Below are 70,133 nucleotides of genomic sequence, written 5' to 3'. Positions count from 1 at the left end.
TCCCAGCTCACTTGACTCGCCCTCCATCCCCGACAATCGTTCCGGGGGCCACCCCGCCCCGCCGCCAGTCCCGCGCAGCACACCTGGCGGGTACCGGGCCAGCCCTTGCTCAGATTCAGGCTCGAGCCCGCCGGGCCCAGACCGAGAGTCTCGTCCCACTCCCAAGTGCGCCGGCCCGGAGGGAAGGAGGTGGGCGTGCGCTCGAGCTTTGTGGTCCTCACTGCCCCGACCTCCGGCCCTCTCCATTCTCTGCTTCCGCTTCCGGGCCTGCATCTTCTCCAAACTTCTCTAAACGCCGCGAACCCCCTTCCCAACACTTCGAATGCAGGTCCCAAGGGCTGATAATATAGTCAGGGATTGACCTGTAGAGGGGTCCCCTCACAGGCACTGAGAGGTAAACAAGCTAAGCGCGGGCACGTGCCAGGGCGGGGCTTTGGGGCGGGGCATCAGAGGGGCGGGGCCTCGGCGCTTGAGTTGCCGCGGGCCGAGGAGGTACCCGAGGCGCGCGCGGGGTGCCGGGAGTGCAAACTAAGCGGAAATGGGGCGGGGGGAGACGCAGAGCTGGGGGCGGGGCGGGCACTGGCGGTGGTTTGAGGGAGCGCAGGGCCGACTAGACTTGGGAGCTGAATGGGCTGGCCGTGGGGTTGGGCCTGGACTGGGGACCCAAAAAACGAGAAGGGCCCGAGTGGGGAGGGGAAGAGGAGGCAGGAACCCCGCCCACTTTCTAGGTTGGGTTCTTGGAACTAGTCAGGAAATCCTGGGACTCAATCTTGGGGCTTGATCTTCTGTAGGCGATGGTTTTTATAGAGAGCGCTGATAGGGTACCCATTTCCCCCACATTCCAGGAACTGCTCAGGCTTGTCCCCCAAGAGTTTGGGGGCTCAGCAGCTTCCTCCCTCCACACGCTGCGGGGCGGGTCCCACCCTGAGAGCCCGGCAAGCCCCTTGGTCCCTCCAGAGCCCCCCCCATCTTCAGTTTCAACAAGATTCGGGGAGCGGGGAAGTCTTGGGGGCCACAGACCACATACATCTAGAAAGATCTTTAGGCCCCAGGACCTTCTCTTGCCCCTGCCCTCTTCTCTGCTCCAGCAAACCTTACTCTCCTTAGCAGAGGTATTAGAAGGGTCCCCATGGGGAGAAAGGGAGCAATTTCTACTGGCTCCCTTCTATTGCAGTCTGCGAAACAGGACGTGGGCGCAGGGGGGAGCCTTCGAGGGCTGAAGATGGGGTGCCCTGTTTACCCTTCCTGCCCAGACTAGTGGCTGGCAGGAGCTCAACCGGCTCAGCGATAGGACTTAGGTGCGCAGAATCTTGGGGTCCTTCGTTTGTCTGGTGCTCTGTTCCGCCGTGGGCCTGGGAAACACACGGGAAACCCTACCTGCCTGTTTTTTACCCCCCTTTCAGTGTTTTTCTTTTATGTAAAAGTAATTCATGAGTCTTTTAATTAAAACCTTACAAAAATATGGATTTGAAAAATGAAAAACACTCATCTTCACTGGTGAGATAGCTGAGGTTTTTCTTATTTGTAGCATACTATATATATGTATATATAAAGGGGGTCACACCACATATTGTTTTGCAACTTGCTGTATACTATGGACATTTTTTCGTGTCATTATTTATAGAGATACCCCATTTTTAAGGAGTTCATAATATTCCAGAATATGGGTACCCCATAATTCATTTGATCTTCTACTGATAAACATTTAATCCTACGCCTGTGTTTATAATGATCTTTATGTTGTTTTATTTTTACAAGTATGTACTTACTGTAAAATTTTTAAATACTGATAAAGGCAAAAAATATGGATAAAGACAAAATAAAGTTCACCATATTCCTCCTATCTACAGGTAACTAACTCCTTTATTTTGTAAGCTACACTTTATGGAACGCTTGCTATATGCCAGATACCATGCTAAGTCATTCACGGAACAGCAATCTGAGGTTTGGAGAAATGTCTCCAGTGAGGCTTCCCCAAGGTCACACAGCTAGAAAGTGGCAGAGCCAGGACCTGGACCCAACTTTATCTGATTCCAAAGCTTTGCTGGCATCTTCCTGTTAACATGCGGGTGTCTTTCCTTCCAATCTTTTTTTTTTTATTTCCAGGCCACGGGACAAAAATACTCACATGTAAATATGCACTGCTTTTCCTCCTTCCCAGGCTTAGGAGCCTTTGTAAGGAGGGCAGAGGGAGAGAAATAGACCTATAAGCAAAAGAGTGGAGAGACCTGGAGGAATTTCCGCCCAGTCCCAATCAGGAAAAGCTGCTTCTGAGAGAAGGGAGGGGAGTGAGGGAGCTGGCAGAGTTTGGGTGGTCAGGAATTTGGAAAAAGAGAAAGAAGGAAGAGGTTTGGGGAGCTGTTGTAATGGTGTGGAACTTTGAGGAAGAGAGATTTAGTAGGATTCTGAAAGGATGTCTTGCCGTGAGCTGTGCTGTGTAATCCCTTTGCAGTGTCCTCCAGAGACCTTTGGTAAAGACTTTTGTTTCCTGTCAGTGCTTTTTGGAGTTGGATCGATTTCTTTTGCCAAAGAGAGAGCAAATAAAAGACCAGCTTTCTTCAGGTTCACATGCATTTTTTGTATTTCTTCTTTTATGAAAATGAAATAGCCTCTCTGCCTTTGCTCACTCAGTACCCTCCCCCTAGAATGCCCTGCCTTTCCCATGTCCTTCTCCATTTCCCTCATCCTCCAAGGTCCACTTCTCTTCACCTCTTTCCTCTCCTTCTGTTGGCCCTAGCTCTTTGCAAGTCCTTCATTATACCCCAAATCAGGGCAGATGACTGGCCCCCTACTGATAGGCCATATTGAGTAGGAATTTTGCCAGCACCGGAATCTCTTTGATTACAAGAAACTGTGCTGGTTTGTTGGTTTTAGAAATCTCTTTGTGTCAAGTGGAGTACCCTTGCACCAGTTATAATTCCCCGGGGAAGACTCTAAACACTTCTACCCATTTCCTCTTGGTATCTGAGTAGTCAAGGAAGACACAATGCAGTCAAGCACCGGATGGAACAACGCTTTACTCACATAGAGAAGAGACAGCAGGATCAGCTTCAGTAGTGGGTGTTGGTCCCTCATTGCCGGGGGATCTCTCCCAGTGATCAACACAGGGCACTTCACCTATGCTCACCCTTCTTGTGCCATAGTGGAAGGACCCTATCCCCTCCAAGAGGAGGACAGATAATAACCATGGGGTTGGCTAGATGCCATATGACCGACATGCTTTAAGCAGAGACAAAAGAGTACTCATGACACCTGAAACAAGGAAAGATACTCCCACACAAGGTGATAAATCCAGCACAGGCTGTGTGGGCTCTTTATCTCTTGGTTAGGAAGTGTTCCAGGCTCAGGGCCCATTCTTACATAATTGAGTAAGGGTCAAAAAACTGCAGGCATGAGACTGTATTTCTCAACAGTTGGCCATCATGACTCGTTTCCCTCTTTGTTTTGGCTGCTAAGAAGCTCAGAACTATTCTATTTCTGGATCTGTATTTTCTCTTTGTCCCAATTTTCTTAATTATTTACTTTAAGCCTTAAAAAATGTTTTATTATGGAATATTTCAAACACATGAAAGTAGAGAGAATGTAATAAACTGTTATGCACCTGTAACCCATCCTCAATAATTACCAACATTTTGCCAATCTTGTTTCATTTACCTCCCCACTTTTCCCTCCCTCTGAAGTATTATAAAGCAAATCCCAGATATCATATCATTTCACTGGAATTATTTCAGCATATATCTTTAAAAGATAGGGCTTTTTCAAATATAACTACAATGCCACTATCATACCTAACAAAATTAATACAAATTCCCTAAAATCATTTAATACCTAGTTCATGTTCAAATTTCTTTAATAGTTGGTTTGTTCCAATAAGAACTCAAATGAGGCTCACACATTTCATTTGGTTGATATGTGTCATAAGTAACTTTTCATCTATAACAGTTTCACTTTTCTTCTTTTTTCATGCTATTTATTTGTAAAGGAAACCAGAGCATTTGCCCTGTAAAGGTTTCCACATCCCAGAAGATTTGGCTGATTGCTTCCTGATGGAGTAGTTTAACTTGTTCTTCTGTCTGTTGTATTTCCATTAAACTGAAAGTTAGATCTAGAGCTTGATTAGATTCAGGTTTAATGTCTTTAGCAAGAATACCTTACTGGCGATGGTGCTGTCTACTTATTATTATGTCTCATCTAGCGGCACATACTTAGTTTAAATATTTTTACTGATTGGTCCTCGGTTTCAGGGCTCTTGGCCTGCTCTTTTCATTATAGAATTCCCCATCAACCTTTTATCTGTTGGTTTTAGCATCTGCTGATGATCCGTTATCTCATTAGGTGTTGCAAAATGGGGACCGGGCCCTGGCAGTGAAAGCGCCAAGTCCTGGACTGCCAGGGAATTCCCCATGACTTTCTAATTCTGTCATTCTTTTTTTTTTTTGGCCATGCCCAGCAGCATGTGGGATCTTAGTTCCCTGACCAGGGATAGAACCCGAGCCCCCTGCAATGGAAGCACGGAGTCATAACCATTGGACCACCAGGGAAGTCCCTCTGTCATTCTTTTTGCATTCATTAGCTGGAATTCTTCCATAAAGAACAACTTTTCAATAAAAATTATTTTTAAAAATAAAATTAAATTACAAAAATAATTTAAAAATAAAACTTAAATGAGTGCTTCCCTGGTGGCGCAGTGGTTGAGAGTCCGCCTGCCGATGCAGGGGACATGGGTTCGTGCCCCGGTCTGGGAAGATCCCACGTGCCATGGAGCGGCTGGGCCCGTGAGCCATGGCCGCTGGGCCTGCGAATCTGGAGCCTGTGCTCCACGGTGGGAGAGGCCACAACAGTGAGAGGCCCGCGTACCGCAAAAAAAAAAAAAAAAAAAAAAACTTAAATGAAAAAATAAAAGAATAACTTTTCCTCATTCATTATTTGATTTTCCTGAAATAGTTTGTACAAAGAAAGACAGGATAAATGCTTGATTCCTTTAATGTATTTTTATAAGTTGCCTGAACTCCTTTGTGGAACAAGGTGTTAAAAAAAAAAAAAGGGCAAGCAGAGTAGTGGAATGGAAAGAGCACAGGCCTTGGACTCAGACAGAATCCTGATTCCATCACTTCTTACCTGTGTAACCTTGGGCCATCCATCTGAGCCTCAGTTTCCTTAACTGCAAGTTGGGGGCCAATATCCTCAACTTCCCCAAACTTTCAGTAGAATCATTTCCAGGCCTAGATCAAGCAATTCCTTGTACAGGAAGTAAAATACAGTCACTGTGGAAAATTTAGAGGATGCAGATAAACACAAAGAATATAGAAGCTTTGTGAAAAGCATCTAGCATATGCTTGGCCTATAGTCGGTATTTCTGACAACTCCAGCTTGGCTCTCGGGCTGCCCTGTGTTAGAATCCTTCTGGAAGAGAGTAAATTTAGCCAGCAGAGACTCCAGCCTCAGTCCAAGAAAATCCTAGTAAGAGTCAGAGAGGGTGTTTTGGGGAGAGAGCAGGAGGTCTTATGTCAAGAGCTAGTGAACTGAAGTTAGACCTACCACAAGCTTGCAGTGAGATCCTGGGAGAGTCACTTAACCTCCCAAGCAACAGTTTCTCACGTGTAAGATAGAGGTTGTCAAGGCTGACCTGCCAGAGTCGTTGGGAGGGCCACTTGAGATGTTGATGTGGAGATGCCCACCTTGGAGGCAAAAATTGGGCAGTGCTCAGCAAATAGGGGTTAGCTTGATCTGTCTGGGAACTCCCTTTCTGAGCTCCCATCAAGTGTAAAGTTACAAGTGTCTCTTATCACTGAAGGGCTGTGTGAGGGCTGGCTTGGAGCCCAGGCTCCAAGTGCTGTGTGAATTGGGTAACCTCTTCCTCTCTGGGGTTTGGATTCTTCCATCTGTGAGATGACCAGATTAGGGGTCCAAATCTAAATGCCCCCAGGAGCAGACAGGTAGCAAGTGAATGAAGTGGGGGAGTCAGTGAGATAGTAGTGGGTGGTGGAGACTGTGGTGACCTGATGAGCTTGCTTTATCTGAGAGAGGCTGCCACTCCATTCTGCTGATGGCCACAAAACTGGAATGTGAGCACAGGTGGCCTTTTTAAAAAAAAAAAAAAAGTTATTTATTTATTTTTGGCTGCGTTGGGTCTTCCTTGCTGCATGTGGGCTTTCTCTAGTTGCGGTGAGCGGGGGCTACTCTTCATTGCGGTGCGTGGGCTTCTCATTGTGGTGACTTCTCTTGTTGCGGAACATGGGCTCTAGGCGTGCGGGCTTCAGTAGTTGCGGCATGCGAGCTCAGTAGCTGTGGCGCACGGGCTTGGTTGCTCCGCGGCATGTGGGATCTTCCCGGACCAGAGATCAAACCTGTGTCCCCTGCATTGGCAGGCAGATTCTTAACCACTGCGCAACCAGGGAAGTCCCTTGCCTGACTTTTAAAGAGGCTGGAAAGCTGTATTTTAAATTTTCTTCTTCCTTTTTTTTTTTTAATACCTTCTTTTTACAAAACGTCTGTCCAGGGCTGACTTTCAACAGATCCCAGCGAGGGAGCTGCTCTGTTATGTAGGAAACCCTGACCCAGAAGCAGGTCATCTATGAATGGTTTAGCACCAGGTTCCCCACCAACGTGTGCTGTGTGACAGGTGAGGGGGCTGCTGCCTTTCTGGCCGCGCCCCGTGTCCCAGGACCAAGGGGTCTTCCAACCCGACCCCGGTCCTGAGGGGCTGTGGAATGCACTGTGCTGTATTTTTAATTTTAAATTAAAGTGATGGCAAGTTACTTGAGATATTCAGCAGCCTGTATGGACTAAACAAAATGTAAAGTAGGGTTAAGAACATGGATTCTAAAGTAAGGGAAGTTCACACACCAGCTTTACCACTTAATTAACTGTATGTCCTTGAGCAAGTCATTTAGCTTCTCTGTGCCTCACTTTTCTTATCTGTAAAATGGGGGTAATTATTGCACCTACCTCACGTGATTGTTGTGAGGATCACATAAGCAAGGACAGGACTAGGGTGAGGTTAACAGAATAAGGTTAATGAGGAATCATCCTGGGTGCAAAATTTAAGGGGGTGCCAAAAAAACTCAACAATCAAGATATATTTTCAAAAGTTAAAAGTAATGCAAAAAAAAAAATCCATGATGACCAAAATAGCAACATTTTAAGTGAAGACAGGATATGACCTTGCACTTGTGTGACTTGGCCTTAACTCACCTCACCCTAATCCTGGGTCTGTGGGGTCCTGGCTTTATTCTTAAAATAGGATGGTACACAAGGAGAACACCCATCCTACCTCCAGGCCCAGTGGTTCATGGGTAAGAGAGAGAAAGCATTTGACTTTGTTCACTGCCGTATCACCAGCACCTACAATGGTGCCTCACACATGGTAGGATCTTAATAAGTATTTGTTGAATGGGGAAAAAGTTGGGATGATACATGTCCAACCTTAGAACAGTGCCTGGCGCCAAGTAGGTGCTCAATAAAAAATAATGATGATTATGATTGAGAAGATAATGATGTCATTGTGGGTCCTATTCTGTCTTTTTTTTTTTTTTTTTTTTTGCGGTACGCGGGCCTCTCACTGTTATGGCCTCTCCCGTTGCGGAGCACAGGCTCCGGACGCACAGGCTCAGCGGCCATGGCTCACGGGCCCAGCCGCTCCGCGGCATGTGGGATCTTCTTCCCGGACCGGGGCACGAACCCGTGTCCCCTGCATCGGCAGGAGGACTCTCAACCACTGCGCCACTAGGGAAGCCCCCCTATTCTGTCTTTAAGCCAATGGTGAACCTAGTGTGTTTGACACCCAAAATGTGTTTTTTTTTTCCAAGTTATCAAATTTTATTTTTCTTGAATTTCTTCTTAGATTTTCTGGTAATGTAAAAAAAATGTTTTTAAATTTTTATTTTTATTGGAGTATAGTTGATTTACAATGTTGTGTTAGTTTCAGGTGTACAGCAAAGTGATTCAGTTATACATATACATATATTAATTCTTTTTAAGATTCTTTTCTCATATAGGTTATCACAGAATATTGAGTAGAGTTCCCTACTGCTATACAGTAGGTTCTTTTTAGTTACCTATCTTATATATAGTAGTGTGTGTAGAAAAGATCATTTTTTAATCCCAACATGACAAGAATTATCTTCAATAATAATCATGAAATAAAACAAATAATAATAATGGCAGAAAAGCAACAGAGACAGTAAAAACTTGCTTTTATTGAACTTCATATATATACTCAGACCAATAAAATTTTTTAAATAAAATAAAAATTATAGTACAAATGGGAAAAAAGTAAAGGACTAATAGTTTATGGTTATATTAATGTATTTTTTTAACAAAAAGGTACATACACACACACATGAAGAAATGCCTCTAAAAGAGGCAAATTGGCAGGTTCAGAGAATGACTTGCACAGAGAATGACAGAACTACAGTAACAGTTTTACAATCACTGTGCTATCGCCGTTGATTTCAAATCTGCTGTTTAAATGCAGGGACATGCGGACATGAACGCTCCTGATATGAGCTCCAGTGATGCTGACCTGCTATGAGCTCTCAAACTGAAGGTATATGTTGGCGCCAGTTGTGTAACTGGGAGTTCTTCAAATTAGCTTCCATGTAGAATATGTTATTTATTAAAGGTTAGGTGATAAAATGTACTAATTTGAAGTATATATATATCTCATAGTAATCGCGGCAATTATTTAGAACTTAGACCAAGAAAGATCTCTTCAGGAGGGAGGATTTTATCACCAACGACATTGTTTAGAATTGCCAGGGCACAGTGATAAAAAGCAGACCCACCCAGTTTCATTAATGTTTTAAACTTCTCTACAGACAATGCATGCCTTATTTCTTGCACATGGAGGACTGGCCACCACCCTTAACTGATTCACCTCTGCCCCAGGCCATCAGTTTCCCATCTCTGGATGAGACAGTCCCAAAGGCCCTTCCAAAGATGACATTGCACTACTTTCTAATTGTGGGTTTGCAAGCTATTTCAAGCGATGTGACCCTGGGTAAGTCAGGTTATTTCTCCAAGTCTCAGTTTCCTCATCTGTGAAATGGGAACAATAACCCCAAGCCATGCCTTCTTACCCCATAAGGGCTCCATGAGGTAGTGTGGGAGAAGACTTTTTGTAAAGAAGGAGGCACTGCATACAAGTGGCAGGAACACAGGTGGCAGGCCTTGATGACAAAGGTGATGATGTTCCTCTGAAGTCATAAATAAGTTGTTCCTAGATTGAGGATCTGGGTTAGGGGAAGGGGAACCAGCGGGTGCTGGACTTTGCAAATCACTGACAGTGACTTTTTTCTTCCAGGAAAAGTCTTGATCCTCTTGGCCCAGAAGCAGGGGGCTGATCACAACGACCCCAGTTCCTCTGCTGCTGTATTACAACCCAGCTGGATGGAGCACTTCCCTTCCAGGGGAAGGTGGCTGAGGCAGAAGCAGGGTGTGAGAAACTACTGATGCCAGCTGGCTCTTGTCCTCAGAAGCACTCTGAAATTAGTTTACCTGCTTGTTTAGCCAAAGAGAATGTAAGTTCCTAGAGCAGGGGTTAACAAATTTTTTTTCTGAAGAGCCAGCTAGTAAACATTTTAGGCTTTCTCAGCCATATGGTCTCTGTTGTAACTACTCGACTCTGCTGTTGTAGTGTGAAAGCAGCCCTAGACCATACGTAAACGGAGCGTGGCTGTGCTCCAATAAAACTTTATTTATGGATACTGAAATCTGAATTTCATATAATTTTTGCACATTATGAAATATTCTTCAATTATTTAAAGATGTAAAAGCCACTCTTAGCTCATAGGCACATAAAAAGAGGCCAGATTTGGCCCACAGGCCGTTCATAGTTTACCCACCCTTATTCTAGAGGGCAGAGACCCTCTCTGTGTATTCCTTTGCTGTGTCCGCAGTGCCCAGAACAGTGCCTGGCACATAGCTGTCCATAAGGATCTGTTGATGACCAACTGCTTCCTCTTCTGCCCCTCTACCTCCAATTCCATTCCCATCTCTTGCTGCTACTATATCCACCTCTACTTCCAGCTCCCATTCTCTGTAACCAGCGGCAACAAGCTTCTGTTGCCCCCACCCGGTCCCCGTCTCCAGGTCAGTGGAGGAGCCCGCTAGCTAGTTCTCCAGTAGCCCTGGGACTGTCCCATCTGCATGCTCCCATTTTTCCTCTTCTTCTCTGACTACCCTATCTTTGGCCTCATTCTTCTTTTTTTTTTTTTCAGCATCCAAAATCTTTTTAATAACAAGGCAGGATCTGGGGCTGGTTTTTGTAGTGGCAACTGGCCTGTCAGCCTCTGGTGCGCTTGAACTTCCAGCCCTTGGAACGTAGGGTTTGGTGTTCCTGAGGTCTTGCCGAGATGCCTGTATACCTCTTGGTCTTTACCAGAGAGTAGGCCAGCGCCACAGCCCTTGGGAGTGTCCAGGGCCAGTTGGTCAAAGGTGAGGATCTTGCCCCAGGCCTTGGGGATGTGGCTCCGGAGGCAGTGCACACACCTTCAGTTCGGGCACCTACTGGGCATGCACATGATCAGTTTTAGTCCCTATAACCACACCTGTTTTGCCTTCCCCTCCAGGAAGCTTCACCTTCCGGATCATCTGGGAAAGGGATAGAGGCCACCAGTTGGTGCAACTCACGAACAACCTCTTCAGCACAACTTGACTGAAGGAGTTGGTTGGTCAGGCCAGAAACCTGTACAGCTTGACCAACAGCCTTAGGTAGCTGTCCTAGCTCTTGGCCTCATTCTTTTTTTATTTTTATTTTTGGGCCATGCCACGCAGCTTGCAGGATCTTAGTCCCTGACCAGGGATCGAACCCATACCCCCTGCAGTGGAAGCACGGAGTCCTAACCACTGGACCACTAAGGAATTCCCTTGGCCTCATTTTTTTTTTTTTTGAGTAGGGAACTTTTTTTTTCTAGTATTTATTTATTTATCATTTATTTTTTTCTGGCTGAGTCAGGTCTTAGTTGCAGCATGTGGGATCTTTCATTCCGGCGCACAGGATTCTCTCTAGTTTTGGTGAGCTAGCAGGCTCCAGAGCACGCGGGCTCAGTAGTTGCAGTGGGCGGTCTCTCTAGTTGTGGCATGCAGGCTCCAGAGCACGCAGCCTTCGCAGTTGTGGCACGTGGGCTCTCCAGTTGTTGCGCCATGGGCTCAGTGGTTGCAGCACGTGGGCGTAGTTGCCCCGTGGCATGTGGGATCTTAATTCCCCGATCAGGGATCGAACCTGCGTTCCCTGCACTGGAAGGCGGATTTTTTACCACTGGACCACCAGGGAAGTCCCCACACAAGCATATTTTGAAGGCTTGCCACATGTCAGCTGTAGCCAGTGAGATAGCAGTAAACAAAATAAAGTCCTACCTCATGGAGCTTTGTTCTAGTGAGAGAAACAAACAATAAACAAACAGATAAATATACAATATGATCCCTGGTAGAGAGGCATGCCATGAAAAAAAGATAACATAAGATGATACCGTCGATGGGGAGCTAGCTTAGGTAGGGTCAGTCCTCTCCGAAGAGGTGACATTTGAGCAGAGGTGCGAATGAAGTGAGGGAGCAAACTCTGAGAGCTAAAGAAAGAAATGTTCCAGGTGGAGGGCACAGCAGGAGCAAAGCCTGAGGTGGGAGTGTGTGTGGCATGTCAGTGGGCAGGCAGCAAGACTAGTGGCAGGGGGGCAGTGAGTGAGTGGTAGGAGAGGAGGGGCAGGGGGAGTAGGGAGCCAGGTCCTGCGGGACTTTGCAGGCCCAGCAAAGTCCTTGGATTTTGTTTTAAGTGTTAAGGGGGAGCTACAGGAGGGTTTCAAGCACCTCCATCCCTCAGACCTGGATGGGGCAGACAAGAGAATCCACCCCCTTACTTGTTCACCACTACCCACCTCTGCATACTGAGTACCCGTGAAGCCCCTTCTGGGCTGACAGTGTAGTGAAGTGAATAAGAGCACTGGATTTTGAGTCTGAGAGAATTGGGTTCCCAGCCTAGCTGTAATACTTACTAGCTGTTGGACCGTGGGCAATCGCATCACTCCTGAGCCTCAGTTTTCTCATCTGGAAAATGGGGACAATAATTTCTGTCTCATGGTGTTGTTGGGGCGACTGGATGAGCTCTTGCGTCTAAAACACTCACAGTGCCGGGCAGGTCACAGAGCTCTCCCTCAATCAGCTGTCATAGTTGATGATGGTTACTATTTAAACGCTGAGCCAAGTTCTGGCATTTTGTAATCACTTGTTAAAGGGAACTACCATTATGATTGTTCCCCTTATGCTGTTCCGCCTGCTGCCAGGAGACACATGTGCGAAGACCCTCCTCTACTGAATGGCCAAGAAAGAATAATGACAGACTCTCTTCCTGTGGGGCAGGGCCCATCCAGAACCTGTGCTCTTGAACATTATAGCAAGCACATGCCCAGGTTGCGGTAGAAGGACCTAAAACCCAGCGCCCAGCCTGTCAGCTCAGCCCCCTGCTTCGTGCCAGAATAACCTCTTCCACAAGGTACAGAATAAGAACCTCACTGTGTCCAGCAGAGCCCTTTCGCACTTAACAAACACCGCAAGTGACTGCCCCGAACAGCCTGTTCTCACCCCATTATGAATAATAATAATAGCTATCATTTATCCACGACTCAGAGTGTAGCATTTCAGAGCATGAGTCCTAGATTTACTGTATTGTAGCTAGATGATGTTGTACATATCACTTAGCCTCTTTGAGCATCTATGTGCCAGGTAGTGTGTCCGGTGCCAGGAAGACAAGAGCCTAGAAGACCCGATTACTGCCCTCTCACAGCTTCCTGTCTAATTGGAGAGCTAGATGTTAATCAGGTAATCACAAAAACAAATGTAAAAGTACACCTTGAGGAGCACTAAGGAGAAGTATCCATTGCCATGAGTGTATATAACAGGCAGGTAAGGGAAGATGTCCTGGAGGAAGTGATTGTGGAGATAAACTGGCTTGAGGAAGACAGACAGTTTCAAGAACAAGGAGCAAGGCCCTGGGGCAGTAGAACTGAAGGAAAGTCAGTGTGGCTGCAGCCTAGAGAGAAACAGAAAACTGTGAGCTGAGGCTGCAGCAGGATCAGCACATTGTAGGCTATGGATTGGTCTCTATAGCTCTCTGCTGAGTGACTGTAACATCCTTTCAACAATGATGGGCAAGCTGACCTGCCCAAGCTCCCAGGCAGGGCCCAGGTGTCCTCTGGGCACCCCCCTTTTCCAGCATAACCCACTCATAACCCAATACTCTTGGGAGAGAGGACACAGGAAGTGAAACATTCATAGGAAAGCACAGTCACTACTGGGTCCTTAAATTGAGATGATGCACTTGATATGGAATCCTTTCCTGTAAAAAGGGGAAGGAAGAGGCCAGGAGCCCCAGGAAGGGGGCAGATTGAAGGTAGAATCACTCCAGTTTTCCCCTCGCCCATGCCCCTCCCACCCATCCACCTCATCTTCCTCGCCCAGCAGTCCTTTGCCCTCATTCTCTAGGTCTCAATGTCTCTTCCCAAGTTTAACTTAAACCGGCTTGCAGCCAGATATTTGGCACCTGTGTGCAATCTGTTCTGAGCCCTGAGTAGGATGACTAGATTTAGCAAATCAACAGGACACCCAGTTAAATTTGAATTCAGATAAACAACAAGCATTTTTTCGTATAATTTTTAGTCTAAACATTACAACGCTAGACCTGAGCAGCAGGGGTTGGGTCATCGGAAACTCCAGGCAACTGATACTAACACTGATGTCAATAACAGCTGCCAACTTTGGCCCAGGTTGCCTCCAGTTTAGCCCTCATTAAGGAGGTAATAGAGTGAGTGAACAAAAGAATGCACTCTAGGGACTTCCCTGGGGGTGCACTGGTTAAGAATCCACCTGCCAGTGCAGGGGACACAGGTTCGATCCCTGGCCTGGGAAGATCTCACATACCATGGAGCAACCACATGCCGTGGAGCAACTAAGCCCATGCGCCACAACTACTGAACCTGTGCTCTAGAGCCCGTGCACCACAACTACTGAAGCCCGCGCACTGCAACTACTGAGCCCTGCAAGTACTGAAGCCTGCACACCTAGAGCCCGTGCTCCACAAGAGAAGCCACCGCAATGAGAAGCCGGCGCACCACAATGAAGAGTAGCTCCCACTCGCCACAACTAGAGAAAGCCCATGCCCAGCAATGAAGACCAAACGCAGCTAAAAAAAAAAAATAAAAGGAATGAACACTGGGCCTAGACTACCAGGGTTGTCTTTCAGCTCTGCCATTTTCCAGCTGTGTGACCTTGGAGGGACCCAGACAATGAAACGCTTAACTTCTGTGTCCTTGGTTTCCTCATCTATACACTGGAGATAATAACAGCCCCTAACTCATAAGGTTGTTGTGAGGATTAAATGAGTTTACAGGTAAAGTGCTTAGAATAGTGCCTGGTCCATAGTAAGTGCTATGTTAATGTTAGCTCTAATAATTTATCTAATCACACCAGACCGAATGGAAACTCCATGAGAACAGGGACTTTCTTTTGTTCATTGCTATATCCACAGGAATGAGGAGCAGGGCTGGTTTACAATGCATGCTCAAGAAGAGGGCCTGGCTTGTAATATATAGCCATAAATATTTATTGAATTAAATCTAGTCCTCAGGATCTACCTGAAAGATTGGAATTATATTAATGATTCCCCTTTCACAGATAAGGAAACAGGTTTAGAGACATGAAATGAGTTTTCCAATGTTAAGGAGGTGGCAGAGCTAGGATTCAAATCCAGATTTGTTCGGTTCCAAAGTCTTTTCCACTCAAAACTCAATTCACTTTAACAGCTGAGGTGCTACCCTTGGAAAGTGATGGAATAACAGGAGCATCTGGATTTAGGAGAAATCCTCATGGACTTTGATTTTTTTAAGTCCTAATCTGTTCCCCATCTGCTGTGTAACCTTGGGTAAGTCACCTCATCTTTTTGAGGCTGTTTTATGATGTGTAAACTAGGTGGTGGTGAGGATCCAAGGAGATCATATATTGGTGAAGCCTGACTGGAAGAAGTCTTCTGATAAACAATCCTGCTTTAGAACGGCTTTGCAAATGGACATTCTTCCCCACCCATGAAACCCACAAGCCCATCTCTCCACTCCCCCACGTGTGAATAAATCTCATCACACCTGAACCCCTAATACCTCTTTAGACGGAGGTTGAATCTCTCCGGGGGAAATCTGTCTCCCTGGCCTCCCTGCACTCCAAGCGCAGCCCAAGTGTCGGTCAATCCTGGGAACCTGGTCCCTGCTCTCTTTAGAGGGGGCACAAGCCCAAATGAGCCCAGAGCTGGGCCTGCAGTTGGGAGAGATTCGGGGAGACGGCTTGAAAAGAGCAAAACATGCGTATTAAGACATCACTTTGGAGGCACTGTGGGTCCTGATGGTGGTGAAAGACTTGTACCCTACCTGGAGCCGGGGCGCAGGAGATTCCAGTGTCGCCTTCCGGGGCGGGGTTAGGGGGTCCTAGGGCCTTGTAATGGGGGGAGTAGGGCCCAGGCTCCTTTCGAGCCTTTGCCGGGGTCAGGCCCAGGACATTCAGAGTGTGTGTGTGTGTGTGTGTGTGTGTGTGTATGTGTGTGTGTGTGTGTGTGTGTGTGTGTGGCAGGGGGAAACAGCCCCCGCTGGGGGGGGAGAAAGAACATCTGGGGAGCTATTCCAAACGAGGTGAGTGGGGGTGATGGGTAGCCCTGGCATGGTCCCCTCCGGGAACCAGGTTTGGGAGGGAGGAGCCAGGAGGGCCTCTTCTGGGCTGAGCAGAGCGCGGGCCCAGGGCTCGCGGTGAAGGCGGGGCCCGCACTCTCTTCGCGGCGGGGGCTGGGGGTCCGTGCTGGGAATGCCGCGCCGCGGGGGCCGGGGCGGGGCTTCATTGGCCCCGCCCTTCGCGCAGGTAGCCAATGGGCGCGGCGGCGCCGGGTGACGGAGGGAGCCGAAGTGCGAGTGCCGCGGCGGCGGCGGCGCGGACGGCCCAGCGAGAGCGAGAGGGTCTCGGCGGGCGCGAGGGGGTTAGGGGGCGCGGGGACGAGGGGACGCGGGAGCGCGGAGCCTGGGACCACGGGACCTGGGAGGCGAGGCGGCCCGGACCGCCGGTGGAGCGCGGGCCGCCCAGCGGCGGCGCGATGCCGCTCGCCCAGCTCAAGGAGCCCTGGCCGCTCATGGAGCTGGTGCCGCTGGACCCGGAGGTGAGTGAGCTGGGCGGGGGACGGGCGCTGGCGGCCGGCGAGCCCGAGTCCCCACAGGGGCGGGGCGGCCCGCGGCGCCTCTGTAGCCTGGCGGGCGCCCGCGCGGACGCGAGTGCCCTCCGATCTCTTGCCCCCTCTCCGGCTCCACCCCCTTCTGCCCCGGGTGTGTGTGCGCGAGGGACAGTTCCGCCACAGCGCCGAGAAACCCCTTAGCCCGGAGAGGGTATGCCGTGGTGCGCTGAGATCTGACCCCCGCCTCACCCCACACACCTAGGACCTGTACCGGGAGCTGTCGGAGTTTCCTTCGTTAGGGCAGACGGCCAGGGCTGGGGTGTCAGATGTCTCGGATTCTACAAGAGACAAGGATCATGGGACCCCCCCCCCACTTCTCCTTGATGTCTCCCAGCGCCCTACCCCAAGAGCTCCCGCTACTCGGCTGCTGACCCTAGAAGGATTGTCCCTCTTGACCCTAGCAGTTGTGGAATTTGGGGTGACATCGCCCGTCTAGGGCTGAAACTCTTGGTTTTCTTTGCCCCAGCCTAGGGTCAGAGGACACCTGTGTCACCTGCTCCAGGCTGGGGGGAAGAGAATGGGGAAAAGCCCTTAGACACTGTGAAAATTATTCCTGGAGATGAGGCGAACGTTGGTTCCTGCCCCCTCCCATAGGAAGGACTGGGCCCCTGAGGAGTTTGGCCTCTGCCTGCCTAGCCTCTCCCAGAAGCACCTCCTGCCCTCTGAGGATTCTATGGTGCTAGGCCCTAAGTTTGCAGAAGGCCAGCTCTTCCTGTGCCCTTTGACACCCAGGGTCAAGGTCAAGCCCATCTGCCAGCAGATGGAGAAAAAAAACTTTTCCCTTAGCCTCATTCTGGGAAGGAGGTAGGTGATACTGCCTTTCCAGAGGGGATGTGGGGATATGCAGGGAGGGTATGGAAACCTCAGTGAGCCTGGGAGCCAAGGTGATTTTCTTCTGGCTTGGGCTCGGAGCCCCTGCTTAGATCCCCTCCTCTGCCCTCTCTTAACTGGGGCAACCACCAAGTGCCCTGCCTCTCAGGGTCACAGGTTGAGATCAGAGTGAGGATCCCCGGTCCCCAGAACCCAGGGTGTGCTGCCCCTTTAAAGGGATGGTCATGGCTGACACTGGCTATTGGAGGGTGGGCGCATGGCAGGATTAGGTAGCCAACCTGAAGGCGCAATTTGGAGTAAATTGCTTTGGGATCCCTGCCATGGGGTTTTTACGGGCCCTGCTCAGTTCAGAAGTTCTCTCGCTGACTCACCCTCTGAGGTGAGGAACACTGCCCTCTGCAGCCCCTATCCACCACAGCCCACCCCCCAAGGACTGGGTCACAGGGGGTTGGGGAGGTGCTCAGAGGTGGATTCCTTTGCCTTGGCATACCGTTGAGACCTAGGCCTCCCTAGAGGAAGGTGGACTGGGAGGGGCCAGGGAGAGACTTAATCTGAGGACTTACCATGGGTTATACTAGTAGGGAAGAAAGACACCCAGGAGCTCAATTCCCAGTCCAGGGCACTACTTCCTGTTTCTCTTTGGGGAATCCTGGGGCAGGGGCCAGGTTTAAACAGGAAACTCAACTCAGTTTTAGTACTGCTGCAGCTGAACTCTGAGAGGAAGAGACTGGCTTATTTCCTAGGATTAGGGGGGCTGTGATTTCTCTAGGAGCTTCAGCTTGGAAACATTGTGTGACCCCCAATCAGTCTTTAGCCTCTCTGGGCCTCTGTTTCTCCAGTGGCCAGGGCTGGGTTCTGGCCTCTGCTTTCTGGGCCTGAGAGGGTACAGAGTCCCGAGTACCACTGCCCATTTTCCTCCTCCCCACTCCATGGAGGTGCCAGGCGACTGGGTGTTATTGTTTGGGTAACAGGAGCCATGGGGCAGCCAGGGCGCGGGTTGGGCTGTTTTCACTGGAGAACAGGGCCTCGCTGTTCTTAGCCCAGGTGACATGTAAGTGATACAGCAGCCTGACCTGCAGGTATAGGCGCTGCTGCTGGCTCCTGGCCAGGAAGGAGGCAGGCAGAGGGGCTGGTGGGGGCATTTGGCAGAGGCCTGGGATATGGACTGCCCTGCCCTCCCCATGACGCTGCCGAAAATGGGCTGCTGGGAGGCGGGGCCTTGTCTGGGGTGTGGCCCAGGTGGAGTAAACCCATTGGAAGTGTGGTTGACGATTCTGCCTGGGCCTTCCCTGGCCTTGCTGAAAGCAGTAACCTTGACCCCAGGCCCAGCCTCGCTGTGTACAGAGCTTCATTATGTGCCACCCACCCCACTTCACCACTGTTACCTTATTAAAATAAAACGACTCTCAAAACAACTTCTCAAGGTAGGGATTATTACCCCCATTTTCATATGGAACAGCTGAACTCAGAGAGGAGAACTGGCCTGTGAATTAATGTCAGAGTCAGAATTGGAACCCAGATCTCTTGTTGTCTCCAGCCTAGTTGGGGGAGGCTTAAGGACAGGGAAGAGCTGGGATCAAGCAGGCCCAGGTGGAAGGTACTCCAAGAGAGGCTCCGGATGTTGGCAGACTCTCCTGTCCAGCCTTTGCTGAGGGCTGGTGGTACCAGCCGGCCCTGGCACCTGGCCCCCAGCTTCCAGCAGCGCTCAGGGCTGCCAGTGCTGGGCTCTGAACCCAACTCCTGGGGCTGCTTCCTGCCTGTGGGGCACGTGCTGTCTTTGTCCATCTGCTGCCCGGCCTCTCCAGACGCTGCCCTGGCCCCTCTTCCCGAGACAGAGCTGGTTGGGTGGGGAGGAAGGATGCATGGTGAAACCCATCTCTGACCTCTGGGGAGGGGGCACAGTGGTCTGGAGGCCCTCCGCAGCTGTCCCCATGAGTAGTGCTCTCTGAGGAAGAGGGAGGAGAGTGGGTCTCCATCCTCCAAGAGGCCAAAAGCCCTTTCCTATACCAGATTTTTTAGACAAGGTCTTTCATTCAGTATTCTGCAAGGTCAGTATCATTGTCCTCTTTCGTTCATTCATTCGTTCATTCAGCAAATATTTATTGAGCACTTATCATGTGACAAGTACTAATCCAAGCAGCAGGGTACAGCTGTGAACAAGATGGACCTGCCCTCGTAGTACAGATGAGGAAACCGAGGCTCAGAGAAGTAATGTGACAGACACAAGGTCAGAATGAGAGGCTGGCAGAGCTAGCATTAGTGGCTGTGTCTTTGTGGCTGCAGACCTGTGTTCTTTCCACCATCTGTGCAGCAGTCAGACCAGAGGGGCAAATGAGCCCTGTCTTCCCAGGACCCTGGCTCAAAGGGGGGAAGCTCACCTGTGGTCCTCTTTGCACTTCCAGTCCTTTCTCCAGGGCTGCCCACTCCCCTCTAGAGACCTTGTGCAACAGCTCTTACAGGCATGGGGCTCCATGAGGATGGCATCCAAGCTAGAGACCCCTGGACTGGAGGCAACCAAATAGGGCCTGTGGAGCCCCCTGAATCCTCCAAGATACTGCTCTGTAAGCGCACACCTCTGGGTACACCCACCACCTCCTCCCCTCCCTCATCAGGGATTCAGGCTTGCAGCCACATGACTCTGGGTCATGGCCTGATGTCTTAGGGACCACACGTAAGTCCCTCAACTCTCTGAACCTTGTCTGAAAAATGGGAGTAATAGAACTTTCTCTGGGGAATTCCCTGGCGGTCCAGTGGTTAGGACTCTGTACTTCCACTGCTGGGGGCATGGGTTTGATCCCTGGTCGGGGAACTAAGATACCGCATGCCGCATGGCATGGCAAAAAAACAAACAAACAAACAAAACTTGCTCTGGCCTCCTTGCTCTCTTTGCTGGGTTGAGCTTTCATTTGACAGGCTACATGCTGGACCCTGATCTGGGTGCCAAGGAGATGATGCTGGACAAGTCATGGCTCCTCCCTGAGTTAATCTGCAGTTTGCTCGGTGCTGTGAGGCCCAGAAGAGGGAGGAAAGGGCTTGAGACTGTGTGGACAGAGGAGATGACATTAGAACTCAGTCCTGAAAGAAGACCAGGGGTTTGCCAAAGTGACCAGGCAGGAAAGGTTTTCTTGGTAGGAGGAGCCACCGTGCAGATGCATGGGGATGTGAAACAAGCTGGTCTGTTCAGGGTCTCAGGTTGATCAGTTTAGCTCCGTAATAGGGCCTGATAGTAATAATGGGGACTGTTTGTGGACCAGTTACGTGCCAGGCATGTGTACTTTACAGACACTATTTTGCTTGCTTCTTACAGCCACCCAATGAGGTACATTACTTTTATCCCCATTTCACAGATGAGGAAACTAAGACCTTGAGAAATGAAGTAACCTCAGGGTCATGCAGGTGGTAGAAGCCAGAATTTGAACCCACAAGGTCAGGTTCCAGAACCCACATTAATCACCTATGTTGGGCAGTTGGTGATGACGGCTTTGAACGCCATGCCAAGGAGCTGGGACTTTATCCTGCAGGCAGTGGGAAGCCATGGAAGGGTTTGGGGCCTGGTACGTAGGAGGTTCTCAATAAGGAGTGAGTGAGTGACCAAGGGAGTTGATCACTCAAGTGTAACGATTACAGTTGAGTTTTAGGAAGGGTGAGGATTTGGAATGGGGGAGGCTGGTGTATAGGCCGTTGTTACCATCTGGGGGAATTATGTCAAGAGTCTAGAATGCTGGGTGAAGTGGAACTCCATCTACAAATGCACCGTGCCTCCCCCTCCCCCCAGCCCTGGTCGACCTGGTGCTTCTCCCCAGGCTTCTGAGAGATGACAGGTATGTGTATGCGTGCGTGGTGGGGCCTGTAGAACACTGGCCCCTGGGGAGGATTAGGGGCATTAAAGGGGCTCAGGGGGCAGGATGTCCTGGGAGCAACAAGGGGAGGGCTGCTCCAGGGGCAGGGAGATTATGTAATGGGCAGAGCACAGCTATGCCTGCTGCTGCCGAGCAAAGCCGCAGCTGCCCTATGGACCCGGCCCCTGGCTCCAAAGTCCTGGGTCTTCCTGGCCTCTCCACACTCTCGCTGTGCACGAGGGGTGGGGACAGCTTCTTTCAGCTTCCCAAGGCCCAGATGGGGTAGGTTACTCACCTCATATCACACAGGAAAGGGATGGTGTACCCCAGGGTGAGTAGCACCCACCTGAGGGTGAGGTCTGGGGGCTGGAGGACTGCCCAGGGGCGGGCTCCAGTGCCTGCCTTTCTGCAGGTAGTTCCCCTGGCTGGGCAGTGGGCTGCTTTTCCTCAGTCCTCTTTTGAGCACCTCCTGGCGTCAGAGACTGGATTTTGAATCCCTTACCAGCGGTGTAACCTTATGCGCCATCACTAGGCCCCTCTGCGCCTCAGTTTCTTCCTTTGCCAAGTGGGACCAGGGCCTGCCTCCCAGGTCAGGAGGGTTTAATGGTGCCACAGGTGTGAGGCACTGAGCCCAGTGCCGGGCATGTGGCAGGGGCTCGGAAGAGGAAAGCTGTTAGCACCAAGCCCTAATCTCTGCCCTCCCAGGGCTCCCCGTTTTTTAGGAGGGGCAGGCCCGTGTGTAAATAGTCCCTGTGTTGTGATAAGTGGTAAAATGAAGGATCGCAGGACCGTAGTGGAGCAGCAGTGATTCTGCGAGGATAGGGAGGGGTCCCAGAGCAGGCAGGGCCAGGGTGCCCACCATCACTGGGCTGGACACTCTTCCAGACTTCGTTTCCTTCAGCCCTTGCATCAACCCTGGGAGGTGATGTAAATACCCTCCTGCTACAGATCAGGAAACTGAGGCCTCTTGAGTTGGTTAGTTGGCATGCACAGTTTGTCTGTGGCAGAGCTGGGAGTCCTTTCCTTCTCACTGGGAGAAGGTGACATTTGAGCTGAGCCTTCAAAGATGAGGTATTTGCCAGGCAGAGAGCCTGAGGGAGAGATGCCGGGAAATGGTCCGCCTGAGTTGTGAGGGGCTGTTGCAGGAGCCTTGATGCCTGTGCCCTCCCTGTGAGAGTGGAGGTAGAGAGGACACAGCCAGAACTCCTGCCCTCACCTCCATGGCCCCCTAGCTACTGGGAGCAGCCGAGGGCGGGGTTGCCCCATGGGGTCTATCTTTGCTTTGTGCCACTCTGGTAAGTTTTGACAGTGTTCCCTCATCTCCCTTCTCTTTTCCAGAATGGACAAGCCTCAGGGGAAGAAGCTGGACTTCAGCCGTCCAAGGTAAGGACCAGGGCTAGCACCAGAGCTAGGGACTGTCAGGGGTGGGGGACCGTTTGCATGGAGTGGAAGAGGAGGGAGGCCTGCCCTCGTTCCCCCCGGGTGTGAGGCCCTTTGGCCCAGCTCAGCCTTCCTTCTCTGGTCCCACCTAATCCTCGAGGCAGCCCTGTGTGTCAGGATTACTTGCTCCAACCTTCCTGTTTCTCAGGTGAGGGGACTGTGGCCCAGACAGGGTCAGAATCCAGGCTAGAACTCTGGTTACCCATCACATAGACCAGGACACTTCCTCAGTTTATTTACTCGTGGCAGCTTGGCCGACTGTATTGAGACGGTGAAGGGGTGCTGAGAGAGGCTCAGGTCTGCTGGGCCTGACGTGGGCCTGGAATCATCTGGGCACCTGGCGCTGGAGGGAACCTGGTGGCCTCAAATCTAACCAGGGCCCAGTGCCTGGCATGTGGCGCACAGGCCATTTCTCAGGGACCCCACCTCCCAGCCCCAGGCTGGCTCCCTCTCCTCTGCTCTCTCTGCTTCCCCTGGGTTCCTCCCTTCAGCCCCTCAGCTCCTGTTGCTGGTTTTGTGTGTTGACAGAAGTACCAGGGCTGGGTGACAGTTGTGTGACCTTTGGTGGGTCGTTTGTTTCCTCTGGGCCTGGGCTTTCTCATCTCCACGTTGAGCTCCTCCAATTCTCGAGGAGCTGTGAGGTCACAGAGCTGCTGGCTGTGGAGGGGCTTTGGAAGCCGCCAGGCAGGACAAAGTATGGGTTCTGGCAGTAGAGCCAACCTGAGTTCGAGTCCCGGCTCCACCATCACCATTTGACCAGAAGCTTCTCAAAGGTTTCCTCAGCTGTACCTTGGGAGTAATAGTAACCTACTTCTCAGGAGTGACGTGAAGGACAAGGGAGGTAGCAACTGCTTGCCACACAGCGCCTTCAGCAGCAGCAGCGTGGACGCCCTGCTGTATTGCTCAGTGCCACTGACTGTTAGTGGCCACACCCTCCTGGCCTGGGTCTGCCTGGGCACCGGACCACGAGCTCGACCTTTGAGATAGACCCAGAGCTGGTCCTGATGTTTGCCTTGACTCAGCCTCCTAAGATAAGGGAGCTGAGCTACCCGGGGTAGGGCAGGCTGACAGAAGTAGGCTCCCACCCCCTCCTTTTTTTGGTACTATGGCAACCTTGGACCACCAAAAGCAGTCCACGTGGTGTGGACTGGGCCCCTTGGCTTATCTCAGCCCCATGTCTGGAGAATCTCTCCCCACAAAGGAGCTGCCCCTGGTTGCCTAGTAACAGAATGAAGGGGCTGTCGGTCTCCAGTGAAGACCCAGAATGTTCAGATCTTGGGGCTGTGGTTCTGGGAGTTGCAGAAGTGCTTGCACCTTTGAGGGAGCTGGTGGTGAGTGCAGCTTCTCACCTCAGTGCTAGAGAGGCTGGTTGGGAAAGGGCAGGAACTTACCCAGGCGGGCGACCTACATTTGATCCCAAGCCTGGGACTCCTTCTTGCTCTAGAGCAGATCCTGGGCTGGGAAGGGAGATGTGGCTGGACACGATGGGTCAGGGAGAACCTCGAATGCCACGTTAAGGGAGAGAAAGCGCCATATCAGGAGCTTTGCATTTGGTTCTCATAACACCCCTGGAGGTTAACTCTCCCCATTTTACAGATGAGAAAATTGAGGCCCAAGGTCAAATAGCTGGTGGGCGATAGGGTCAGGTCTTGCTTGACCAGAGAGCCCACCCTCCTCCCAGCCCAGGAAACACACTGAGTGCTGAAGAGGAGGAGCCTTGGGTCCCCGTGACCCCAAGTTCCATCATTCCTCGGCACCTGCTCATTCACCTTCTCCATTGCTCCAGAACCTCCTAGCATCCCCAGTGCCCACTTCTGGGCTCAACACACCAGGGAGCGCTCAGCCTGTGGTCAGGACCTCATCCCTTTGTTTAGTGGAACAAGCTGGCAGCAAGCTGGTTTATGTTTTGCAACATCAGACTTTCAGTGCACCCTGCTGTAGCACTGGGGACCCCAAAATGAATTCAACACCCACCCTCAGGGAGTTCCCAGTGTTGGGGGAACGGTGGTATCAGGAAAGCTGTGTAGAGGGCGCTGTGATGGGGAAGAACAGGCTGTGGGCACCTAAGACCTCCATTCTGCGCCAGGCCTCATAGTGGGCAGTGAAATATACCACCTTCCTACATGTCTCTTGGGGGCATGATGAGATGAGCGCATCCCGGGGAACCCAGCCAGTGGCATCTGAACTCAGGGCTGAGCGTGGACCAGGACAGTCACTGCTGTGTGTGGCAGAAGAGGAAGAGTTGGGATGGGCCGTGGGGCACCAGGTCACCTTCCCTGCAGAGCTGGCATTTGGCTGGGCCTCGAAAGGCAGGATTTGGGCAACTGGAGAGAAAAGTGGGCCTTCCAGGTGGAGGAGAGGCCTGACTTGGAGGGGGACTTGGGAGGCAGGGGCTCTGAGTTCAGAATCCTGCCCCTCTTTCTTGTTTGCTGTGTAACCTTGGGCAAGTGATTTGCCCCTCTGAGGCTCAGATGTCTTTTCTGTAAAAGAATAGGGTCCACCCCACAGGGCCACCCAGAGGAGGGAATGTGATGTGTATAAAGTGAAGAATTCAACAGGGTTTGAGGCATAATGTTGGTGTTTAATGCTTGTTTATTTTATCCATTTCAGGCAGAAGGGGAGATTGGGGTTTTAGCAGCTATAGTGAGGACTGCAGTCTAGGGTGAGAGCTCCTGGAGTGCACCTGGTGCCCTCAGGCATGCTGGGGCTCCATTCACCCTCCCTCCCTTCCTGGGGGTGGACTGGGTGCCCCAGGCCCCCTCCCCCGGCTATCTCCGGAGCTGGACCCCTTTGAAGCTCCTGCAGGTCTATTTTGAGAGCTGAGCGTCTCCCCCCTCCCCTCCTCTCTTCCTGTTTATGAAACCCTGATCCCTCCCGGATCCCTCATGCTCCCCCTGGCTGGAGCTCAGGCAGGATGTGACTGTGGACTTCGGGGAGCCTTGGGAGCTTCAGGTGTTGAGGGGAACTTCCCTGGGACTAGCCAGGGCAGGCTAGCCCACCTTCCCAGCACCTGAGACCTGCTGGGCTCTGTCCCTTCAGCCTGCCCAGAGGAGACCCTGCGGCAGTAAGAGTGCCCGTGTAATCCAGGGAATTCTGTTTACCACATCCCTTTGTTTCTGTGGCCCATTTTGCTTCTAGAAACAACCTTTTGAGGGTGGAACAATCTAGTTTTGACCTCTGTTTTATAGAAGAAGAAACTGAGGCTCAGACAGGGAAAGAGATTTGCCTGGGAACACTCAGCTAGTGAGTAGACGGTTCTTAACTCCCCACGCTGTACTCCTGGCCTCAAGCCTCTTTTCCACGCTGGTCTCTTCCTACACGGAGTGTCTAAATTTGTCCTCCTTTCTGCCTGGCCAACTCCTGTTCATCTCCAGGGTCCAGCTGGACTGCCCTGTCTTCCTGGACCTCACCCCAGGTAGACAGTTAGAGCCTCTGGGCACCTACAGCACCTTGACTGCACTGTGTCCCAGGACAGTTGTGTCTTGTTATTGTGTATTTATCTTGGGGACAGGTCTGCCTTAACATGTGCGCCTCCTAGTGTCTGGTTCCTGGCCTGAGGACAGAGCAGCGGGCCAGTAGCTGTGAGTGATTTCCAGAGGGGAGGCAGGCTGGCAGGGCTTGCAAGGAAGGTGATAATGAAATGCTTAGAGTGTAGGCTTTGGAAGTAAACAGGTTGATTTTGCCCTGAGCTCTCCCCCTTTCTGGCCATGTGGCCTTGGGCAAGTTACTTTCTCTCTGAGTCTAGTTTTCTCCTCTCTGAAATGGGATCAGTACTTCCTTGGAGCTAGGACACAGGGCCTGGCAGAATCCACACCAACAAAAGTTGAGGGAAAGAATGACTTCATGCAATAAATGTTCAATTAATAGGCACAATTCTCATTGTCATTCCATGCCAGTCCTGGCCTCGGGCCCAAAGCCACCTCCCCTATCAAGGATGCCTAGGAAATGTAGATCCCTCCTCACCTGCCCAGAGGCATGCTGGGAGAGGCATCTGGGGACATCTGTCCCGTCAGAGGGGCAGTCCTGGGAGGCCCTGCAGATGGTGCCAGCTGGGGGAGGGGCTGTTGGTGTACGTTAGGGCCAGAGATTAGCAGGTGGGCTTGGGTTGCAGCTGCTGGAGGGAGGCCCAGTGTGGGGACCCTATGGGCCAGGGATCAGGTGGGGGGGATCTGGGCTTCTCTCCAGCTGCCTTGTGGGAGGAAGTAAATAAGAGGAAGTATCTCTAGGGGGAATGGGGCAGGGACCAGGGGGTGGGGTCTGGTGCTGTCCTCCCTACTCCTGCCACCAGCGGCCTCACAGGCCCTGCACGTTCCCTTCAGTGAAGGCAGTTCCGAGACAGTTTCCTTCCTGTTGCCCCTTCCCGTACCCTGCTAGCCATGGAGAGTCTTCCTTTGCTTCCGAGGGATGCAAGGGTTGGGGGGCCCCAGCCGGCACTGGACCAGAGAGCTTTGGGGCTCTCAGGACTGCCCCAGCCTCCAGACCCCAGATGCCCCAGAAGAAGCTGGAGTACAATGAGAGGCCTCGGTCTAAGGAAGCATCTTTCACAACACCCAGCAGGCCGTCATCAGGCAGTTATTGGAGGCCCTGTGGGGACTGGAAGGGGAAGTTCGGTGTACGTGGGAGCGTTTCCACATAGGGGATGTCTGTGGAAATGGTTTCCGATCATCGGACTGTGTGCATTTGTGTGTGTCATTTTCTGTGGGTGTACTGGTGTCAGTGATGTGGTGAGGCCATGTGGCAAAGGGCTGGGCCTGGTCAACCCCTGCCCCATGGCTACCTGCTCCTCCTCTCAGGCCTCTGTGAGGTTCATGCTAGGGCCTTCTGCCCCCTTGCCCGTCCCAGGGCCCTGGGCTGGCAGGCTTATTAGGGCAGGGTGGTGCCCGCTCTGTGGGCTGCCATTTTGGGCGGGCCCAGCCATGGGAAGGTCACTACGGGGGAAGGATTTCCCATGCTCTGGACCGGGACAGTCAGAGATGGTGGCCTTGGTGACCTCTGCCCCCCATTCTCTCCAGGGGATGTTTGCAGGTGTGGGGTACCCACTGTGTCGCTGCCTCATCTCCTTGTAACTTCTGTCTGTGTTCTAGTCTCCTTTCCTTAGGATCAGAGGAGATGAGGGGTGTCTCTCTGGGCCCACCCTGGAGCCCTGGGCTTGGTGTCTGCACTGTCCCCTCCTTAGCAGGGGAGCCTAAGCCGTCTTCTGTCCCTCCTCCCTGCAGAGGGGGAAGTGAGAAGGAGGGGGTCAGGGACCCTGCCTGCTCGGCCAGGAAAGCTGAAAAAGCAGAAGTAAGGGGAGTAACTGGGCCCTCTGACCGCCAGCTTGGGCCCCACCATGCAGACCCTGGCAGATTTCCCCAGAGTTGAGAGAGACTCACTCCCCTATCCCAGAAAGGTGAGCAGAGGGTTGGCCTGCCTCCAGCGGGGTCTGTCATGACTCTGGGCAAGGAATGGGTTTGGGGGTGGCTGTGTCCCCTGGGGTTTCCGGGTGACTGCCTGTGTCCCCAGGGAGTGTTCTCAGTCAGAGGCAGACAGACACATGGAGATTCAGACCTCAGGATGGGGTGGGTAGGGGTTGCTGTGTGGTCTTGGCCCTCCCCAGCCCCTCTCTGAGCTGGGCTTTCTGCCTGTCCCACCCACTGGGTTACACTCAGGGGCCTGATTAGCCTGCAGCTTTTGTGGCTGTTCAGGATCCCCTGAAGATGGGGCTGTGTCTCTGAGGGTCAGCATCTAGAATGGGAAGTCCCCAGACTGTCCTGGTACTAAGGGAGGGGGCAGGCTTGGAAAGGCAGGACATGGCTCTGGCTGACTTACCTGCCCACGCTTTCCTGGTACTTGAGGTCTGCTGACCCCAGGCCAGGCAGTAACCAGGGGAAGAACTTGGGTTTGAGCTGGCTCTGCCACCTGTTCACGTTGAGCCTGGGTGAGTCACTGTCCTGTGGGCCTCAGTTTCTTGTTCCTGAAGTGGGGGATGACAGCTTTGGGATATTTGGATCAAAGCTATCAGTTTGCACTCAGGAGACATCCATCTCGGTCTCCAGTGTCTTGATCCTGGGCCCCTCAGGCCATAGCATGGGAAGGAAACTCCAGAGAAATGGAATTCCTCAGAGATGAGTCTGCCACGAATACCAGACTGCTCTCCCAAGTGCTGGGAGTTTGCAGGTGATGTCCCATCGCTTTCCTGCCCCCAGGCAGACTAGCAGGAACCTGGAGGTCTTCCCTTAAGTCCAGAGTCTGACTCTCGGGGTGTCTTTGTGTCTTTCCTGACTGTATGTGTGCCCTGGGTATCTGTCAGTCTCTTTGGGCCTCACTGATGCTGACTGCTGCCCACCTGCCTCTGTTGTTGAGCTCCTGTCTCTGTCTCCACTTCATGAGTGTCTGTCTTCACCTGTTGGGTACATGTCACGTACTGGGTGCCTGTTGGGTCGTGTCCCCTTCTGTCTCTGCCTGTTGAGTACATGTCCCCATCTGTCTCCACCTGTTGGGTGCAGGCCCCCATCTGCCTCTGCCTGTTGGATCCCCATCTGTCTCTGCCTGTTGGGTACATGTCCCCATCTATCTTTGCCTGTTGGATATGTGTCCCCATCTGCCTCTGCGTGTTAGGTATGAGTCTCTGTCCACTTCTGCCTATTAGGTATGAGTCCCTTCCTGCCTCCGCTTGTTGGGTACATGTCCCCATCTGTCTCTGCCTATTGGATGTGTGTTCTTCCTACCTCTGCCTGTTGGGCACATGCCCCTATCCATCCCTGCCTGTTGGGCATGTGGACTCTCTTACCCATCTGTTGGATGCCCACCTTCATCTGTCTTCACCTGTAGGATGCCTGCCTCTGCCTGTTGGGTGTCCCTCTTTATCTGCCTCTAGATGTTAGTTGCCTGTCTCTCCCTGTTGGGTACCTATCTACTCCTCAGTAGCTGGGTTGGCATGGGGCTTTCCCTTTGAAGGCCCACAGGGAGGATGGGGAGGAGGGCCCGAGGGCAGCCCTCAGGCAATAGGGAGGGGGAAGAGAGAGGAAGGGAGCGTGGTAAGGGAGCTGGGAAACCACAGGCCCTGAGTGATTGGCAGTCCTGGGCTGGGCCCAGCCCCCGCCTTCACCCTGCACATCCGCCTTGGGCCTGGCCACCTCCGCAGCAGCCCCGGACGCCGCCTGCTCCTGCCATGGTGCCTCTGCCCAGCCCAGGCGGATGGAGCGGGATCCCAAGCTGCCCCGTCTGCGGCTCTGGGCCCTGCTTCCCTGGCTGCCCAGGAAGCAGCGGCCCAGGATCAGCCAGACTTCTCTGCCTGCCCCTGGCCCTGGCCCTGGCCCCAGGCGGGACTCGGTGAGTGTGCCCAGATGTCTAGGCCTGGCCTGACTGTGGCCCTTGGAGCAGGTGCCTTGGAAGCCAGTTTAGCCTCAGCTGGCTCTGGGCTCTCCTTGCCCACGCCTGTCCCTACTGGGTGATTGGACCCTGCCCAGACTTGCTTCCTGGGGAAGTGAGGAGGCACTTCAGGGCTCCAGGGCCATATGGACAGATTGGAGGGAGGGCAGAGGGGTTCTAGAACAACTGGGACATGGCAAGGGCTTTCTAGTAGACTTGTATGAAGGAAGTTTCAGAGGGTGGAGCATAGAGTCTCTGGCCTTAGCTCCTACCCACCCCAGACTGGCACTTACCCAGTTGGTGGGGGAGTCTGAGGTGACTCTTGGGTTCTTGTGTATCTCAGCCCTGTCCTTCTAGCCAGAGACAGCCCATCTTCCATCTTGACCAGGAACAAAAGCCCAGTTGTGCCTTCCCAGTATGAGAAAAAACCCTACTTCCTATTGTGGCAAAACCAAAACCTTTGCAGCAGGGGGAGGGGAGCCGCACAGGGAGGACCTGGGGCAGGTTCGTGGGCCTCAGCCAGAGCCTGGGCTTGCCTCCACCCGGCCGTGCCGGGGCATCCCTCTGGGCCTGAGCAGGCTGGAGCAGCAGGAGGTATAGGAGCTCACCTGACCTGGCACCTTGGTAATTTTCCCCTCCCCGGCTTTTGCTCTTGATGAACTGGGAGGCCCTGTCAGGGTAGCTGGCTGGTTGGGCCTGTAGGACCCTGTCTGCTGAGATCCGGTGGGAGTAGACTTGGATGGGGGGACATGCCCTATGCTGACCTGAATGGGGCCCACCGTGCTCACCAGCTCTGTTCCTCCATCAGGATGAAGACGTCCTCAAGGAGATCTCCATCACGCACCATGTCAAGGCTGGCTCTGAGAAAGCCGACCCATCCCATTTTGAGCTCCTCAAGGTTCTGGGCCAGGGATCCTTTGGCAAAGTGAGTCCTGAGCCTACAGCTGGAAGGGCAGCACTGGTCATGTCAGAGGGCAGGTGGGAGGGTCACCTTGGAGCTTAAAAGATCAGAGGGCAAGGGTTGATGGGTATAAGGGGAGGAGGAGAGAGGTCACCGTGGTACCCAGTGGGGACACAAGGTCAACTTGGTGCTTAGGGAAGTTGGAGGTCAGCCTAGGACCTGGAGCGTGTGGGAGCTGATGTGTTCGACCCCTGCCCAGCTCCTCCCCTGGTTTCACCCCCCCCGCTGCCTTCTCAGGTCTTCCTGGTGCGGAAGGTCACCCGGCCTGACAGTGGGCACCTGTATGCCATGAAGGTACTAAAGAAGGCGACACTGAAAGGTGAGTGGGGGGTGCCTCCCCATGCGGAGCCCAGGCTGGGCACAGATTGAAGGAGACAGCCCAGCTCTCAAGGGCCTTGGGTCTGATGGAGGAGATAGCTCTGTCACGAGGAGTACCTGGTCTGAAGGTACAGAAACGGGCCTATTCTCAGCCGCTCCTCATCCCCCACCTCAGCTGATAGCAAAGACAGGGTCCATTCAGAAGAACAGACTTCCGGGGATTAACCCCACCCCTTCCTGCTCCCCTTAAGCCAAGTGCTGACTGTAGCTGAAGGTGCCTGGAAGGAGGCAGGGGGAGAGTGCACTGTGTTTGCGGGGGGCCTTGTGCTGTCAGCAGAGTTGCTTCGCAATGTTAGGAGAGTCAGCGGGAGACGTCTCGGGGTGGAGAAGGGCATGAGAGGAGAGGAGGGAACCCGGGAAAGGAGGCAGCTGGGTGGGTAGGAGAGGGTGGGTCAAGGCAAGGCCGCAGAGATGGATGGGCTCAGAGAAGGGAGCTGAGCCCAGGTCTAGAATCCCGGACTTGCAGAGGGCGTGAGGGTGGTTGGAAGTGGGCTTTGGGCCCGGTAGTGTCTCTTTGACCAGCCTGGGAACCAGTGTGGCCACTGACCAAGTGAAGCGGGCCCCGGCTGGGCTGGTGGGTGGCGGAGAATAGGAGGCATTGGCCTTGGGGTCATGGAGCCACAAAGGGCTGTCTGTGGGGTGATGCAGCTGTGGTGCCCCAGGGCCATCCTGGTAGGGATGGGAGTCCTTCCCCAGGAGGGATGGTGGGAGGAGAAGAATGCTGCGAAGGGCTCCCAGGCTGGGGCAGGAGAGGTTGAGCAGACTCTGCAGCGCGGTGCAGTTGGTGCTGTGGCCAGGGAGCCCGGGAGAGCGTGGGTTGTAGCCTCAAAGGGTGTGGGCTCACATGGGAGTAGCCTTTTTTTTTTTTTAATTTATTTATTTTATTTATTTCTTTTTCGCTGTGTTGGGTCTTCGTTGCTCGTGCGGGCTTTCTCTAGTTGCGGCGAGCCGGGGCTGCTCTTCGTTGTGGTGCACGGGCTTCTCATTGCAGTGGCTTCTCTTGTTGTGGAGCACAGGCTCTAGGCGCGTGGGCTTCAGTAGTTGCAGCGTGTGGACTCAGTAGTTGTGGCTTGAGGACTCTAAAGCACAGGCTCAGTAGTTGTGGCGCACGGGCTTAGTTGTTCCACAGCATGTGGGATCTTCCCGGACCAGGGCTTGAACCCGTGCCCCCTGCATTGGCAGGCGGATTCTTAACCACTGGAACGCCAGGGAAGTTCCGGGACTTTTACTCCTTAAAAAAAAAAAAGGGGGGGGCTTCCCTGGTGGCGCAGTGGTTGAGAGTCCGCCTGCCGATGCAGGGGACACGGGTTCGTGCCCTGATCCGGGAAGATCCCATATGCCGCGGCGCGGCTGGGCCTGTGAGCCATGGCTGCTGAGCCTGCGCATCGGAGTCTGTGCTCCGCAACGGGAGAGGCCACAACAGTGAGAGGCCCACGTACTGCAAAAAAAAAAAAAAAAAAAAAAAAAAAGTGTTTGTGGGATGTCTGCTGAGACCCGTGAGTCTGAATTTCAGGCCCAGAGAATCTGCCCTAGACTGGAATTAGGGATTTTTATGCCAGATGGAGAGGGGGCTGATGAAGGCATCCCAGGGGGAGCCACGGGGGCGGAGGCTAAGGGTACACAAGGAGCAGGATGCTTAGACTGGCTGGATTGAATGGCCTCCTTGGGGCATGGCAAGAGACAGGGCTAGAGAGATGGGCAGGGCCAAGGGCCAGCCCTGGGCACTGCCAAGAGATGTGAGGAACAAGTAGAAAAGAGAGTCCTTCTTAACCAGGGCTGGGCGTAGCTGTGTTGGGTGGCCAGACCCTTGGTAACCTCCTTCTTCCTCTGACCAGTGCGTGACCGCGTTCGGACCAAGATGGAGAGAGACATCCTGGCTGATGTAAACCATCCGTTTGTAGTAAAGCTGCACTACGGTGAGACTGCAGACCCTACTTGAGCTCCTACCCTACCTGCCAGCCTTTGCCCTTGCTGGTGGGCTGTTGCCTTCCCTGTATGTTGCCCTGTCTGCCACCTAGCAGGCTAAGGAAGTTGGGATCAGAGGGGCAGGGCCCAGGGCCCAGCTGGTTCCACCATGGCCTTTTCCCATCTCCCCAGCCTTCCAGACTGAGGGCAAGCTCTACCTTATTCTGGACTTCCTGCGTGGCGGAGACCTCTTCACACGGCTCTCTAAAGAGGTGAGCTGACACCCCACTGCCAGGGCACCAGGATGGAGCTGGCACGGCAGTGAGACATCAACCTGAGACTCCCCAGACCTGCCCAGCAGTCCCTGACCCACCCTGGGACAGAGCCCATTCCCTGGCAAAGCCTCTGAGAGTTTCCCCCAAGGTGGTCTGAGGAGAATCAGGCTCTGGATCTGATGCTGCCCTGATTCCAGAAGCTAAGGGTGGCTCTCACCTCTTTCACCTCCATTCTTTCAGGGCTTCTCTGCGCAGGGCTATGAAGGATGCAGAGAAGCCCAAATCCACCTAGAAAGCTAGATGCTTTAACATTATGTCCCGTTAACCAAAAGGATTTTGAACTCACATAAAAGAATTTGAGGACTTCCCTGGTGGCGCAGTGGTTAAAAATCCGCCTGCCAATGCAGGGGACACGGGTTCGAGCGCTGGTCTGGGAAGATCCCACGTGCCGTGGAGCAACTAAGCCCAGGCGCCACAACTACTGAACCTGTGCTCTAGAACCCACGAGCCACAACTACTGAGCCCACATGCCACAACTATTGAAGCCCGTGCGCCTAGAGCCTGTGCTCTGCAACAAGAGAAGCCACTGCAATAAGCCCGTGCAATGCAATGAAGAGTAGCCCCCCGCTCGCCACATTTAGAGAAAGCCCGCGCGCAGCAACAAAGACCCAACGCAGCCAAAAATAAATAAATAAATTTATTTGGAAAAAAAAAAAGAATTTGAGCCAAATATAAAAATGGGACCATTAATACAACTTAAACTTTAGAAGAGAACCAAACTTTTTTTTTTTTTTAGAACCAAACTTTTTAAATTTTTAAAATGTTATTTTAACGTTTAAATAGATAATACATGATTGAAAAGAAAAATATTCATTGAGAAGTCTTCCTCCCACTCCAGCCCCCTCTACCACCCTCCCACAGATAAACATTTTATTGGTTTTTATCTAAGCTTCCCACGTTTCTTTGGAAATACAAACCAATTCATTGTGTGTTCTGAATCCTGACCCCTACTTTCTTACATACAAAGTACTGTTCTGTATGTACCGTTCTTTATCTTGCTTTTTTCACAACAGTGTATCTTGGAGATGGATCCATATCAGAACATGGAGGAATCCTTGTTCTAGTTTATGGCTGCATAGCACTCCATTATGTGGGGGAGAGAGTTTATTCTAGTCTACTGCTTGACCCTTGGGTTGTTTCCAGCCTTTCGCTGTTTGCATTTCAGTGCTACCATGAGTGACTTGGACGCTAGTCATTTTATTCTTCGGACCCCTTCATACAGAGAAGGGTGTATGGCACTGGAATCTCTAAGGAGGACTGGGAAGCTGCTGACTGCCCAGTGACCCAGCTCCTGAGGAAGAAGTGATCCCAGCTGAAGCCCTCTCCCGCCTGTTGCAGGTTATGTTCACGGAGGAGGATGTGAAATTTTACCTGGCCGAGCTGGCTTTGGGCCTGGACCACCTGCACAGCCTGGGCATCATTTACAGAGATCTGAAGCCTGAGAAGTGAGTGAAGGCCCAGCCGCGCCCGGCCTCCCTAGGGTGTACAGAGGCAGGCCCTGGGGCCTCTTCTAGGACAGAGCCAGCCTGCTGGGGTACGGAGCCAGCCTGATGGGCTGCCCCATGAACGGGTGGGTGGAGCAGAGTGGCGGAGGCAGCAGGCTCACCCGAGGGGCTGCCTGATCTCTAGTAATGCCATTACCAAGGGCCAGGTACCTCTGTGCCTGGGTGTTGCCTACTTTTTTTGCTAATCCAGTGTGACATCTGAGATGCCACCATTGAAGGTCATTCCTTGATATGGCCCTTTCTAGAATTTTCCTTAACATCTGAATATTCTCAAGTGGTAATTTGGGAGCCAGGGGCAGGTGCTGAGGTGGAATGAGATGTGGCTTTAGAGTCAGGCAGACCCGATTTCAAATCTTGTCTCTACCACCTACTAGCTCTATGACCGGGGGAGTTATTTAACCTCCCTGAGCCTTAGCTTCCCCATTGTTAAAATGGGGCCATGAAAGTACCTGCCTCACACAGTTGTTTCAAGAATTAGCAAGAAGGTAGGCAACACACCTACAGGGCACCACCAACACCCACTCCACCTGCCCATTCATCAGATGAGCGGCCCTGGGTGGATCACCTTCTCTGGGCTGGACCCGACCCCCGCAGGCCCCATGGTGTCCCCTGAACTCACCGAGGGCCCACAGCTGGGGCGCCCTGACTCCCATCTCTCCATTGCAGCATCCTTCTGGATGAGGAAGGCCACATCAAACTCACTGGTGAGTGGAGGGCACCTGACCCCTCCGGTTTCAGGGGAGGGCAGGATGGGCTCTTGACGGGCCTGGGCTGAGTGCCAGGGGATCCGCTTTTTCTGAGAGGCTGTGCCAGGCGCTTGGAAGCGGTCAAAAGCCCAGGCCCCAGACCTGGAAGGGCCTGGGTTTGAATCCCAGCTCCCCACTGTGTAACCTTGTGCAGGTCACCTAACCTCCCTGGGCCTCAGCTTCCTCCTGAGTGTGATGGGGGTGATGCCCTCAGACCTCTGGGCAGGAGGGATAGGTGTGCAGGGAATGGCAGCAAGGAAGGCAGGGGCTCCTGAAGATGTGTCTTCTTGCCCTCCTTGCCACAGACTTCGGCTTGAGCAAGGAGGCCATTGACCACGAGAAGAAGGCCTATTCCTTCTGTGGGACGGTGGAGTACATGGCCCCCGAAGTCGTCAACCGCCAGGGCCACACCCACAGTGCAGACTGGTGGTCCTACGGGGTGCTGATGGTGAGTGCCCAGGCAGGGGTAAAGCATCCAGCCCAGGCCCTGGGCCTCAGTTTCCCCATCTGTGTAAGGGGGTGGTTGATGGTCTCTAAGGCTCTCCTCTTGTCCTCTCACAGCTAAGCTGGCCTCACCCTCCACCCAGCTGCAGTTTCCTTCCTTGGAAGGATTCCAGGCTCAGCCCCCAGCCCTGTGCTGGGCCTCTCCCCAGCTTTGGACCCCTAGTACTGTTCCTCGTGGTCTGATTGACAGATTGGGGAGGGGCAGATGCAGTTCTTGATCCAGGCGGAACTCCTAGGCCTGGAGCTGAGTGGCTGGGGTGGGAGGAGGTGGGGGGCATGGGAGATGGGACCAGAGCCTGAACAGACCCTTGTCCTCTGCAGTTTGAGATGCTGACGGGCTCCCTGCCCTTCCAGGGGAAGGACCGGAAGGAGACCATGACACTGATTCTGAAGTAAGCTCCAGCCCCTCTCTGACACCTCAGGGTCTCCTCCACGCCTGGCCCCAGTTTGGGGGCCAGAGTAACACCCTGCACCTGCCTCAGATTCCCCATTAATGAGACACTCCTCTGGGTTGAGCACTGTGCTTTCTAGGGCTCCCTTTTCATCCATAGGGGCCTGTGGGAGGGGAATCCCTGAGTCATTGGGAGGGGAGTTTGAGGATGGCTTGTCTGGACTGAGCTGGAAACTAGACGTGGACAGAGGTGGGAGGTGAGACGGGGCCTCTGGGGTGGAGCTCAGCCCTGACGAGACCTGGGGGCCATTTCAGGGCAAAGCTAGGCATGCCCCAGTTTCTGAGCACGGAAGCCCAGAGCCTCCTGCGGTCCCTGTTCAAGCGGAATCCTGCCAACCGGCTCGGTAAGCAGCCCCAGCTCAGGGGAGGGGAGCGAGGCACAGCTGCGGCCTAGGCCACGGGGCCACATCTGGGGCTGAAAGGGGCCGTTGTCCTTTGTGTGGGGAGACGATGCCTCTGGCCACCCTGCTTTCTGGCTCCATGTGTGGCGTTTGGGGCAGTGGGGTGAGCTGTGTGTAGGGGGAAGGCAGGAACTGAGTCATCTGTACTCCCCCTGGGGATGAGGACAGAGGCCCCGCACGGAAGGAGCACGAGCTCAGGCGTCAGAGGCTCAGGCCCCAGTCCCAGCCCCATGACAGGACCCCACTGCCTCGGTACACAGTGGTCCCTCCACAAATATTTGTTGATCGAGTGAGTACCATTTGTGAGCGAAGTGACCCAAGGCAGTTGACTTCTCCCCCCAGAGCCCTAGGTCCTCGTCTCCATGGAGGACAATGATCTCAAGCTCTGTTGATTAATTGAAGTCAGCGAATGTGTCTGTAGCAGCTGCTCAGTATGTGTTGACTCCTTGGCTCCCGGGTTCACCTGGATCATGACCAGCTTTGTAAGGTCCCGTCCAGGTCCCTGGGCTTGAATGGAGTGAGAGCCTGTCTGGTGGCTGACAAGGGCAATGGGATAAGAGCAGCAGAGATGAGGCCTGAGCTGGGAGGGAGGTGGGGGCCCCCTGCAGATCTCGGAACAGGTTCGGCCTGTCCTGACTTTGGCCTTGGGCACGTTGCCTGGCCTCTCTTCTCTGGGCTTTCCTTCTCCTGTCAGTACATTGGAGCTTGTTCATAGAGGGGCTCCAGACAGTGGAAAATGCTGAGTGGGCAGTAGGCCTCGGGGTGATGGCTGGATGGATTTGGGGCAGCGTGAGCCCAGCCACTGGTCCCAGACCACAGTGAGGCGAGGCTGCTCGGAGGACAGGGCGGGTGTCTGCGGGTTGGAGCATCCCAAGGCAGACCTCTCATCTGGGCTTTTTCAGGCTCCGGCCCTGATGGGGCAGAGGAAATCAAGCGGCATGTCTTCTACTCCACCATTGACTGGAATGTGAGTGTGTCTGTCCACCCCAGAGCCCCAGTCAGGGATTCAGCTGTGGTCGGAGGGGGCTTCTACTGCCTAGGGCCTCCCATAAGAAGCAGAGGTGACACCATGGCCTTGGAGGCATGGGCTCGCATCCCAAGGGCAAGCGGTCATGCCCTGTCTGCATAGCCTGTGCTCTGTCCAGGCCATTGACTCCTGCACGGGGCTGCTGGCAGGCTATGGAGGTGCCAAGGTGACCACTGTGCCCGCCCCGCCTTGCAGAAGCTGTACCGGCGCGAGATCAAGCCACCCTTCAAGCCGGCTGTGGCACAACCCGATGACACCTTCTACTTTGACACTGAGTTCACATCCCGCACGCCCAAGGGTGCGCCCTTTGTCCGGTTTGTCTTGGACTGGTACAGGAGGGAAGCAGGGAGTCAGGGGCCTCTTAGGGCACAGGGGTGTTCAGGGCTGCGGCAGGCCCAGGTGTGTGGGCAGACAGGTGGATGGGTCTCTGACTCCTTGTCTCCATCTCATTCTGCCTGGTCGTCCCACTCCGGGATTCTGTGGGCCTCTTTGTGCCTGAGTGAGGTGGTGGGGGTGGCCTTCAGGCCACAATAGAGAAGTCAGGACTCCTGCCCCAGGCATCTTCAGCCCACTGGGAAGACCAGACGCATCAGGCTCACACTCACGTCAGGGCTGAAGTGTCTGACCCGGCAAACACGAGGTGGAGACGGTCTGGCAGCAGAGGTGACAGTGCCCACAGGTCAGGGGCAAGCGTGGGAATCGGCTTTGGCTACTCTGACCACTGGGCTTCAGTGACTCATCTGAAGCGTGGGCTCAGCCGTAGACCCACTCAGTCTCTGGGGTTACTGCTAGAAGCCAAGTAGGGGGGCTTCTGGGAGGGAACTTGGTAAATCCTAACATTTTGGCTAGATATTGGGGAAGAGTGTTCGTTCTGGAAGGTCTCCTGGAGGGGCAGGTTTAGCAGAGGGGGTGCTTTTCACACTGTGGCTTGCACATCTCTGATGTCAGGGAGCTTAGCACTTCTCCAAGCAGTCTGTCCCATCTTTATTTGTTGATCTGACAAATACGTACCAAGTCCCTACTGTGTGCCAGCCATGGGAGCATTAATGGTGAACAGGACAGACCCAGGCCCTGCCTTCATATGGCTCAGGCTGTAGTGGGGGAAGAGACATGAGGACAGCTCTGGGCAGCACGACAAGTGCAGCTTAATGAGGCGAGGGCCTGGAGGAGCAGCATGAGGCCAGGTTTCTCAGAGGACAGTGTGTAAGCTGAGCCTCAAAGGATGGACGAGGAGTGGATTGTAGTTAACAGGAACAGCATGTGCAGGGGCTCGGAGTCTTCCTTAAGGACCTGAGAAGCTTGGCGTGGCTGAGCTGTGGAATGGGGAGAGAGGAGCTGGGCTCTCCTGAGGGCAGAGGGGAGCATTTGAAGGGTACAGGCAGGGGGTAGACTTGTGGTTGGAACTATCCCTCTGGCTGCTGCGCAGAAGATGGACCTGAAGGGGCAGACCAGAGGCAGGGAGGCCTCGAGAAAGGGATAAAGTGCCTTGGCCTGGGCGGGTGGCAGAGGTGAGGGTCTTTCTGTTCCTTGTGTGTAAGGGCTGGGCTGGTCTAAACACACATGGGCAGATGGGCTAACTAAGGCCGGGGATGAGGGGCCCTGCCCAGGCTGCCACAACGACCAGCTGCTGAGGCAGGCCTGGAAGCCCCTGTGGTCCGCTTTGCTGGGCTGCCTCGGGTCAAGGGTACCTCCTCTGGCTCACATCCCTCTCCTGCCCCTGCAGACTCCCCAGGCATCCCCCCCAGCGCTGGTGCCCATCAGCTGTTCCGTGGCTTCAGCTTCGTGGCCACTGGCCTGATGGAGGACGACGGCAAGCCTCGGGCCACGCAGGCGCCCCTGCACTCGGTGGTACAGGTGAGGGGCAGGAGGCTGCTGCTCAGTTGTCCTTTTCCACCTAGAAGCCACAAGGCAGACGGCTGAGAACACAGGCTCTGGACTTGGATAGGTTTGGGTTCAAACCCTGATGCCACTGTGGAGCCCATTGGGCCTCCAGCCTCCTTGAGCCTCAGTTTCCCCATTTGTAAAACAGGGATAACAGCACGGTTATGAGGTTCCTGACACAGAGCCAGGACATTGTAGGGCCTGGGTAAATGCCAGGGAGTGCCCAGGGTGGTGCTGCTGGGGAGTGGCTGGTCCTGACGGGGGTGGGTGGCGTGGCCCTCGGGTCTCCTTCCACTTGTCCCCCATTTGCACACTTTCCCGGCTCTGTAGGAAATTTAGAGTCGAGAGGCAAGAAGGTGGACTTCGGGAACTTCCCTGGTGGTCCAGGGGTTGAGACTCCATGCTTCCACTGCAGGGGTTTGTGGGTTCAATCCCTGGTCGGGGAACCAGAATCCTGCATGCTGCACCGTGTGGCCGCAAAACGACAGCAACAACAACAACAAACAAACAAAATAAAAAAGAATGTAGACTTTGGAGCTCCCTGCCTGGGTCAGAGCTTCCAAGGTCAGGGACTGTGGAGGGGACATCCGCCTTCCCAGTGCCTCAGTTTCCTCATCTGTAAATGGGGTTGATGATAAAACCTTTCTCCAAGGATTGTTTCGAGGATTATGTGAGTTGATGTGTGTAAAGTTAAGGTGACTATGTGATTTATTATCCACCTGGGATATCTTGGTCGCGGACAAACGTTAAACCAGACTGGATGTGAGGACAACAGACATGAACCAGGGCCGTCCACGGGCTGTGGGTCACCTGGTGAAAAGTGCTCGGAATAGTGCCTGCCACACCCTCAGCACCATGGCAGCATCTGATACTGTTAATGTCTCAGAGCCTCGAGACACCCTTGAGGTGGGCTGTGTCACCCAGAAAGGGGAGGCGACTCACTGAAGGCCACGTAAGTGGCAGAGCTGGGACCTGGCTCAGGACTCCTGCATCCCTCTCAGTCCTGCCTGGGCTTCTCGGAGCTTCAGACCGCTCCACGTGTGTTGTGGCCCATTGCCTGCCCCCTCCAGCACCCACCAGCCACAGACTGCAGCCAGGCACCCTGGCGAGAGTGAGTGTGCCCATCATATAGTGTAGAAAACAGGCCCAGATTCTTTTTTTTTTTTTTTTTTTGCGGTAGGCGGGCCTCTCACTGTTGTGGCCTCTCCCGTTGCGGAGCACAGGCTCCGGACACGCAGGCTCAGCGGCCATGGCTCACGGGCCTAGCCGCTCCTCGGCATGTGGGATCTTCCCGAACTGGGGCACGAACCCGTGTCCCCTGCATCGGCAGGCGGACTCTCAACCACTGCGCCACCACGGAAGCCCGAGGGGCAGACTCTTGCCTGAGGTCACACAGCCAACATTCTACCCCTGGCCTCCAGCCTCTTGCCCGGTGCCATCTACACAGTGCCAAGGCCTCGGGTTCTGGGGGGATGACCTCTGCATCCTAGAGCTCGGGGTCAGTCCTACCTGTTGGTCTCCTGCAGCAACTACACGGAAAGAACCTGGTTTTTAGCGACGGCTATGTGGTAAAAGAGACAATCGGTGTGGGCTCCTACTCCGAGTGCAAGCGCTGTGTCCACAAGGCCACCACCATGGAGTATGCTGTCAAGGTAGGCCTCTCGACCTTGTCTCGGCCGAGGCCACTCGGTGGGGTGGAGGTGGGGGGCCACGTAGCCCTGGCCCGTTGGTGGGGGAGACTTGGTGCCTGAGGCTCTGTGGATGGGTGAAAGGTGTGCGGCTGAGACTCCACGCCCTGCAGCGTGGGCTCTGTGGCGGGAAGGGTGTCTGGAGTCGGTCCCTTGGACACCACCACATGCACCCCTCTCCTCAGGTCATCGACAAGAGCAAGCGAGATCCCTCGGAAGAGATTGAGATTCTTCTGCGGTACGGGCAGCACCCCAACATCATCACTCTGAAAGATGTAAGTGGGGGTCCTCGAGAGTGGGCTGGGGATGGGGGCCCTCGACTCTAGGACCGTCTCGGGGCTGCCATTCCTTTGGCTTCTGATCCTCCTGTGCTTATGGATGGGGAGGCCCCTTAGTGCCTCTGATCTGGCTGCACCCAAGTGCCCTCCACTTCACACCCAGGCAGTCTCTGAGAGCTTTCCTGCCCATCAGGACAGAGCCAGCATCCTGTCCAGGGGCCCAGATAGGTGAAGGCCCTGCCAGGGTGACTGAAGCACAGAGCAGAACACACGCCCAAGCCTCACGTCATTCCTTCCTTCCTGTCCTGGTGAGCTGGTGGCCAAGGGGCCCAGGCCTGGCATCAAGGGGAGGGGCCTGATGGTGAGGTCTCTGGTAGGTGTACGATGATGGCAAACACGTGTACCTGGTGACAGAGCTGATGCGGGGAGGGGAGCTGCTGGATAAGATCCTACGGCAGAAATTCTTCTCAGAGCGTGAGGCCAGCTTCGTCCTGCATACCATCGGCAAGACCGTGGAGTATCTGCATTCCCAGGGGGTAAGTCTTGGGTCGGGGGCACCAAGTGGGCATGGGGGGCGGCCAACGGTCGTACCGTAAACAGAGTGTATGAACCATGACTGGCCCAGGCAGTCTTCAACCAGCCAGACAGAGGGGAGACTTGGGATGGGTGAGGGGGCAAGTGGATGGACATAAGGAAGGGAGGCAGGGAGAGATGAGGCCAAACTGTGAAAATGAACATTTGTTCAGGACCGAGGCAGGCGTCATGTTGACTTCTTTCCTTACATTATCTCAATTGATTTTCACAACAACCCTGTTAGGTAGGTGCTGTTATTGGCCTCACTTTACAGGTAAGAAGGCTGAGGCTCAGAGATGTGAGCTCACTTGCCCAAGGTCACACAGTCCAGGAAGAATGGAGCCAGAATGTCTGACTGAGGAATTTGGGTGGAGAGCTACAGATGGGGAGTGAGGCTTTAAGTTAAGAACGAGCAGGATCACTGTGGGAGCTGCAAGGCTTCAGGGTGATGAATCCGGCCATGGGTTTTGCTGTTAGGACAGAGGAAGTGGATGCAAGAGGAAATGCTGCTGGAAACACAGCAGGTGCTACAGAAGAGTGTGTGTCCGAACCGTAGGACTTGTCCTCATCATTGCACAAGGCGGAGCTAGAAAAGGTCCTTATAGGGTATCAAAGCTGAAAACAGAGTCCGCGTGAGTTTCTCTCTGGACGAGATGATGTTTTAGGGTGCTTCTGGTCAGGCAGTATGGGGGTTAAGGACGCAGGCTCTGGAATGAGACTGGCTGTGTCCAGTTCTGCGTGTTAGGTTGGGAAAACCTCTCACCTCTCTGAGCCATCCCCTCATCTGCAAACTCATGACAGTAAGAGCTGCCCCTTCACAGGTTGGATGAGGCATGAAGTGAGGTGCTGTGCCAGGGAAGCACCATGGTCCAGCACGGGCCCCTGGAAAAGGCCACATAAACATTACGGGGAAACAGGACCAGATCATTGCTATGCCTTTTCTTTTTTAACATTAACTTTTTATTATTATTATTTGTTTGTTTGTTTGTTTATTTTGCGGTACACGGGCCTCTCACTGTTGTGGCCCCTCCCGTTGCGGAGCACAGGCTCCAGACGTGCAGGCTCAGCAACCATGGCTCACGGGCCCCGCCGCTCCGCGGCACGTGGGATCTTCCTAGACTGGGGCATGAACGCATGTCCCCTGCATCGGCAGGCAGACTCTCAACCACTGCGCCACCAGGGAAGCCCAACATTAACTTTTTAGTATGAAAAATTTCAAACATATACAAAATGTACAAGAATAGAATAATGAACCCCCCGTAACCAGATTCAAGAATTGTCAAGATTTTTACCCCACTCCCTCCCTCTTTTCTTCCTTCCCTCTCCTTCTCCCTCCTTCTCCCTCTTTCAATTTCTTACTTTCTTTTTTGTTGTTGCTGGAGTATTTTCCCCCACTTTTTATTGAGGAAAAAGTTCAAACCTATATAAAAGTTAAAAGAATAGTACAAGGGATGTACACAGCACTATATTGAAAATGGATAACCAACAAGGACCTACTGTATAGCACAGGGAACTCTGCTCAATATAATGTAAAAACCTAAATGGGAAAAGAATTTGAAAAAGAATAGATACATGTATATGTATAACTGAATCACTTTGCTGGACACCTGAAGCTAACACATTGTTAATCAACTATACGCCAATATGAAATAAAAAGTTTTAAAAAAAGAAGAGAATAGTACAAGGAAAAACATTTCCCTTTAAGATTCACCAAATCTTTTTTGGGTTTTTTTTTGGCTGAGCCACACGGCACGGGGGATCTTAGTTCCCTGACCAGGGATTGAACCTGCGCCCCCTGCAGTGGAAGCGTGGAGTCTTAACCACTGGACCGTAAGGGAAGTCCCAAGATTCACCAAATCTTCTTTGGTTTTTTTTTTTTGGCTGTGCCGCATGGCATGCGGGATCTCAGTTCCCCGACAAGGGATCGAAACTGGGCCCTTGACAGTGAGAGCGTGGAGTCCTAATTACTGGACCGCCAGGGAATTCCCCGTCCCACATTCTGAATGTGTCTGTTTGCTTCCTCATGGCATCATTTTAATTGTTTCTCTATTGCCTATATTTCCTGTAAACTGCAAGGTGCTCCAAAGTCTTAATTAGGTTTAGCTTCGACTTCTTTTGGGGATCAAGGAGTCAATAAACACTCCATGGGAGGCACAGCGTACTTCACAAAGCATCACGTCCCTGAGCCAACATCTCGTTGCCCCCGTTAGTCATCAGTGGTGTCGGTGGTCACAGTCTGGGGATGCGTGAATGGGTGGCGGGCAGTGGGTGGGCCTGAGGTGTATCATAAAGGTCCTCACCGACCCTTCATGCCATGGTTTCAGCCTTTCAGGACCTTGGCCTGAATCAATCCTTTCATTAGGGTTTGTAAAAATAAAGTAAAAGTTTTGTGAAAAAGATCTTTACCTCATAACCAGAGCTTCAGTTTGTTTACCACATGTACTGTTAATGGTCATGTTTGAAGTGGTTTAGTTTTTTGATATGGCCAGTGCAAACAGACTGATATGGAAACATGTCAGGTCAGACAGTAAATGTGCTTCCTTTTCCTGTTTTGTTCTCACGTGAGTACTAGCTAATGTAATGTTACCCAAAGAAGGTTTAGAAGACAGAGCTGAAGCAGTGCGTTTCCAGTGGGCCCCCTAAACTCAGAGCAGGGAAGGGCTTTATAGAGTGGGAGCTGCCTCCAAAAGTAGTGAGCCCCTCCATGAGGGGTAGTGCGCTCCAGTACAGACAGCTGCTCGGTGGGGTGTCATGGGAGAATATTGTTTCTTGCCCAAAGGAAATCTTTGGGATTTTGGAATCTATGGGCTTCTAAAGCTTCTGGCCCTTTCCAAATACCAGGGGTAGATGATGAGGAAATGGGAAGCTCTCTTGGAGGTATTTGGAGGGAGATTCTCGGGGCTGATTATCCTTTGGCAGCATCTGTGGTCTAGAAGCTGGGAATCTCATAACAGCCGAGGAATGGGAAGGGGCTGACCAGGAGCAGGGTCCACTGGGACCTCCTGTTTGTTTTAACGTTACCTTCCTATTGAAATATCACATAAACAAATCATCATGTATAATTCAATAAATCTTCAAAAAGTGAATACACCCATGTAACTGAGCACCCAGATCAAGAACTGAAGGATTTCCAGTTCCCCCCAACCCCCTCGAGCCCCTTCCAGTCCCTGCACCCTCCCCTCCCCAAGGATAACCATTCTAAGTGAACTTCTAATTTGTGTGTGTGTGTGTGTGTGTGTGTGTGTGTGTGTGTGTGTGTGGTACGCGGGCCTCTCACTGTCGTGGCCTCTCCCGTTGCGGAACGCAGGCTCGGGACGCGCAGGCCCAGCCGCTCCGCGGCACGTGGGATCCTCCCGGACCGGGGCACGAACCCGTGTCCCCTGCATCGGCAGGCGGACCCTCAACCACTGCGCCACCAGGGAAGCCCGTGAACTTCTAATTTTATATAAACGTACTCTTTCATATCTCACTTCTGCCAGTCAGCACTCTCTGAGATTCATCTGCGATGTTGTGTGACTGCAGTTCACTCCTTCTCGTTGCCGTGTGGTTTCTACTGTATGAATAGACCACAGTTTAACTGTTCTTTCTACCGTTAATGGACATGGAGTTGTTACCAGTTTTTTGACTGTGACAAATAATGCTGCCGTGACATTCTTACACTTGTCTTTCGTGAACACTTGCCCATTTTAACGCTGGGTGTAAACCTAACTGTGGAATTGCTGGGTCATAGTGCAGTGTATGTTCATCATTAGTAGATGTTGCCAGTTTTTCAAAGTTGTTTTACCTACTTACACTCCTCCCAGAAGCGTGTGAGAGTTCTGGTACTCTCCAGCACTTGGTATTTTCCATCTTTTTAATCACAGCCATTCTAGGAGATGAGGAATGGTATCTCATAGTGGTTTTAATTTGCATTTTCCTGATGACTGATGAAGTTGAGCACCTCTTCGTGGGTTTATTGCCATTTGGACAGCCTCTTTTATGGAATGTCTGTTCAAGTCTTTTGTCCGTTTGAAGAAATTGGGTTGTCTGCCTTTTTCATCTATTTTGCAAGAGTTCTTTGTTTAATACGTGGGCCCTTTCAGGTCTCTTGCTTCCCTCATATTGTTTCTGTAAGGGCCCCAGCATGCCGGGGACAGCTTGTCTGAGAACTCAGCAGGGCTTCACACTTTGACTTCTCTGTTTAGCCAGATGATTTATGTAGAAGAACTTCACCCTTTTGTGTGTGTGTGGCTGGTCACAGGCGCCCTAATGCACATCCTCCGATGGTGCTGGTGATGACAGAGGTGCCGCCGCTCCACATAGCACTTTCCACAGGCCAGACACATTCTAAGCACTTTGCACATCAACTCATTTAACTGTTCCAACGAACCTATGAAGGAGGTATTAGTATTATTCTGCCCATTTTATAAGTGAGGGAGCTGAGGCTCTGGGAGCTTAAGTAAAAGCCTCATCGCTAAACTGTCCCCAGAGTCTGTGCCCCTAACTTGTGTGTGATCGGATGCTGCTTTGCACAGCATCTGTCCCTTCATTTTCCTACCCTTCTTGTCTTCTAATTTTTAAGGGCGTCTTAACAAGCACTCACTGTATGTTAATGTCCAGCATGATGGTGGGGCTCAGCCCCAGGGAGTGCTGGCGTTACTATGACAGCAGCTGCCATTTTCGAAGCCCTGTGCTAAATATTTCTGGTACATAACTCATATGCTCCTTCCTGTAACCCTGGGGGCCGAGCACTCTCATCAGCCCCATTTTACGGGTGAGAAAACCAAGGACTAAAGAGGTTAAGTGACGCATCAAGACCACACAGCTACTGCTGGTAAAGCCAGGGTTCACACTCTGGCCCATCTGCCTCCTGACTGAAATCACAACTCTGCCCGAGCCACAGCCTGTTGGCTCAGTGGCTGCATTTGGCCTCCACAGTGCGGGTGTTTTCTTGTTTGGGATTTGGTTTGGTTTGGTAATTTGGCTGCTTTTGAAACCTGGGCCCGAGTTGCTGTATGGTGACTGTCAGCTGGAGTGCGCAGCAACTGCCCCTTGAGCCTGTTGGCCTGGCTCTACGGGGAATATGCAAGGACCGTCTCGTGAAGCCAACTAACCTGTGAGACTCAGCTGATCTAACCTGCAAGGTCTTTGTGTGTTTCAGAGGTGTGATTCATTCATTCATTGCACAGCGTTCACGTAGCACTTGCCCTGTGCGAGTCCCTGTGCTCGGTGCTGGGGGTGAGCCAGCGTTCCACAGACAGATACGGCTATTTATGGCTGAAGGAACCCCCACTGGCCTGAGCTCAGGGCGCTTGAGGGATGTGGTAGACAAAGGCTGGAACGGACAGCTGAGCCTTCCACACCAGGATGGGGACTTCAGGCTTTATCTTGCAAGTAGTAGGGAGCCATTGAAGGTCTTTGACAGTGCTCAAGGCGGTACCATGAGCTCATGGGAGGAGGAGAAGGAGGGTGAGAATGAGTTTAGTCTGGGATGTGTTGGGTTTGAGGGCCTATGGGACATTCAGTGGTTGCAGTCTGGTAAGCAGCTATATGAGCCTGGACTCAGGAAAGCTGTGGGTTAGTGTCAGAGATCTGAGAGTTGTCGATAATTAGGTAATAGCGGAATGACTATGAATAGAACCATGCCAAGGGAGAGGGGGTGGTTGAAAAGTAAGTGGAGTGGTTCAGCCCCCTCAGGTTACAGATGAGCAAACGGGGCCAGAGGAAAGTCATTTGCTTAAGGCCTCACTAGTTAAGTGTCATTCATCCATTCATTCAGCAGTTATTTATTGAATACCTACTTTGTGCTGGGAACTATTCTAAATGCTGGGATGCAGCAGTGAGCAAAACACCCGTGGAGCTTACATTCCAGTGGGTGGGTGCAGAAGACAATTAAGTAAATATCCAATGGTGGTAAATGCTGTGGATAAAGATAAAGCAGGGTGAGGAGACTAAGGAGTGCAGGTCCGTGATTGCTATTTTATATGGAGTGGTCTAGGGAAGGCCTCACTGATAAGGTGACATTTGAGCTGAAACCTGAAAGAAATGAGAATGAGCCAGGCCGATGCTTAAGGGAAGAGTATTCCAGAAAGAGGGAACAGCAAGTGTGAAGGCTCTTGGCATGTTGAAGGAAGAGCAAAGAGGCTGCTGTGGCCAAAGCCAACTGAGCAAGGAAGAGAGTGCTAGAGGACCAGAGAGCGCAAGCGACGTGGGTAGGGGGCAGGGGAGAGATGAGGTGGGGCCATCAGGCCATCGTGAAGACGTTTCCTCTTGAGAGCAGAACCCTTGGAGAGGACATGATCTGGCTTACATTTAATAGGATCGCTCTGGCTGCTCTGTTTAGAACAGGCTGTAGGGGGTGAGGTCAGAAGCAGGAAGACCAGTTAGGAGGTTGCTGCCGTAACCCCGGGGGAGGGATGATAGTGGCTGGGATCAGCGTGCTGCCAGGAGAGGGGCTGAGAAGTGCTTGGGCTCTGGGTATATTTTAATGGTAGAGCCAGCAGAGTTTGCTAATGGATTGATTGAGGAATACGAGAAAAAAAGAGGAATTGAGAATGACTCTTACGATTTCAATCCAAGCAATGGGAAGGATGGAGTTGCCATTAGGTGAGATTGTGTGATGGCGGATTTGAGGAGTTCCGTGTGGACAGTGAAGTTAGAGCTGCCTCACAGACATTGACCTAGAAGTTTCAAGTCGGCAATACCAGCAGCACTAAGGCCCCTTTGTAGCCCCTTCCCCTCTCAGATTCTGGGTCCTTCTGCCCCCTCTCTGGGCCCGTCTTCTAACTCTCCCATCCCTGGCAGTGGACCTGGGCCACCGGCAGCCTGCCCACATGGAGAACTGACCCGGGCCCTCTTCCCCCAGGTTGTGCACAGGGACCTCAAGCCCAGCAATATCCTGTATGTGGACGAGTCTGGGAACCCTGAGTGCCTGCGCATCTGCGACTTTGGCTTTGCCAAGCAGCTGCGGGCTGAGAACGGGCTCCTCATGACACCTTGCTACACCGCCAACTTCGTGGCGCCTGAGGTGAGTGGCCTGGCCTCCTCAGCTGCAAGAGTGAGGGGACCTGGCACGGGGAGCCTTGTGTCCCTTCCAGAGGCCCCACGCTGTCCAGAACCCGTCTCTGTGGCCTTGGCCCGGGTACCAAGGGAGGATCAGCCCAGGCCTGGGACCCTTGTCCTACCCTTTGGGGAGGAGCAGGCAAGCATATGGGGCCACTCGCCACTGCCCCTCAGACAGACCACCCTCCCCTGCCTCCCTTCCTGCCAGGTACTGAAGCGCCAGGGCTATGACGAGGGCTGCGACATCTGGAGCCTGGGCATTCTGCTGTACACCATGCTGGCGGGGTGAGTACCCCACTGGCCTGCCCCCCTCAGCCCCCCGCCCCTTCCTCCAGCCCTAGTGTAGCTGGGGTGGTGCTTGTCTGATGGGAGAGACTCAGCCCTGCCTCAGGAAGGCCTGAAGACAGGGACATGGCCCTGCCTTTGGGAACTCCACCTGGAGGAGGAAGTGCCACCCTTGGGAGCACCCCGTCTGAAGGGGGAGACACAGTCCCCCACCCCTCCCCACCCCTGGCCCCAGGATGGAGGCCAGAGGCTATACCCAGACTGGGTGGACTTTTCCCCAGATACACTCCATTTGCCAATGGACCCAGTGACACACCAGAGGAAATCCTGACCCGGATCGGCAGTGGGAAGTTCACCCTCAGCGGGGGAAATTGGAACACGGTTTCAGACACAGCCAAGGTGAGTCTGTAAGGATCTGGACCCTGCTCATTCGTGGGGGGGGAGGCAGGGTCCCATCCCAGGGCTTTTCAGCATTTCACAAACAGGTGACCTGCAGCCTCATTTCTCCAAGTGGAATGTCCCACAAATCTCTGTTGCCATATTTCTCCAAGTGAAAGACTCCCAGGCAGACTGCCCCCCACACCTTGTTTGGAAACAACTTGGTGATCATTTACTGGCCCTTCCCGTGTTCTGGGCCCTGTAGGGGAACAGAGGGCTGCATCATCACAGCCCCTGCCGTGGGGAAACTTAGTGTGAGGTGAGAGACAGGCTTGCACGCAAGGAACAGAGATGCCAGGTGCGGAGAGGCAGGTCCTCCTGGTCAGGGGTACAGGCAGTGGAGACACGAGCAGAGCCCCAGGTTACCGGGCAGAGAGGCCTTCTCAGAGGAGGGGACGTTTGAGCTTTCACTGTTAGCAATGGGTTCCAGTCATGGGAACCTCTGTGTCAGACAGAGGTTGAGCCCTTAATGAACAGTGCCACCTTGCATTAACCTTATGAGTCAGGTATTTTTGTTATCCCGTTTCTCAGAGGCGAAACTGAGGCTCAGAGAGTTAAAGTAACTTGCCCAGGAGATGCAGTTGATGAGCAGGGGAGTCAGGTTTTGAACCTGCCCAACCCCAGCCTTAGGTTCTTCCCACCTTCCTGCATGGCTTCTAGAAGGTGAAAGAGAAAGGAAACGGCCTTCCAGGAAGAAGTCCTGAAGAAGGGCATGTGCTCGGGGAGGCCGTGGAGTGGTGTGGAGAGTGGATCGAAGGGGCCACTGCAAGGGTCCAGGTGGGAGATGGCAGGAGATGGCTGCCTTACAGACACAGCTGTGTGCGCCCCTGCTAGCCCTTCCCACCAACCCCTTCCTGCTGTTCCTCCAGGACCTGGTATCCAAGATGCTGCATGTGGACCCACACCAGCGCCTCACAGCTAAGCAGGTCCTGCAGCACCCGTGGATCACCCAGAAAGACAAGCTCCCCCAGAGCCAGCTATCCCACCAGGACCTGCAGACTGTGAAGGTACAGACACCCAGGCTGCCAGGTCAAGGTTCCATGGGCAGGGACTTGGGGTGGCAGAGCCAGGAGATGCCATGTGTGTCTCTTCCCAGGGAGCCCCAGTCTGACATGCAGGGGTGTCTACAGTGCACTCATGGCCCCCCTGGTCCTCTAGGGGGCTCAGCCCCTGAGCTCTGAAGCCTCCAGTCTGATGGATGAGGCAGGACTGATGACCATGAAGAACCACCAAGGCGGGATTAACAGGGGCCTGTGGGGGCTGTGGAACACTGGGAGGGGCTGGCCTGGCCCTGGAGCACACGCGCCTCCCACCCTCGGGAACTGACTGCCACCTCCTCCCCCAGGGAGCCATGGCAGCTACATACTCTGCGCTCAACAGCTCCAAGCCCACCCCTCAGCTGAAGCCCATCGAGTCGTCTATCCTGGCCCAGCGGCGGGTGAGGAAGCTGCCATCGACCACCCTGTGAGGGGCCAGAGCATCCGGGCCGCAGGGCAGTGCTAGCTCGATGGAGGCAGCGTACTTCCCAGAGGGAGCGGGCCTGAGTCACAGGGCCAGAGGGAGCGGAGCCCCGAGGGGGCCCAGATCACCCCGGGGAGGGCGTGAGAAGTGCCTTCTCCTCCCCCAGGACGCACTCTTCTCGGTTCAGGCTCTGCTGGTTGAAATCGATTCACTGTACAAACTCTTGTCTTTTTTTAAGAAAAAAATGGCACCAACCACCATGGATTTTTACAAGATCCATTTGCCTTTCTGGGAGCAGAAGTAGCCAGTGCAGCCCCAGGAGGGGTACTGAGTCACACTAGGGCTGTCTGTAGCTGAGACTCCTTAGAGCAGCTTTAGGGTCCCCCTGGGGGGGACCCCTACAATTGGCCATCTGTAGCCATCTGCACCCACCTCCAAGGCAGTCCAGCGTCACCTTCCAGAGCCCTTGGCTGTTTGGCAGAACTTGCTCTATCCCCATCGGCTCCTTTTCTGTTCTGTTCTGTTGGGGGTTCTGGAACCACTTTCTGCTAGAGGAGAGGACCAAGGCCCCGTGGCTCCCAGCTCCAGGCACCAGCATCCACATTGGCCGTACCACTGGGTCCTCTGCAGTCAGGTCGGGCAGCCCCTGAAGGAGCATCTGGAAAGCACTTTTTGGCTGACTTCTGTTGGAGTCTGCCGCAGGACAGAATTCACAGGAGGCCTGTGGGGCAGGCCAAGAGGGGCAGGGGCTTTTTTCATTCCTTCCTCAGCTGGTAACTCAGGGTTCATCTGTCCACGGCCTTTCTAATAAACTTACAGTTGAGTTGAAGCTCGCTTGTCTCCACTTGTCATCCCTGGATTTGCCCTCCCTCTGCTATTGGGTGTTGAGGACTTTGGCAGTGACAAGTAGTGGGCCAGGGCCAATTAGCCCAGCTGCTTGGAGCTCAGCTGGGGAGCATGTGGGAGTCCCGCTGGCTCTGCCCACACATTCCTGTCAGGGATTCCAATATGGTATTGATTATAGTAATGGGATTACTAGCCACTAGTGACCAAGTGCCAGGGCCTTACACGTATTTCTCATTTAATCCTAACAACCCTGTGAGGAAGATGCTATTATATTATTATCGCTGTTTAGTAGATGGGGAAACTGAGGCTTATTGGGGGAATGACATTTCCTAACACAATTTTTTTCTGAGTACCTATGCTGGCCCTGTTCCAGATGCCGGTGAACCAAGTAGAAAACAAGGTCATTGTTTTCCTGGGTCTTGCTTCCAGTGGGGAAGCAGACAAGTAAACAAAGGTCAGCTACTGATGAGACATGCAGAGTTAAATTGGGATGAGAGATGGGGTGATCAGGGAAGGCCTCTCCGGGGAGGTGACCCACAAGCTGAGATCTGAATGATGAGAAGGGCCCAGCCAGGACCAGGAAGCAGAGGGCAGAGTCAGGACAAAGCCTCCAAGGAGGAAACAGGCTGGCCATGCTCAGGGACTGGAGAGAAGCTGACAGGGCTGTGGTGTCAGGGCCAGGGCCAGGCATGCTGGGCTTTATAGGCCAGAGTAAGGAGTTAGGATTTAATTCTAGATGAGATGCTAGCTCCTAAAAGAATTTAATTAAGCAGGAGAGTGACATGACTTGATTTATATTTTAAAAAGACCACTCTAATGTGTAGAGAAATGATGCGGGGAGAGGGCAGGCAAGAAGCAGGGCGGCCAGGTCGGTGGCTTCTGCAGTAGCTCACACGAGAGAGGAGGTCGCCTGGACTAGGGTGGTGGGAGTGGAGATGGGGAGGGAGTAGACAGGGTCCGGATATGCTTCGGAGGTAAAGTAGACCGCACTTGCTTGCTGTCAGTTTGGATGTAGAGGCTAAGAGAAAAAGGAGACGCACAGATACCTTGTAGGTTTTTGACTTGAGCAGTTGAGTACTGAAGGAGAATTGGGGGGAAGCAGGTTTGAGAACTCTGGGAGATGCCTTAAAATATCCAAATGGAGGTGTCAACCAAGAGTTGTAATTAGAAGTCGGAGTTCTAGAGAGAGGTCTGGATGGGAAGTATAAATTTGGGAGTCATTAGTTTGGAGAAAGTTTGTAGAGCCAGGAAGCTGGACTTTCATAGTGTGGTCCATGGACAGGCAGCATCCACATCACCTGGGAGCTTGTTAGAAGTGCAGAATCTCAGGCCCACCCCCAGACCTGCTCAGTCAGAGTCTACATTTCAATGAGATCTGCGTGCACGTTAGAGCCTGAGAAGTGCTATCGTAGGGACTGAGCAGACGAGGAGACTGATTGAGCCCTAGCACATATTAGCATTTAGAGGTGACCTGGAGGGGGGAGAACCAGCAAAAGAAACTGTGAGATAACAGTCAGTGAGTGGGGACCTGCCAGTCTGGCAAGATTCAAAGCTTTATCAACGAGGGTCTTTTGCTTCTGGTATTTCTCAACCTCCTCACTTTATAGATAAGAAAGTAAGGGCCCAAGAGGTAAGTCCTCTTATGATGGAAGGAGATTGTGACACTAGCAGCTCAGCTTCTGAGCTGGCCTCGGCTTGCAGGTTCTGAGCTAGCAGCCTCCCCACAGGAGCAGGGAATGCTGCACTGGAGCTCTGGTGAACACCACTGACACACATAGTACTGAGTCCCTGACCTGGGTATGTTCCACTTCTCTGTGCAGTGAAACCAACATTTTCTGTCCCACCCACCACCCTAGGTTGTCCACCCTGGACCCCATCATCACAGCTGGAATCCTGAGCACCATCCCTGACCCCTTCCCCCACTTCCTACATCCAGTCTTCCTCCTGGTCCCATCAATATCGTTCCCTAAATATTTTTGGGATCCATCCCATCCTCTCCATTCTCCCCGTTTACCGCATTTTCTGTTCTTTGCCACAGGCTACTAATTCCCTTCAGTCTTTTTTTTTTTTTAATTATTTAGTTTTGGCCGCGTTGGGTCTTTGTTGCTGCGCGCGGGCTTTCTCTAGTTGCGGTGAGCGCGGGCTACTCTTCGTTGCGGTACGCGGGCTTCTCATTGCGGTGGCTTCTCTTGTTGCAGAGCAGGGGCTCTAGGTGCGCAGGCTTCAGTAGTTGTGCATGCAGGCTCAGTAGTTGTGGCGCATGGGCTTAGTTGCTCCACGGCATGTGGAATCTTCCTGGACCAGGGATTGAACCCATGTCCCCTGCATTGGCAGGTGGATTCTTAACCACTGCGCCACCAGGGAAGTCCCCCCTTCAGTCTCTTGTGTCTGCAGCATACTCCATTATAATCACAAATCTGACCCAGCATCTATCCTGGAGTGGCTCCTCTCTGCCCACAGAGAGAGCCCAGACATCCTAGCCTGACAGCCAGTGTCCTGTGTGATCTGGTCCCCGCTGAGCCCCAGCATCAGCTCTCATAACTTATCCCCATACTGCTCACAAGACCTGAACATGTTCCTGCCTCCACTGGATTGTGCATGGCTAACTTCTACTCATCCTTTAGGAAAATTCAAATGACACCTCCAGGAAGCCAACAAGGACATCCCAGACAGGGTTTGGCAGTCCTCCTTTGGGATCCCCAGACGCTCTCACTGCATCTCTTTGTATATCACACAGCTTTGGAATTAGTTGATGATGTGTTTTCTCCCTACCCAGTCTGTGAACTCGAAGGTATGGGCTGTGTTTTGTTCATTTCTGTATCCCAAGCACCTAGCACCAGGCCTGGCACACAGTATATTGGTCCTCAGCTAGTGTTTGTTGAATGGGTGAGCAAGAGAGAATGCAGGAACAGTGGACTTGGTAGTGCTGGAGGAAGTATAGAAACTTCACCCACAGAGTTGCAGGAGCCTGGAAAGGCATCTAGGGAGGAGGAAAGGAAGCTGATGCTCTGAGACACCAAGCAGTGTCTTGCCCCAGGCACCAGAGGGAAGATTCAAGAACTAGGAAATGGTGATGTGTAGAGTGGGAGTCCACAACTGCTTTCTCAGCAGCTAAACCCCAAAACTCAAATATTACTTCCCTTCTCTGAGCCTCAGTTTTCTCACTTGCTAAATGAGGATCATAATCTGTGCTCATCTCATAGCATAACCTGAAGATCAAATGAGCAAGTGAGTCTGAACATGTTTTGGAAGGTAAAAAGTGTGGCTTGTACAGTCAAGCTTGTTCTAACTTTTATAAGTTCGGGACGGCCCCCCAGGAACTCAGTGGACTCCAGAAACACAGTTCCAAGCCACCAACATCTCAGCCAGGAACTTTCCTGAGTGCTGACTCTTTGGGCAAAACCCACTAATAGAAATTACCCGGCTTGGGGAAAAAAATTGTCAGTCCAGATGTCCCCAAGTTCCAGAGTCACTCTTCCCTTCAACACTTGAATAAGAATGCCTGAGCTTCCACCCTGTAGGATGCCCCTTCCCATGAAATATCCGTTCCAGTCTATTTTTTTTTAATATATATATTTTTAAATTAATTTATTTTTGGCTGTGTTGGGTCTTCATTGCTGCGCGTGGGCTTTTCCTAGTTGTGGGGAGTGGGGGTGGCTCTTCATTGAGGTGCACAGGCTTCTCATTGAGGTGGCTCCTCTTGTTGCAGAGCATGGGCTCTAGGCGTGCAGGCTTCAGTAGTTGTGGCACACGGGCTCAGTAGTTGTGGCTCGCGGGCTTAGTTGCTCCATGGCATGTGGGTCTTCCCGGACCAGGGCTCGAACCCGTGTCCCTTGCATTGGCAGGCGGATTCTTAACCACTGTGCCACCAGGAAGTCCCCTTTCCAGTCTATTAAACAAATACTATGTGGAGATGCTGGATGCCAGGTGTTTTCCAGGCTTTATTTCATTTGATCCTCATGTGAAGGAGATATGCTTTTTTTTTGGCTCACCGTGTGGCTTGCAGGATCTTAATTCCCCGACCAGGGATCGAACCCGTGCCCCCTTCAGTGGAAGAGCAGAGTCCTAACCACTGGATCACCAGGAATTCCCAGAGATATGATTAATTCCATTCCACACATGAGAAAGTTGAGGCTAAGAGGTTAAGTGATTTGCCCAAGGACACAGCTAAGTGGCAGAGCAGAACTCAAATCGAGGTTTGTGTGGTTCTGAAACTCACCCTTTTTTTTTTTTTTTTAAGTTTATTTAATCTATTTATTTTGGCTGTGCTAGGTCTTAGTTGCAGAATGCGGGATCTTTAGTTGTGGCATGCAGACTCAGTTGCAGCATGCATGCAGGATATAGTTCCCTGACCAGGGATCAAACCTGGGCCCCCTGCATTGGGAGCACGGAGTCTTAACCACTGGACGGACTACCAGGGAAGTCCCTGAAACTCACTCTTAACAGGGTGATGTCCCACCTCTCTGCTTCCAAGATGCCCAAGATCTACTTACATGTTCCACAGACCTGTCTGGTTATCACTTTTCCCCTCAGCCAGCCATGTGGTCATAAAGGTTCCTATAATATTGGGGTCTGGTCTCAATTAGAAGATGTAGCTGTTAGAAAGTTACATTTACCAGCTGGCAAACAGCAGGAAACACCTTAGGGAATTTGAGGAGTTTCCTGTGGACAGTCTCAGAAGATAGTGAGTTCCCCATCGCCTGGGCTGCACATGCAGAGAACTAATGGGACTTGTCAAGGTCTTAGAGAATATTCCTGTTCCCAGTCGGGGACTCTTTAGATGATTTTACACACCCCGTCTGAGTCAGAGACGCCAACTCTCAGTTGTTGGCACAGGCATTGAAGCCCCTAGTTGTTTCCTGTTTTCACCCACTTACATTTTGTGTTTTTCATGATTATTTCTGAGACAGGCACCCTCAGAGAAAAATCTGGTTTCCCCCAAATGTTATGCATCCAAACATTTGGTACTTTGGTTAACACATGGATTTAATCCTTGATTTGGCCATTCATTTAATGGCTATGATAGTAGGCATGATTGAGTTCCCACTTTTTACGGGGCACAATATATACAACACCCCTAATACTCAAAGCAATCTCATGAGGTAGGTATGATCATTTCCATCTTATAACAAGGAAACTGAAGCTAAGAGAGGAAGCTGGCCCACGGGTCTCCAGCAACAAACGAGGTGGCTGATCCAGGTTTTGAGCCCAGGTCTAATTTGGCCCCAAAGCTCATACTAAGCCACCTTGCTGCATGGGCTATATTTCACCTTACAGTGACTCATAAAAGCTCACAGTTAGAAGGGTTCTAAAGGCCTAGACCCAGTCTCTGCCCATGACAGGAATCTCCCATAGATGGTTATCCGGTTTCTTCTCAAATACCGCCAACCACTACAGAGACCCCACCACATCACAAGGCAGTCCCCCGTATGGCTGGAAAGTTCCTCCACTTTGAACTGAGGTCTTCTGAGTAGCTTCCATTTCTTGGGCGGGGGGAGGGTTCCCACTAACTCCAAGGACTGGAGGGAGAAATGACTCAGCAGTAGCAGGAGGGAAATCTAAATGACACTCCCACCTCCACCCCCAGTGAAGGCAGCTGCAGCCACAGGCAAATGGTTGCCTTTAAGGCTGTGCTGTCAAAAGAGAAAGACGTGGAGGTGAGCAGGCGGGCTTTGTGGGCCATCCCCGTCCCTCGGGCTGTGCAGTGGACCCCACCTACTCGCTCCCGCCCAGCTCTCTGTGAAGGCAGGAGTGGTGGTGGGAACAGCGCTGGACCTGCAGTCAGACGGACCTGAAATCACACCCCAGCCCCAGCACTGACCTGCTGTGTGACCTTGGGAGAGTCATTTCACTGCCCTGAGGTTTCCCCAACTGTCAAATGGGGCTGCTGTGAGCATTAAAGGAGAGGGTATGTCTACAGAGCCATTTGGTTATAAGCAAATGGCAACCAGGACATAGAAAGAAGTCTAGAGCTGTGGTTAGGCACGGACTCTGGGGTCAGGGCTGTCCTGGTTTTGCTGTTTAACTTTTTTCTTGAAGTATAAGCATTTCTGGGTTAGAATCCAATTTGGACCCCTTGTCTGTGTGACCTTGGGCAAGTCACTTAAACTTTCTGCCTCAATTTCCCTATCTTAAAAATGGGGATTAACTGAAGAGCCTAGGGGCAGGACGGGAATAAAGACGCAGATGTAGAGAATGGACTTGAGAACACGGGGAGGGGGTGAAGGATAAGCTGAGACGAAGTGAGAGAGTGGCACGGACATATGTACACTACCAAATGTAAAACCAATAGCTAGTGGGAAGCAGCCTTATAGCACAGGGAGATCAGCTCGGTGCTTTGTGACCGCCTAGAGGGGTGGGATAGGGAGGGTGGGAGGGAGACGCAAGAGGGAGGAGATATGGGGATATATGTATATGTATATGTATAGCTGATTCACTTTGTTATAAAGCAGAAACTAACACACCATTGTAAAGTAATTATACTCCATTAAAGATGTTAAAAAAATAAATAAAATGGGGATTAATAGTAGTATCTACTCTGGTGAAGGTAAACTAGGCACTGTATCAGAAGCACATGGCACAGGGCCTGACACATAGGAAATCTTTAACACACGTTGGCTACTACCCACTCCCTCCTCCCCAAGCACAGACTCCACCCTCTCAGTTTCTCTCTCTAGAGCAGAGATACCGGTCAACTCATCTAAGCATCTTTGTCCCACGAGGAGAAGGAGCCCTCTTGTAAGGACCATCTCTCTCTTTTCCTCTCCTACCTCAGAGCCTCTCTCTGAGTTATAACTCATGTATATGACTCAGTCTGAAACTTCTTTTTATAAGTAATTTCCTCTGTTTCTCTTCCCTTCATCCGCTCCATAACCACTCCCCGGGCTGTGGGCTGAATTGAGAAATAAAGCGGCAGATGACACGTGTTTGAGCTGGGCCTGGGGCCTGCACCTGGGATGGGCCTGGAGTCACTCACCCATTGCAGAATCTTCTTACCAGAGGACCGGATTGGGGCAGTCATTCCTGCTGTTACTACAGAGCTTTATAGTTCCCAGACCCTTGGCATGAGCTTCAGAGAGCATCTGAATGGTCTAAATTCTCACCTGGAGGAATGAGCAGAGGGTTAGAATCAGAAGGCATGAGAATGAAGTCAAATCTCAACATCAGCCATGACTAGCTGTGTGATCTTGGGCAAGTTACTTGGCCTCTCTGAATTTCATTTTCCTTATCTGTAAACCATCCTCAGAGGGTTATAAGAGTAGAGGCTCTGGCAGAGATTAAGTGCAGAACAAATTGTAGCTGTGTTGCAAAAATGCTTGATAGAACCTTCAGAGCTGAAGGTTCCAGAACCAAGGATCTTAACTCAAGGTCCATGGGCTTCCCAGGAATGTGGAAATGATATGTAAAATGGTATACACATGTGTAGTTTTCTGCAGGGAGAGGGTTCAGGGTTTTCATCAGATTCTCAGAAGGGTTTGTGATCCCCTAAAATGTTAAGAAGCATTGTGTCCAGGGGAGCAGATAATTAGACTTTTACTTTACAAGTATGTAGAACAGCCTTCCTGTCCCAGCACTGTGCAGTAGTTCATTCAGTAGACATGTATGTTCCAGGCACTGAAGATGCAAAGATGAACACTACTTGCCTTTCTGGAGCATTAGGCTTCAGAGCGGATAAGTGATTTAGCCAAGTTCACAGACTTCTGAGATTAGAAGGAAGCCTACTGCTGGGATTGGAACCCCAAATCTCTGACTGCAAAGCTGGCCACTTTTGTCTCAGTAGAGGGGTCCTCCAGGTCTGTGGCTTGCCCAAGTTCCCTCTGGCTAACCAAGACCAGCAGGATCAGCATTCCATAAGAAAGGCCCTGGGGTCATAGTGAGGGAGCTGAGGTGCAGGCAAACCTCCTGGGGGTGCTGGTGAGCTGCCTGCAGGTGGCAAATCCTTGACTATGACCAGCCCTATTCTGAGCTGATTCATGGAGGGGGGTTCCCTTCCTAAACTCTAACACAGGCTGACAGACCATGAAGCAATTCCACATGTATATTTATATCAATGTTGAGGTTTAAGTGTTTTTTTTGTTTGTTTGTTTTTTTGCGGTACGCGGGCCTCTCACTGCTGTGGCCTCTCCCGTTGTGGAGCTCCGGATGCGCAGGCTCAGCGGCCATGGCTCACGGGCCCAGCCGCTCCGCGGCATGTGGGATCTTCCCAGACTGGGGCACAAACCCGTGTCCCCTGCATCAGCAGGCGGACTCTCAACCACTGCACCACCAGGGAAGCCCCCAGGTATATGTTTAATTATATAACTAAGCTGTTTTCCAAAGTACATTTTACACCCTGACTAGCAATGTATGAAAGTTCCAGTTGCTTCATACCCTCGCCAATCTTTGGTATTATTAGTCTTTTTAACTTTAGTTATTCTAGTGGGTGTGAATTGGTTTCCCTTTGTGGTTTTAATTTACATTTCTCTAATGACTATTGATGCTGAATATCTTTTCATGTATTTACTGGTTATTCCTATATATCTTTTGTCTGTTCAAAACTTTTGCCCCATTTAAAAAATTGGGTTATTTATATTATAGATTGTAAATAATTCTTTGCATATTCTGGATACAAGATCTTTGATCATATATATATACTGTGAATATTTTCTTGCAATCTGTGACTTGCCATTTCATTTGAAGAAGTTTTTCATTTTGATGAAATACAATTTATTTCTCAAATTTCAACTTAGTTTCATTTTTTTTCCTATTTCATATCTTTACCTATCTAATGGTCACAAAGATTTTCTTTTAAGGGAAATCTGTAATTTGAATCCATGATTATACTTAACAACCACTGAGCCTTTGTCACCAAGCACTATGCTAAATCATCAATGTTAGCTCCATGAGGTAAATTATTATCTCCACTTAAAAGATGAGGAAATCTGGGTGGTCCAGTGGTTAAGACTCTGCACTCCCAATGCAGGGGGCCCAGGTTCGATCCCTGGTCAGGGAACTAGATCCCGCGTACTGCAGCTAAGACCCGGCGTGCCAAATTAATAAATAAATATTAAAAAAAAAAAGATGAGGAAAACTAAGCAGTGAGAAGTTACTTACTCAAAAACTTACTCAAGGACACACAGCTAGTAAGAGATAGAGTTGGGATTAAATTCAGGTCTATCTAACTTGGCACTCCCTGCTCCTAACCTTTGCTGCTTTACTGCCTCTCTCTGTTTTTGTTTTTTAATTTTGTTTTATTTTTGGCTGCCTTCGGTCTTCGTTGCTGCACACGGGTTTTCTCTAGTTGCGGTGAGCCGGGGCCACCCTTGCTTGCAGTGCACCAGCTTCTTATTGCAGTGGCTTCTCCCGTTGTGGAGCATGGGCTCTAGGTGTGTGGGCTTCAGTAGTTGCAGCACTCGGGCTCAGCAGTTGTGGTGCACGGGCCCAGCCGCTCACGGCATGTGGGATCCTCCTGGACCAGGGCTCCAACCCCTGTCCCCTGCATTGGCAGGCGGATTCTTAAGCACTGCGCCACCAGGGAAGTCCCATGCCTCTATAATTTTAAACCCAAATGATGGTTAATCTGGGAATTTTAAAGGTCTAGGAAGTTTTTATTGTGATTGCATTGGATCTATAGCTTAATTTGAGGAGAATTAACACTTTAACAATTTTGAGTCTTCCAATTCAAGAACGTAGTATATCTCCACCTTTTTAGGTTTTCTTTAATTTCCCTCAGCAATGTTTTGTAGACTTCAGTGTCCAGGTCTTCCATATCTTTTGCTGACTTTATCCTTAAGAATTTAATATTTTAAAAAATAATATTGTTTCTTGCTTATTGCATTGGCTAGAATCTCTAGTACAATATTAAATTTAAAAACATCCTTGCCTTGTTCTCAATCTTAGGAGGAAAGCACTCAGTCCTTTACCATTAAGTATGATGTTATCTGTGGGGTTTTCCTAGATGTCCTTTATCAGGATGAAGAAGTTCCCTTCTCTTCCTAGTTTGCTGAGAGTTTTTATCATAAATGGATGTTACATTTTTGTCAAATGCTTTTCGGTACTTATTGAGATGATCATGTTTTGTTTGTTTGTTTGTTTTCATTGTTGTTGTTTTCGTCTGTTAAGGTGGTGAGTTACATAGACTGATTTCAGATGTTAAACCAGCATTGCATTCCTGATATAGACGGCTATTCAGATTATCTATTTCTTCCTGAATGAACTTTGGTAGTTTGTGTCTTTCAAGGAATTTGTCCATTTCATCTAACTTGTTGACATCTAATTTACTGGTGTAAAGTTATTCAGAATATTCCCTTATTATCTTTTAATGTCTGTGGTGTCTATAATAATGTTTCCTCTCTCATTCCAGATATCAGTAATTGTGTCTTTTCTCTTTTTTATCCTGATCTGTCTGGTTAGGGTTTATCAATTCTATTGATACTCTCAAAGAATTAGCTTTCAGCTTAATCAGTTTTTTGTATTGTTTTTCTGTCATCTATTTCATTGATTTCTACTCTTAAAATCTGCAAGGTTTATCCTGGCTCCTCCAATGGAAGCTGACTAAAATACCAACTCTGTCATGCCTCTTTCTCATGAGTTGCTAGTAGAAGTGCCTGATCTTTCTGGAGGGCAATGTGGCAATAACAAAAGGTTTAAAAGGTGTGTAAAATACACATACTTCTTGCTTCTGAAATACTACTTTGAGGAACTTATACAGTAGCATGCTGGAAAATGTTTAACAACTCATAGGGGCAGGGAGAGGGGTCCCCAATTTGTAGCCTTTACTGATTTTGTGATGTAAACACTCCCATAATAGCCAGTTTCAAGCACTAACACAAACATGCAGTTGGGAAGAGATGGGCACAATTGGCTCTCATGAGCTGGGACAAGTGGGCTCCGGGACACCACTAAATTTATGGCAAAGAGAGAATTGAGGATGAATATAAAAATTATGCACAAATGTACTCTCAGTGTTGTTTTATTGGTGGGAAATTGGTGAAACTTAAGTATACACCAATGAGATAACAAGTGCATATATGGTACAGCTATATGGTGATATATGACATGAATAAAATCTTGTTTGGGAAAATTATTAAGAACATGGGGAAATATTCATGACATAATGTGTTTAAAAAAGCAAGTGTAAGTACAGTATAAGATAGATTTATTTTCTTAATGTTATATGAATAGAAAAAAAAAGATAGACAACAAAATATTAACAATGATTCTTCTTTGTGCTTTTTAAATACTTGACAAACTTCCTAAAATGAATCTATGATTTCAGAAAAAAAAAGTCACAAACTCATACATTGAAAAAGTATGTGCATGGACTTCACTGGCAGTCCAGTGGTTAAGACTTCACCTTCCAATGCAGGAGGTGCGGGTTCAATCCCTGGTGGGGGAGCTAGGATCCCACATGCCTCGTGGCCAAAAAACAAAAACATGAAACAGAGGCAATATTGCAACAAATTCAATAAAGACTTTTAAAAAATGGTCCACATCAAAATAAATAAATGAACAAATAAATAAATAAAAACAATCCACCTGTCAATGCAAGGGACAAGGGTTCGAGCCCTGGTCTGGGAAGATCCCACATGCCACGGAGCAACTAAGCCCATGCACCACAACTACTGAGCCTACACTCTAGAGCCCGTGAGCCATAACTACTGAGCCCACATGCCACAACTGCTGAAGCTGGCGTGCCTAGAGCCCATGCTCCACAACAAAAGAAGGAAGCCACCACAATAAGCCTGTGCACCTCAACGAAGAGTAGCCCCCACTCGCTGCAACTAGAGGAAGCCCACGCACAACAACAAAGACCCAACACAGACAAAATTAAATAAATAAATTATTTAATTAATTTTTAAAAAAATGTGCGTGCATGTGTGCTTTCAGAACCCAGTCCTTTCCTAAGCACATGTGCTGAGAATCAAACAGGTGGGGAGATTCAGAAGTAGCTGGCTGAACATCATTCTCAATGGTGAAAAACTGAAACCATTTAAGATCAGGAACAAGACAAGGTTGCCCACCGTCACCACTATTATTCAACAGAGTTTTGGAAGTTTTAGCTACAGTAATCAGAGAAGAAAAAGAAATAAAAGGAATCCAAATTGGAAAAGAAGAAGTAAAGCTGTCATTGTCTGCAGATGACATGATACTATACATAGAGTATCCTAAAGATGCTACCAGAAAACGACTAGAGCTAATCAATAAATTTGGCAGGGTAGCAGGATACAAAATTAATGCACAGAAATCTCTTGCATTCCTATACACTAATGATGAAAAATCTGAAAGAGAAATTAAGGAAACACTCCCATTTACCACTGCAACAAAAAGAAGAAAATACCTAGGAATAAACCTACCTAAGGAGACAAAAGACCTGTATGCAGAAAACTATAAGACACTGATGAAAGAAATCAAATACGATACAAACAGATGGAGAGATATACCATGTTCTTGGATTGGAAGAATCAACATTGTGAAAATGACTATACTACCCAAAGCAATCTACAGATTCAATGCAATCCCTATCAAACTGCCAATGGCATTTTTCACAGAACTAGAACAAAAAATTGCACAATTTGTATGGAAACATAAAAGACTCCGAATAGCCAAAGCAATCTTGAGAAAGAAAAATGGAGCGGGAGGAATCAGGCTCCCAGACTTCAGACTATACTACAAAGCTACAGTAATCAAGACAGTATGGTACTGGCACAGAAACAGAAACATAGATCAATGGAACAGGATAGAAAGCCCAGAGATAAACCCATGCACATATCGTCACCTTATCTTTGATAAAGGAGGCAAGAGTATACAATGGAGAAAAGACAGCCTCTTCAATAAGTGGTGCTGGGAAAACTGGACAGCTACATGTAAAAGAATGAAATTAGGGGCTTCCCTGGTGGCGCAGTGGTTGAGAGTCTACCTGCAGATGCAGGGGACACGGGTTCGTGCCCCAGTCCGGGAAGATCCCACATGCTGCGGAGCGGCTGGGCCCGTGAGCCATGGCCGCTGAGCCTGTGTGTCTGGAGCCTGTGCTCCGCAACGGGAGAGGCCACAACAGTGAGAGGCCCGCGTACCGCAAAAAAAAAAAAAAAAAAAGGAATGAAATTAGAACACTCCCTAACACCATACACAAAAATAAACTCCAAATGGATTAAAGACCTAAATGTAAGGCCAGACGCTATAAAACTGTTAGAGGAAAACATAGGTAGCACACTCTATGACATAAATTATAGCAAGATCCTTTTTGACCCACCTCCTAGAGAAAGGGAAATAAAAACAAAAGTAAACAAGTGGGACCTAATGAAACTTAAAAGATTTTGCACAGCAAAAGAAACCATAAAAAAGACGAAAGACAACCCTCAAATGGGAAAAAATATTTGCAAACGAAGCAACTGATAAAGGATTAATCTCAAAAATATACAAGCAGCTCATGCAGCTCAATATCAAAAAAACAAACAACCCAATCCAAAAATGGGAAGAAGACCTAAATAGACATTTCTCTAAAAAAGATATACAGATGGCCAACAAACACATGAAAAGATGCTCAACATCACTAATTATTAGAGAAATGCAAATCAAGACTACAATGAGGTATCACCTCACACCGGTTAGAATGGCCATCATGAAAAAATCTACAAACAATAAATGCTGGAGGGCTTCCCTGGTGGCGCAGTGGTTGAGAGTCCACCTGCCGATGCAGGGGACATGGGTTCGTGTCCCGGTCCGGGAAGATCCCACATGCTGCAGAGCGGCTAGGCCCGTGAGCCATGACCGCTGAGCCTGCGCGTCCGGAGCCTGTGCTCTGCAACAGGAGAGGCCACAACAGTGAGAGGCCTGCGTACCACAAAAAGAATGATAAATAAATAAATGCTGGAGAGGATGTGGAGAAAAGGGAACCCTCTTACACTGTTGGTGGGAATGTAAATTGATACAGCCACTATGGAGAACAGTATGGAGGGTCCTTAAAAAACTAAAAATAGAATTACCATACGACCCAGCAATCCCACTACTGGGCATATACCCTGAGAAAACCATAATTCAAAAAGAGTCATGTACCACAATGTTCATTGCAGCACTATTTACAATAGCCAGGACATGGAAGCAACCTAAGTGTCCATCAACAGATGAATGGATAAAGAAGATGTGGCACATACATACAATGGAATATTACTCAGCCATAAAAAGAAACAAAACTGAGTTATTTGTAGTGAGATGGATGGACCTAGAGTTGGTAATACAGAGCAAAGCAAGTCAGAAAGAAAAAAACAAATACCGTATGCTAACACATATGTGTGGAATCTAACAAAAAATGTCCTTATGAACCTAGGGGCAGGACAGGAATAAAGACGCAGATGTAGAGAATGGACTTGACACGGGGAGAGAGAAGGGTAAGCTGGGACAAAGTGAGAGAGTAACATTGACATATATACACTACCAAATGTAAAATAGATAGCTACTGGGAAGCAGCTGCATAGCACGGGGAGATCAGCTCAGTGCTTTGTGACCACCTAGAGGGGTGGGATAAGGAGGGTGGGAGGGAGACACAAGAGGGAGGGGATATGGGGATATATATATGCATAATATAGCTGGTTCACTTTGTTATACAGCAGAAACTAACACAACATTGTAAAGCAATTATACTCCAATAAAGATGTTAAAAAAAAAAAAATAGCTGCTGTACCCTTGACCATAGCCCTATAGAGCCACCTTTCTGCCATCTGGATATCAAAGGAGAGTCTTAACTAATCCCCAGAGCCTTGCAGGGACACTATGGCAAAAAGAAAATGATTTACTGATTCCCGACACAGAAAGCAAGGAAGCCTAAGTAGGGACAGGCAAGTGTTTTGATTGCCTAAAAGGCAAGATGTTTTAGAAAGATGAAATTTATTTATTACACTATACATTGCAGTGATATTGGCATCTGCTCATTTGTCAGTCAACAAACATTTCCTGGACTTCCCTGGTGGTGCAGTAGTTAAGAATCCGCCTGCCAATGCAGGCGACATGGGTTCGATCCCTATTCTGGGAAGATCCCACATGCCACGGAGCAACTAAGCCCGTGAGCCACAACTACTGAGCCTGTGCTCCACAACTACTGAAGCCCGCATGCCTAGAGCCTGTGCTCTGCAAGAAGAGAAGCCACCGCAATGAGAAGCCCGCGCACCGCAATGAAGAGTAGCCCCTGCTCACCACAACTAGAGAAAATCCCGCGCGCAGCAACGAAGACCCAACGCAGCCAAATAAATAAATAAATAATAAAATATTTTTTTAAAAAAACACAACATTTCCTGGGCACCCATACAGCATCTAATTTTTTGGAGGAAAAAAAAATGATGATTTTGGTTTGGTGTTTGTTAAAAGGCAATCACTGTTGCTTCCTCACATTTACCACACGCTCAGCACTTAACCAGGGGCTTTAAATGCTTTAGCTCATTTAGTTATCAAAAACTACATCAAAGAGATATTATTATTTCACACATGAAAAACATGGAATGTCAGAGAACTTAAATCAAATGAAATGTTAAAGAACTTAAATCCCTTAATCAATAGTTCATGTTTATTGAGTGCTTATCGGTGCCACCCACTGTACTAAGTGCTTTATAAGTATTATTGCCTTTATTCACTTACTTATGGAGAGAATGCTTTGATTATACTCATTTTACTTATAAGTATGAGGTTAAATTATTATTATTATTAGCCACGTGGCATATGGGATCTTAGTTCCCAGACCAGGGATTGAACCCACACTCCCTGCATTGGAAGCACGGAGTCTTAACCGCTGGACCGCCAAGGAAGTCCCAAGGTTAAATTATTTTTGAGGTTAAATTACCTACCCAAGGTCATCCTGTTAGAAAGTGGTAAAGCTGGTACCAGTACTGGACTTGGCATTAGTAGACCTTGTTCAGATTTCGTTTTTACAATGTGATTTTAGGCAAGCCACTGAACGGCTCAATTTAGTTTTTTGCTTAAGTTTTTAAATGAGGATTGTTTTAAAGTTGCAGAAGAATTTTGTATACCTTTAAGGCACTTTACACATGTATTATTATTTAATCAAAAAACATTATTGATCACCAGTTATGTGCACAGCCTATACCGGGAGGCATTGGGAGGATACATAAATGAATAATCTGTTGCTCTTTAGTGGTTTATAGAAAGGTGATCAGATATAAATGTAAATAAGGAACACAAGTCTAAGGAATCCCATTCTCACAACTAGACTGGGCTCTGGTATCAGACGGATCCAGGTTTGAAAACTTGGTTCCACCACCCACTAGCTGTATGGCTTTGGGCAAAATAGCCAGCCTTTCTGAACCTTGGTTTTTTTCTCTCTCATCTTCCGTATAATATACCTACTTTACACAAGAGTTTTGGAGGACTAAGTTGACTAAGTAAAGTGCCCAGCACCATGTCAGGCACAAAGCAGACATTTAATCAGTGGTAGTTATTTTATTTATTAAGTGCTGCGGGCAAGGTCCCTTTTGCCTGTGTCACTTCTGACTCTGTTTCCTCTTCTTCCTGCGCACACAGCTAGACTACATTTACCATGTTCTGTGACAGACTTCTAGACAATGGGATATGAGCGGACATTATCTGTCCACAAAATCCTCCCAAGAAGACTTCTCCATTTCTTTCTCCTTCCTGTGGTTTGACAAACATAGCCACTTTGGGCTTCATGTGGTGAAGATGGCAGAGCCATAAGATGGAAAGAGCCTGGGTTAATGAATCACTGCTTGGAGTAAGGTCACATATCAACCAGGGACACCTGTTCTGGACTTTACATTAGCCAGAAATAAACTTGTTTTGTGGCTTTGTTTCTTACAGCAGCAAGTACTACCCTAAGAGATCAATGAAGGGTATATTCTCATCTTTGGCAATCCACAGCCTCCTAGCTTTCCAGGATCTGTCTTTGTGGACCTGAGAAGCCCACACAGAGAGCCCAGCTATGGTAGTATCACTCACTCCAGACCCCCTCATACTCTGCAACCCCACTAAGTAGACATAGTTATCAAATAATGGAAGAGCTGATGACTGAACTCTGTCTTCAGTGTGTTGGATAGTTTCCCTGACCTAGGACTGCGGGAGACATATGGTCTCAAACTAAAAAATTAAGTCTCTAATGATAACATTCTGGGGTGGCAGGTTTCCAGAGGAAAAAACTCTGAACGGGATAGCAGGGTGCCTCCCAAACCATATTCCCATGAAGTCTACCTACTACCCTGTAATTAAACTCTCTTGCTCACAAACATCACTATGCTGTCTTTCCAGGTTTCCATCAAGTTTCACCTCCTCCAGAAAGACTTTCTTGATCATCTGAGCCCAATTGCTTTCTCTTGTCTCCTTTTATTTTTGTTGCTTGCAACACTCATTTGACTGTTGCTTTTCCATCTTTCTTCTTACTCTTTCTTTACTCTTTTCTTAACTCTATGAGCTACTCTTCTTAACTCTTTGAGGCAGAGAAAAATAATAGAATGAGGTAGGAGAAAAAGTGTCTCATGAAGAAATCATAAAAACACTGAAGCAAAATTATTGTCCCAATTCTGTTATTTACCAGCTGTGTGACCTTGGGCAAGTCACTTCCCTCTCTGGATTTCAGGTTTCCCATCTGTAATATGAGGAACTAAGACCCAACCAATGGTTCTGTTTGTTTGAAAACCACTAAAGCCCCCTTTGTGTTATTTTTTCCTTCACTAATCCTGTGTCTATAATCAAACCATATTTGTTGATGGGAGCAGTGGGAA

The 70,133-nt window shown here is 50.8% G+C and overlaps 1 protein-coding gene and 1 pseudogene across 7 annotated transcripts; one reads left to right on the top strand and one right to left on the bottom strand.

The window, feature by feature from the left end:
- Positions 1–10,234: 10,234 nt before the first annotated feature.
- Positions 10,235–12,017, bottom strand: LOC111163252 (large ribosomal subunit protein eL18 pseudogene; annotated as a pseudogene).
- Positions 12,018–16,038: 4,021 nt separating this feature from the next.
- RPS6KA1 (ribosomal protein S6 kinase A1) lies at positions 16,039–52,399 on the top strand. 7 transcript variants are annotated; one of them, XM_022551720.3, is made up of 23 exons: positions 16,039–16,180; positions 22,261–22,305; positions 30,521–30,637; positions 30,911–30,992; positions 32,887–32,967; positions 33,149–33,228; positions 34,630–34,736; positions 35,463–35,500; positions 35,848–35,990; positions 36,368–36,438; positions 36,753–36,841; positions 37,801–37,865; positions 38,121–38,223; positions 39,649–39,779; positions 41,333–41,458; positions 41,680–41,769; positions 42,150–42,308; positions 49,190–49,351; positions 49,595–49,671; positions 49,953–50,070; positions 50,770–50,886; positions 50,979–51,116; positions 51,455–52,399. In XM_022551720.3, the coding sequence occupies exons 1-23, from the start codon at positions 16,118–16,120 to the stop codon at positions 51,575–51,577; spliced, it is 2,325 nt and encodes a 774-aa protein (XP_022407428.1). In that variant the 5' UTR covers positions 16,039–16,117; the 3' UTR covers positions 51,578–52,399. The 7 variants fall into 7 exon arrangements, with proteins under 7 accessions (XP_022407428.1, XP_089754581.1, XP_022407430.1 ...); XM_022551722.2 differs by lacking the exon at positions 50,770–50,886 and having other exon boundaries at positions 16,041–16,180; XM_022551721.2 differs by lacking the exons at positions 16,039–16,180; positions 22,261–22,305 and adding an exon at positions 27,626–27,751.
- The last annotated feature ends 17,734 nt before the right edge of the window (positions 52,400–70,133 follow it).

The sequence above is a fragment of the Delphinapterus leucas genome, chromosome 1 (assembly GCF_059928025.1).
Source record: "Delphinapterus leucas isolate spDelLeu-1000000601 "Yukka" chromosome 1, BTC_Dleu_Yukka2, whole genome shotgun sequence".
NCBI classification, from domain to species: domain Eukaryota; kingdom Metazoa; phylum Chordata; class Mammalia; order Artiodactyla; family Monodontidae; genus Delphinapterus; species Delphinapterus leucas.
Note: the sequence above shows the minus strand (reverse complement) of the source record. Positions and strands in the feature narration are given on the sequence as shown.

Bases quoted from the DNA above. Each gene is read 5' to 3' on its own strand.
- RPS6KA1 (XM_022551718.3), top strand. From the start codon at position 29,539: ATGGAGCGGGATCCCAAGCTGCCCCGTCTGCGGCTCTGGGCCCTGCTT. The intron at 29,674-30,520 runs GTGAGTGTGCCC...TTCCTCCATCAG, and splicing joins CTGGCCCCAGGCGGGACTCG to GATGAAGACGTCCTCAAGGA. The intron at 42,309-49,189 runs GTAAGTCTTGGG...CTCTTCCCCCAG, and splicing joins AGTATCTGCATTCCCAGGGG to GTTGTGCACAGGGACCTCAA.